The sequence below is a fragment of the Panicum virgatum genome, chromosome 8K (genome assembly GCF_016808335.1).
Source record: "Panicum virgatum strain AP13 chromosome 8K, P.virgatum_v5, whole genome shotgun sequence".
NCBI classification, from domain to species: Eukaryota; Viridiplantae; Streptophyta; class Magnoliopsida; order Poales; family Poaceae; genus Panicum; species Panicum virgatum.
This window is the reverse complement of record NC_053143.1, coordinates 6,538,831-6,597,073: the sequence shown is the minus strand read 5'-3', so window position 1 is coordinate 6,597,073 and position 58,243 is coordinate 6,538,831. Positions and strand designations below refer to the sequence as shown.

General features: G+C 45.2%; 4 protein-coding genes across 8 annotated transcripts; 2 read left to right on the top strand and 2 right to left on the bottom strand.

Annotated features, from left to right (window-relative positions):
- Positions 1 to 6,636: 6,636 nt before the first annotated feature.
- On the bottom strand, positions 6,637 to 9,973 carry LOC120645365. Its single transcript, XM_039922157.1, has 6 exons — positions 9,951 to 9,973; positions 9,621 to 9,877; positions 9,444 to 9,546; positions 7,765 to 8,100; positions 7,636 to 7,690; positions 6,637 to 6,643 (listed from the first exon to the last, which is right to left on the bottom strand). Exons 2-6 carry the CDS (start codon positions 9,750 to 9,752, stop codon positions 6,637 to 6,639), a joined length of 633 nt encoding a protein of 210 aa, XP_039778091.1. The 5' UTR covers positions 9,753 to 9,877; positions 9,951 to 9,973.
- A 2,085-nt stretch (positions 9,974 to 12,058) lies between these two features.
- On the top strand, positions 12,059 to 20,939 carry LOC120643742 (CBS domain-containing protein CBSCBSPB3-like). Of its 3 annotated transcripts, XM_039920213.1 has the most exons (14): positions 12,059 to 12,301; positions 12,388 to 12,547; positions 13,033 to 13,165; positions 13,667 to 13,840; positions 14,245 to 14,323; positions 14,419 to 14,532; positions 14,621 to 14,687; positions 14,779 to 14,884; positions 14,968 to 15,026; positions 15,115 to 15,224; positions 15,295 to 15,422; positions 15,512 to 15,594; positions 19,393 to 19,482; positions 20,237 to 20,939. In XM_039920213.1, the coding sequence occupies exons 1-14, from the start codon at positions 12,138 to 12,140 to the stop codon at positions 20,414 to 20,416; spliced, it is 1,647 nt and encodes a 548-aa protein (XP_039776147.1). In that variant the 5' UTR covers positions 12,059 to 12,137; the 3' UTR covers positions 20,417 to 20,939. The 3 variants fall into 3 exon arrangements, with proteins under 3 accessions (XP_039776147.1, XP_039776148.1, XP_039776149.1); XM_039920214.1 differs by lacking the exon at positions 19,393 to 19,482; XM_039920215.1 differs by lacking the exon at positions 13,667 to 13,840 and having other exon boundaries at positions 12,061 to 12,301; positions 20,237 to 20,707.
- Positions 20,940 to 31,713: 10,774 nt separating this feature from the next.
- On the top strand, positions 31,714 to 39,248 carry LOC120643737 (filament-like plant protein 3). Of its 3 annotated transcripts, XM_039920203.1 has the most exons (6): positions 31,767 to 31,999; positions 33,074 to 33,276; positions 35,962 to 36,147; positions 36,190 to 36,373; positions 36,629 to 38,637; positions 38,763 to 39,248. In XM_039920203.1, the coding sequence occupies exons 2-6, from the start codon at positions 33,166 to 33,168 to the stop codon at positions 39,102 to 39,104; spliced, it is 2,832 nt and encodes a 943-aa protein (XP_039776137.1). In that variant the 5' UTR covers positions 31,767 to 31,999; positions 33,074 to 33,165; the 3' UTR covers positions 39,105 to 39,248. The 3 variants fall into 3 exon arrangements, with proteins under 3 accessions (XP_039776135.1, XP_039776137.1, XP_039776136.1); XM_039920201.1 differs by having other exon boundaries at positions 31,714 to 31,999; positions 35,962 to 36,373; XM_039920202.1 differs by lacking the exon at positions 31,767 to 31,999 and adding an exon at positions 32,152 to 32,953 and having other exon boundaries at positions 35,962 to 36,373.
- Positions 39,249 to 39,842: 594 nt separating this feature from the next.
- On the bottom strand, positions 39,843 to 45,455 carry LOC120643738. Its single transcript, XM_039920204.1, has 2 exons — positions 45,365 to 45,455; positions 39,843 to 41,926 (listed from the first exon to the last, which is right to left on the bottom strand). Exons 1-2 carry the CDS (start codon positions 45,421 to 45,423, stop codon positions 39,913 to 39,915), a joined length of 2,073 nt encoding a protein of 690 aa, XP_039776138.1. The 5' UTR covers positions 45,424 to 45,455; the 3' UTR covers positions 39,843 to 39,912.
- Between the last annotated feature and the right edge of the window lie 12,788 nt (positions 45,456 to 58,243).

Below are 58,243 nucleotides of genomic sequence, written 5' to 3'. Positions count from 1 at the left end.
AGCTGGGGGACCGGACCTCCCCACGCGCAGGGGGACGCCGCCCGGCGCCGCCAATGCCCTCTCTTTCCTCCTGCCGCGGCAGACGACAGTGGGTTGCTGCTGTTGGGCTGGGTCGGTGGAGTGTGGACACGAGCGGGCCGAACTCATCGGCGGCCTTTTTTCTCACCCGCCTGTAAGCCTTGTTGCTTCCATCCTACGTGGCATCAGCAGAGACGTCCGCGCAGCTGTTTCTGTTCTTAGTGCGGCTACTTGCTTGACGCGCTGATCCGAGACGCCGCCAGCCTCCATGTCCAGGGAACTGAAATTTCTTCAGTTCAGAGTCCAATTGATACGTTTTCATTGCAGACAACTTCGGAAGCCTTGGATGATCATTTGCCGGTCCATTAAATTCGGCACAAATGGGTGCAGTAATAGTAATGTTCCGTTTGGGAGGGCTCCTCCAATGGGTCCGCCAGCAGCTCCAACCGGAGCCGCACCAAACGGTTGCCCGGGTGGAGCGTTTCTGGACGGCTTGCTAGGAGGGCCGGAGCTCTTTTAGTGGGGTGGTCAGGCGGAGCCATGCAACGTGGCTCCGCCTGCTCCTCTCAGAGAGCCCTTCCAAACGGATCCTAATTATTGATGCAAAGTGATTGCATGCCACAGATATCGTCCGAAAAGTTGCATCGTTGAACTAGAGGTTAGGAGCGGAAGGAGAGATAGCAAAAATGTTCAGATAGATAATAAAGAGCAGGAACAAAAGAGCTAAGCAATGAACTGACCAACTGTCTCCATTCATCTGCATGAATTAGCATGGCCCTCTTCCAGTACAATGAATGCGTAACTACGAAAGTTTTCTACTGCATCCAGTAGTATCTTAATACAATAGTGTTAAAAGAAGTCACCATGTTCGCTGAAAGGGTCTAGAAATTTTCACATTAATTTAAAAAAGAGAAGAATTTACACCGTTAGATTTTATGAAAATCTAACAGTTTAGCTAGTCCGAAAAAAAAGAAAAATATATACCGTTAGATTTTATTAAGATCTAGTGGTCTAGACTAGCATAGAGAGTCCGTATCTAATACAATTAATTTTCTGATTTCAAAATCAGCACATTAATTCGTAGAAAAGTAAAAACATATATACCATTAATTTGTTGTCTTCATATTTCAAAAAAATTGAGATTGAAGCCGGAGATGCTTGGACGACGTGCAGACCGACCAGCAGTCCATTATCTCTCGGCCTTCCAAAACTACGGACGCTCCCCATGTCGGCCGCTAATGACGCCGCTAATGACGCCGACGTAGCGACGCCGCCACGACGAGCCTGCCTCCACGCGCTTGGACACCTTGAGCAATCCTTCGCGGCCGCGACGTCGATGCCATCGATGAGGCAGCCAGCATGCACGGCAACGATGGCATCAGCTTGCGTGGCCTGTGTTTTCGGATGCCCAGCCCTGATCACGGCACTCACTAAACATAAACCAAATACCGGTATTGGTCCTGTTTGGACTCATGCATTATTTTTTTAGCCCACCCCCAAATAGTTCTAAATAGTCTAAAGAAAGCCAAACAGGAGGGTTATTTTTGGACTATTTGCAAATAGTCCACCCAAAAAACTATTCCCCCAAGAGGTGTTATTTGGGACTATTTTGGGTGAGACTCACTGATTCTCTCACTCTCACTTGAAAAAGTGGCAGCCCAATGATTGGAAAAGTGTTTTAGGAGGCAAATAACCCTTGGATCCAAACACCTCAAATGCTATTTCATTGAAGGGTTATTTTTTGGCTAAACTTTAGCCCTCAAAATAACCCTAGGCTATTTCTCCAAACAGCACCATTGTAGCATTCTTAGGTCATTAAGCAACACTAACCATAAACCAAATATGTCCACCAACAAGATGTTAAGAAGTTCCTAGGGCGTTCTGCAACTTACAAATCATCAGGTTCTTAGAAGATACTGTTCTCTATCGGATAAACTCATAAATACCGACTGCATGGTGGTGCCACGTGATCAGCGTGCATCATGCATCAGAATCATCAGGCATGCAGGGTCATGGAACAACCAGCAGATATTTATATATATAGCAGATCTTGACGCTACCAGTTCACAAACTACAAAAAACGCCAGCAGAGTTTGAACGAAACAGAGCAGCTGCGAAGAGAACAGAGTTCCAGCAGATGTTCTGAACTGCGACTGTGCAACGTAAGTTATCCACCACGAGAGTCTAAAAATTCTCACGTTAATCTAAAAAATAGAAAGATTTACATAGTTAAATTATATGAAGATCTAATGGTCTAAACTACTTAAGAGTTCATATCAAATATGATTAATAAATAGTTAATTTAAAAATAAAATTAAGAATAATTATAACATGATCAAAAAATTCGTGCCAAATACAATTTGTAAATAGATAAATTAGAAATTAAAAAATAAAAAATAAACAATATTACTAAAATAAAGGGAACATGTCCCTAAATTTTTCATGCTATCCATTTATTTTCATGCTACAACTACTGCTGTTACATGCTTTTACAAATAATTAACCATTGATAATGGTTTGACCATGATAATTAGTAAGGAGAGTTTGTTAGGGTTTCGTCTACGGATAAAAATAAATTAACTTCACACAAGAACCTATGTAAAACCCCAAAATGGCTTACACAATAGAGGAGGATTAAAAAAATTGACTTCACACTCCTTCCTCAATGACTGAGGGACCGAAAAGGCGACCAGAGGGGGGTGAATGGGAGCCGATCAAAATTTATCGCAATTGAAAGCTCGGCTTAAGATCCCAAGAACACACCCAACCCTTGAGTCCTAGGTGAAGTGTAGAGTAGCTATAGAGGAGCTACACTAACATAAAACAATCCTAGGACAAACGAGAATTGGTGCGGAAACAAACAGCGAGAAGAAGCAGATGAAACAACACACGGTATACCTCACCAGTTGATCCGACACTTGAGTTTGAATGGCGTCGGTTCAACTGACGAGCAGAGCCGGCAGCACGAGAGAAGCAAACACCGGTTGATCCGACGCAATGGTTTGAACTGCGTCGGTTCAACCGACGTTACACACCGGATGATCCGATAAAATCAAAGTCAAACACCGGTGCAGTTGTCCAGAGGCGCTTCAAACCGGACTCAACGGGCACCGGTTAAACCGATGATAAGAAAACTCTATACGCCGGTGTAATGAGCAAAGCAGCAGCAGAAAAAGCACTCACCGGTTGAACCGATGCATGTAGAGTCTAATGCACCGGTGCAACCAAACGCAAAGCAGAAAACCCTAACATGCAAAAACTCTCTCACCGGTTGATCCGACGCAACATCCCACAAGTGTCGGTTTAACCGGTGATAGGAAGAAATCTGACCGTGCCCAGAAACGAAATTTTCCAGCCCGCGACCTTTGGAAATCTTGATGATTTGTCGATCAATACACGTCCAAAGGAGCTCAAATTTTGGGGAGATGAAGATGATGACTTCAAGAACACATCCCCAAAAGATTTCAACGAAAGTCCTCACGGATTAAGAGGAATCGAAAGAAATCGGAGCAAGAGCGGGGGTTTCTCTAGAAACGCGAAAAGCACTAGAACTCTGATCCTAAAGAGCTCGTGATTCCTAAAAGTTTTGCACTAGGCAAGAGGGATTAGAATCACGTCAAAGAACTCAAAGAACCACACCAATCTCGTGCTTCATGATCAAACAAACGAAATAAAAAATCGTCACAAACAAAGGCACGAAACGTATGAGATTGAACACGAATTCAAAGCCCGGAGGGCACAAGGAGGATTGGGCCTCCTTTCCCACACAATCTCAGTACAAAGTCTCAATAATCCATGGATAACATCCTACCCTAGAGAGGAGAGGGAGGAAGAACAGGAAGGAGACAGGGAGAGGGCGCCCGAGAGGAGGTGTGTGTGCTCTGTCCAGGGAAAAAGGAGAGGGAGAGAGGGTGAGGGGTGAGGGGGTTTTTAACCCCCAACAACTCTCAACCCAAAAGACTAAACTACCCCTAGACTCAATTAAACACTAGAAAGCCCGTAGGGGCAAAACCGGAAAACGATACAAGGACTCATCCGACGGCCGAGGTTCTTTCTTCGAAACGAAGTCTTCTCCACGATGCCGCCGTGTCGATGAAGATCCGGTTCGCGGTTTTGGAGGGTCTGCGAAACCCGGGTAGGTGGCCGGTTTTGAGAAAACCGCCAAAACTCCACGCGCGGGAAGATTCCTGCCTCCACGCCGTGGCCCTAGACGCCGTTCCCGCCTCGGCCTTCTGATGGCCCTAGATGCCGCCCGACGCCCGTCACCTCCTCGCCCGCAGCGAGGCCCTAGACGCCGTCGACGCCCGTCGCCTCCACGACTTGGCGTCTTCAACCGCCGTCCGCCTCCTTGGTTTTGTGGCGCAAACCAAGAAACCCGTCTTCCATCGCCGCTTGCGCCCTCGATCCAGGAGTGGACGCCAACGCTGCCGCCCGGCCTGAGCTCCTCCACGGCAACTCTCCGTCGACACTCGACGCCTATGTACCTGCAATCCAAAGACCAAGCGCACGATCACACCGCACGGTTGACAATTCACTCATCACAAGCAGGATAGAGTACTCTCATTCCTCAATGACCATGGAGAAAACGGTTGTTGGTTGGGCACAGAGAAGTCTAGCCACATAGCAGCATAGAGAGGACCAATTACCATGAATTAGGAGCACAACAGTTGTTAGACCGTCAAAAGTGCAACAATAACTTGAATGCAAACATTAGGAGCACAACAATTATAGGGCGACGGTACAACCATGTCATAGCCGCAACATGACACTAGCCCAGTCACAAGACCGAGTACCACCCTAACATGGCCGCAAAGGAACGTGATCACCTCCAGCGACAACTAGAAGTAGCAAGATCGTGATTTCTTGGTGTGTAGCATTGCGATTAGTGGACAATTGTGATCCAAAAAATTTAGGAGAGAAGGAATGATACGTGATGCAGTCATGTGCAACGCCGATGTAATCTAGAACAAATAAGTTTGGAAGTTGATGTTTGAAATCCATGCCCATCCATAGAAAGCTACATGAAGTGTTTGAAAACGAAAAAAAAATGCACCGCCTGATGTTAGGGAACAGAAGCAAGAGAGATGGCACAAGCACGAAGGAGAAGACTATACCTCTGGCTGAGGCAGTGAATATGCAAACCCAGTTCACAATACATATTGGAAAAATGCATCAGTCGTAAGATATTATGGGACATGCATGCATAGGGGTTTAGGTACTGGAGATTGGAGAGGAAAGAAAAGAAAGAAGATTATTTATTCCTATTTTATACATTTACTCATGGAGATCTTTAAATATGTACAACCATGAAAACTCTAAAGGAAGGAGGTGTATCATCAGTCAGAAATTGAAACAGTTATATTCTTGCTCAAAATATTCTATATAATATAAATATAAGGCTCTACATAAATATAAAAATATGTTTGCATATAAGATATTAACTTCTCTTAGAATTCATGTTCCAAAATACTTCATAGTGTTAAAAAGTAGTCGACAAAATATGACAATGAGAAAAAGGCAGAATTGATATCTCGGTTTAGGTCATCTGAAAAAATTATCTGCATCTATTTTCGAGTAAAAATAATAACACACAGAACAAAAAAAACTAGCTACCCGCGCTATTTGTGCGGGACACCTCACTAGTTTACCATACATGATAGAGTATTAGAGTGTGGTATGTACTGCCATTGATTCTTCAGAGTGAACTATTAGCAAAAATCTACGTACTCAGCTGCCGTGTGAATCCTGACAGGTGTATCATCGCTCATTGGTTCTGCACCTCTGCAAACTAGATGCTCTCCAGTACAAATTGTGAAACGAACTACTACTACTTATTAATGCCGAATACGCATGATGCCTTGTTCTTATCTTCTCGACGAATCAGTTTTCTAGTCATTCGTTTGTTGTGCGTGTACATATATCTTTTATAATTTTATTTTCTGTATGCGTGCTCTGATAATCAAGGTTTTAAATAGCTGGCTATAGATACCGCTATAGCTGGCTATAGATACCGCTATAGCTGGCTATAGGTGATAGGAAGAGCAGCTGCTATGGCATTTCGCCCGCTAAACGCTGTGACTACAGCTCCACCCTTAAATGTCTTAGCTGGCATTTAAAACCATGCTGATAACTAAAAATGAAGTTCCGCAGCACTCAGCAAGAGTGAGCATGAGCACGAGCATTCGCAAGAGTGAACAACACGATGTGGTGCGCATAAACTGGCCTGAATCCTGAGCTTTGGATTGGAGCCAACCAAGTGGCAGCTACAACAAGTGGCCACCTCTTGGAAAGCCTTCAACTTCAACCTGCGGCGTCAGGATCTCCCCCGCCGCGTCCGTCCGCGCACACGCGGCCGAAAGCTGCGCGTTTAGTTTCCAAAAATTTTCACCTCGAACTTTGTGCCTCTCTCTTTATATATGTGTATGGAGTACTAAATATAGTTAAATAATAAAACTAATTGCACAGTTTGGATGTACACGGCGAGATGAATTTTTTGAGCCTAATTAGTGCATGATTAGCCATAAATGCTACAGTAACCTACATGTGCTAATGATGCGTTCAAAGGCCTCAAAAGATTCACTCGCGGTTTCCAAGTGAGTTCTGAAATTAGTTTTTTAATTAATATCTGAAAAGTCATCCAGATATATGGTCAAACTGTTAATTTGAAAAATAAAATTTGGTTTAGGAAGCCCCTTGGTCGCGCATCCTTTTTAACTTTTCTCGCGCGGGAGATTCGGAATCCGGGGCAGCGCGCGAGAGGCCAGGCGCCTCCGGCCAGGCCCGTGGGCCCACGCGCGAGGAGATCCCGGCCCGGCCCGGCCCGGTGTGGGTGGCAGCCAGGGTTCAATTTCCCGACCGGACCGGCCTAACCGCCGGGCTCCGGTACCGGTTTACCGGTCCGGTTAGGCCGGTTACCGGTCGGAACCGGTCAAATGTGAATTTGAATTCAAATTTTACCGTGGTGGCGGTTCCGACCGGTATACCGGCCGGGTATACCGGTATACCGGCCGGTTTGGCCGGTATACCGGCCAGTTTTGTGTTGCGGCTCACTGCGGTATACCGACCGGTTACACCGGTATACCGGCCGGTTTGGCCGGTATACCGGTTGTTTAGAGTATTTTTTCGCCGCTTGAAAAATTGATTCCCGGTGTGAAATAAAAGGAAATTTCGACATGAGCTATGCACATTTTAATGTAAATGACCCTACCAAAGCAATGAGTTATAATTATGTATACAAATACAATAGTAATAGGGTGCATACAAATACGGAGTCATACACTTATACACATGAAATGAAAAGTTCAACGTAGAAATGGGAAGACCCCCATTTGAGATGCGGTTTGGTATTCGGCGGTGGACATCAAAGCGATACCTCGCACTCTAAGCAGCTCAGCCTTGTAGTGTTGCCAAGTTTGGCCCGTCCACGCCGATGTTGTCTGCCATTCCTGAACTAACATAGTGTAAAAATGGGGGTCTTCCCATTCGTACACCCATCTCGTCGGTGGCTGCATGCTGATGTCAGGAATGGGATAGTGAAAAGAGTGCCTCGAATCGCTGTAGGAGGAAGAAGAGTTCTGTGGACTGTCATAGTCCGTCGGTCCACCTGTTCTCCTCTGCGATTGCGGTGCTCCATGGTCGGTGTCCTGAGTAGCATGTGTGAACTGAGTTTCCCCTGCAATCAACCATATTTCATAATTAGTAGTCAATAGTCAGAAATATGTGTGTATTTATATGTGCAATATATACCTGTGAAACGAACACCACGAGCATGACCACTACCACCAGCAGCATCATCAGCACCACTACCTCCACCACCAGCATTAGGCTGAGCACCGTCACCATCATCACCATCATCGGCCGAGCTGCTATCCTCGGACTCCTGATACGGAGGACTACGCTCACCTTCGCCATCATCAGTCTCGGTGTCGCTGCTCACTGGTTTTGCTGTTCCTTTGCCTTTTCGACGCTTCGAGTCACCCTTCTTAGGCCCCTTGTGCAACTTTCTCTTCCCTAGGTGAGTGTCACCTATATTTTGACGTGCCCAATCGCTGATGGAATCATTCCCCGTAGCCTCACGTAGATCTGACACGTTTATTTGATCTCTGACAATATGGGACGGGAGAGGGATGTCGCCGTCATCATCATCCTCGTCCAGAACTGGAGCCCGGTTAGATCTACCATATTCCATCCATTCCCGCACCGGATTTTTCTCATCATAGAATGAAAGATGGGCTAGCTGGTCAATGAAATCACCTTCTTCAAGCATCAGTGGGCCGGAGACCTCCTCGAGTCGGAGACGAAGATTGTAGTTGACATAGACAAGCTTATTAAGTTTCTTGTGCGACAACCGATTGCGAACCTTTGTATGCAGCAAGGCAAAAGTACTCCAGTTCCGCTCGCATCCACTGGATGAACAACATTGTGAAACAAGCCTCATGGCAAGGTACTGCAGTTTTGGAGTACTTGATCCGAACATCATCCACCAGGACGCTGCATGTGCAACCGAGTATGTAAGCAATATTTTCGAAGAGAGAAAATAACAATTTTATACGGAACAACTCTTACATGGGGATGTCTTTGGGTCCATCGCCATCCGCATTGCCATATCACTGCTATACTCGCCAATTTTCTGCCGAAACACGTCAAGCTCCTGCAATGCCTGGACGGCGCTCTGGAGATCCGTCATGCGCTGAAATGTATCCTTAAGTCCACGAAACATTTATTGAGTTGGTTCCATCGTATAGGCATACCTCGGATTTAGGACAGCAGCTGCAAAATATAAATCACTTCAAATAAGCATTATTTCAATAGATTTTAAAAATAGACGACTGATGTGTGCTTACCTGGACCCACATACGTGCCTATGAACACATCATCCAACCTCTCGTCCACCACCTCAACATACTCTTTCAGTGTGGAAACATTTGTTCCAAAGAAAGACTTCAGCTCCTGTTTCATAGTCTGGTAGGCCATCACGACTTCGCACATGTTCGGCTTCTTGTCCTGATCAGCGAAGCGGAGGAACTTGTATATTGGTTGAACTGTGTCGATGATATATTTCAATGCATCCCACCACTCCATACTTGAAAAACTTGCATGAGTAAATTTACCATCTTCGGTATTCGCCCATTTGCTGTGTTGGAACTCAGTAGATGCCATCCACTGCATGAAACGATCACGTTTCCGATAGATGCTCTCTAGGAACATGTAGTTGGTTCCAAATCGAGTGGCATTCCACTTGACCAACTCACCACCGATTGCGTTCCTCATCATTGTATTCAACTGACCATGATTGTGTAACCAATTTGAAATTCGCTTGCACTGCTTGATGATAACACCATGTTCAGGCCTTCGAGCTATATCCTTCAACATCAAATTGACGGTGTGTGCTAGACAAGGTGTCCAAGCTATGTGGTCATACACATCACTTAGTAGTTCATTGCATGCTTTTTTGTAATTCGAGCCGTTGTCGGTGACTACGTGCACGACATTCTCCGGTCCAATCTCTTCCACCACCTTTCGAATCTCCTGCAATGGAAGACGGATTTTTTAGTAACATGACAAAACATACACAATGTGAATGGAACAGGTTGAGGGACTACCTTGAACAAATATGCAGCATTTTGAATTCTTCCAGTCGCATCAATAGACTTATGGAACCACATGACCCCATTGCAATATATCAAAAAGTTGATGACACTCATCCTCGTCGGACCAGTCCATGAATCACACATTAACGTGATGCCAAATAAGGGCCAGTCTTTCTGAAACTTTACGTACCTCGTCTTCAAGTCTTGCTCATTCTGATCAAGGTACTTGCCATCAATATCCCGTCCAGTGGGTGATGCGATACCTTCACCTGCAACCATATGAAAATCATAAGATACAAAAATGTAAGTTTATAGGTATCATTGCAATGAAAGAAAACTTACCCCACTTCTGTGTCTCCCTAACCGCGCTGATAAAGTATGGACTGTCAGCCTGTCTTCCAGGTACTCCTGCAATATGGAAAAACTTTGACCAAGCTTTACCAATAGCTTCCTTTGCGTTCTTACCCTTCTGCGTCCAGGAGCCTGTATCAATCCTTGTTTGTGTCATTCCTCTTCTCCCACCAGCTGCCAAGTTATAGTCCTCCACCACAGGACTCTCCCTCTGCGAAGTGGACTTTCGAAACATTCTCTGCATAACATTCCCCCTCGTCGAACCACTACCCCCTCCACGCTCATATGCACCTCCTCTCTGTTCCAACCCCCGTCGGAACTCTGCTTCCGCTCTCGATAGATCCATGGCACGCTGCACCTGAGCCTCCTCATCTTCTTCATCACCGGGATAGTTTCCCTCTGCTGCAGCCTTCTCCCGTCTCAACCTCTCTCGGGCCCGGTCAGCAGTTGCCTTCTTTGCCCTATCCAACTCACGCTGAAAGAAGTCCCGCACATCAGGTGGCACATTCCTGCAATGGATCACCTCTGCCCCGCGCCCAGCCAAATGTTGTTTCAATCTAGTCGCACCACCTCCTCCTTTCTGCGTACGACAATAGTTACATCGCCATCCGGGATAAAGATTTTCACCGTGTTCCCACACAACATCTCTGCTTGCCATTGTCTATCTGCATACATGCACAACAAAAATATATCATCTAATATTCTTACTCCTACCTAAGTTATAGTGTCAAAAATCATCTAATACACCTAAATTAAATCTAGCTAAAATCTACTACATAGTGCAAAAAATCATGTAATATAAATAAATCTTCCCTAAATTCTAAATATACCTAAGTCATACACCTAAATCCTAAAACAAAACATCTAAATACACCTAAATCCTAGGGGAAAAAAAACTAACCTGACCGCGGCTTACCGACGCTAATCGGCGGTTTACCGCCTCCCCATACCGGTAAACCGGCCTCCCCGGGCGGAAAACCGGACGGGACCGGTAGATCTGCTACCGGTCCGGCTTACCGGTGAGGGAGACCGGTTAGCCGGGATCTGAGAGCGGCTAACCGGCCTCGAGCGGCGGGCGGCGACTTCTGGCGGCGGACAGGAGTCAGTGAGGGGGGAGCGGGTGAGGGAGGCGCTGGTGAGGCTTCGGCTGAGGGACACGCGACGTTAAATGACCTCTGCCGCGCGATGGGCCTTAATGGGCCGCGGTTTTTTTCTTTTTCTTTTTTTATTTAACTTATAAATTCCGAAAACCATACTAAATGAACGAATTTTGGAGAAAATTTGACACCATTAGATTCATTGCACCTTGAAGTATTTTTAGGAATTTTTTGGGAATTTTTCATTTTTTTGAATTCAAATTTAAATTTTGAATTTGGACCGGTTTCATACCGGACCGAACCGGTACCGGTCCGGACCGGTTTGACCGGTAACCGGTCAAACCGGACCGGTTACCGACGGTTCGGTTAACCCTGGTGGCAGCCCGCGGCGCGTCGTGGTCAACCCATCATGAAACAGCAGCCGCTCAAAAAACCATTAATTTTTCAAAAGGAAACAGAAAAAAAAATCATTGAAACAACAACCGCTCAAAAAGAAAAAAAATCATTGGAGAAAGGCTTCGCGCGACGTTTCGCTCAGCGCCCCATCGGGTCTGACGTTATTGCGGGCAAGTCCTCTTCTGATTTCTTTTTTTTTCTGGTTGCTTCGGCTCGGTTTGCTTCCTGTTCCTTCGGTTGAATATCAACTCTTATTCTTTTTTTAGTAGTCAATTCTTATTCCTACAAAGCCCCAAATGTGCTAGAATCCGTAGTGTTTAAAATACTTTGAACGTGCACTTAGTGACCGGCGTAGACATATGGTCTGATGTTGAACGAAGCCTCCAATTTGAATACCAGAAATCTTCGAATATACCTGTTTTTGTATGAATTTGAAATCTTCTCACATTTCCTGATATTCAAACGGAGCAGTGTATTCATTTACCACGTGTTACAAAGGCTGAAAGGAAAGGCTTTGCATTTCGAAGAATGCAAGGGACCGAAATGTTAAAGCATTAAAAGGGGGCCCACAAAGAAGCCCCCACAAAAAAAAAAAGGAACCAGCGATCGTTCCCCTCCAATATTCCCGGCCGCCGCCGCTGTCGCCGCTTCCTAACCACCCCGTCGAGCATCCGCCGCCGCGGTCATGAGCCCCACCGCCGCGGTGGCACTGAATCGCCGCATGCGCAGTAAGCCGCCGTCGTTCGCGTCCTCCCGCAGGTCCAATGATCTCACCGTCGCCGCCGCCAACGGCAACGGCAACGGCTACGGCAAGTTCTCCCCCAAGCCCCGCTGCCCCAGCCACGCCGCGTAAGCTCCCTCCAAAAAGCTTCCTCCTTGCTCCGATTCTGCCTGGGCCTCAGCTCTCAACTAAGTTGCTGGGTGGGTTTCGTCAGAGGGGAGAGGACTGTCAAGAAGCTCCGGCTGTCTAAGGCGCTGACGATCCCGGACGGGACGACGGTCTCGGAGGCGTGCAAGATGATGGCGGTGAGGCGGGTCGACGCCGTGCTGCTCACCGACGCCAACGACCTGCTCTCCGGCATCTTGACGGACAAGGTATCGTGTGTTCCTTCAGTCGAATCAGTTTGCAATTTTTGGTGCTTGATTGAGGGATTATGATTGGCTGGCAACTGGTTTGGAGCTTAAAAGGTCGGACCTTTTTAGATTATCTCAATGTCATTGCATAGTAGTAGCTGCTTTGATGATTGTGCTCCACTTGGTCCCATAAAAAGCTTGCTTCTGTCTCAATCAAGTGCCATGAGACAAAACATTTCTTTAGTGTTGGTGCCTATGTGCCATTGCAACTTCAGGTTAGGACTATCCTCTTTATCTGTTCCAAATTCCATGCTTAAGTTATGGCGCCTGAAATTTGAAACTGAAGCTACTATATATGCATGCTTTTGCTGTTCTGGAGCTGAACCTTTGTGTGTTTTCATCTGTGTTTGTTTGGGACAAAAGTGAGACTAATCCAGCAGTATGTAACTACTACTAAAAGCATGCACTTTCTCTTTCCATTCTTTTCTTTTTGAACTGGGATATAGGACATAGCCACGAGGGTGATTGCCGAGGGCCTGCGTGTTGAGCAAACACTCGTCTCCAAGATCATGACAAGGAACCCTGTGTATGTCACGTCTGACACACTTGCTATTGAGGCGCTGCAGAAAATGGTCCAAGGTATATGTGATCTTCCCTTAAGTTATTGCATCCTCCCTAGTGATATTGTTTGTTTGGCCCAGATACCTTAAATAAACTAAAAAAGATTTTGAAACAAATAGAACTATGTTGTCCTTATGCACTGAGTGCTGTGAACATAACTTGAAAATTTAAAGTGGAAATAAAGGAAAATCTAAAATTTCCATGTTTATTGTTGCAGGAAGTTAAAGAAAACCTATTATTTTCTTAATGGTAGAAAGTCATTATTTGGTTCATACTTATTGCAACGATGTCTTACTTTTGCAGATTATCCTGTATCTTAGCTACTACATTAGTCTAGATGGGCGGGGCAGGTTCTAATGACAGAACTTATGTTGCTCCTGTATGTATTTTATGAAGAAAAATAGGACATTTTAATGCTGTATGTGCTAATGCTCTTTGTTTTCATGTTCTTAAATAAACTTACTTCGAGGGATATGGCACTCCTCTTGCTGAAGTTAATATAGTCTTTTCTTGTTTTAGGGAAATTTAGACACCTTCCAGTTGTGGAAAATGGTGAGGTTATTGCGATGCTAAACATTGCAAAATGCCTCTATGATGCGATATCAAGACTGGAAAGGGCAGCAGAGCAGGGAAATAATGCGCTAGCAGCTGCTGTAGAAGGGGTTGAGCGTCAATTAGGGGGCAATGTCTCATGTATGCACATTGTGTCGGTTATTGCTTTATTCCTGCATTTTCTTGTTTCTCATCAGTTGTAGTGCACAAGAAAAATTAGCTTAACACGAGAACACACATATTTTTTACCATACATTTATGTATTTTTGTGTCAGCTGTTGCTTTATTCTACTTTCTCACCATTGCATTAATGCACAAGTAAGAATAAGATGAACACGAGAACATGCATATTCTTGCCATGCACACCAACATCAGTTGCTAATACTATTGTTCCCAAGAAAAATGCTTTTAGCTTTGTGATCACTTAAAACAAAGCCTTTTATCATGAACTTGAATGTTCCAATGTATATCTATTTTTCCAACTTTTGCTCTAAACTGTTTGTTTTTAATGTACTTACCTAGCGAATAACTTTCTTTGGGTGCAGCTTCCCAAAATATTATAGAGACTCTGAGAGAACAGATGTACAAACTTTCTTTGTCAACCATTATCACGGAGAATACAAAGTATATGATCATTTTTTTCTGATTCATTGCCCTCCTGTAAATTTCTTCCAAAAGGTGATCAAAATAAGAGTTCTTAAATCCATATTTACTTGCAGAGTAGCAACAGCTTCACCTTCAGATCCTGTTTATGTAGCAACCCAGAAAATGCGTGACTTACGAGTTAATTCAGTTGTTGTTACTGCCGGAAATTCACTGCTAGGAATCTTTACGTAAGTAATCTAATTCTTGAATTTTATTAAGCATGATGTTGCCAGTTTTTAGATCTTTTCGATTTATTAATGGATACATTGATCTCAGCTCAAAGGATGTGCTTATGCGGGTTGTGGCGCAAAATCTTTCACCTGAGTTAACTCTAGTAGAAAAGGTTTCTTCTATAGAATATGATTCTTTATTTCAAAAAGGCGTTGAAGCTTGTATTCATTGTAGACTCACATTGCTGTTACATTTCGCTCCAGGTAATGACTGCACATCCCGATTGTGCTACATTAGACATGACAATCCTTGATGCACTACATATCATGCATGATGGTAAATTCTTGCATATTCCTGTTCTCGATGGAGGTAAACATTTATGCTTCTCATCCTAAAGTTTCCTCCTTTGGTATTCATATTGAGCATCCGATTTTTTTTCCCACTGTGAACAGATGGGCGGGTCGTTGCTTGCTTGGATGTTCTGCAACTTACTCATGCAGCCATTTCAATGGTCTCTCTCTATGGCCCATGCTTTCCCTCCCTTTTTTGTGTGGACTTTCCTAGTAATCTTTGTTCATGGCATATTTTTCTGTCTGAAGTTTGAAGGAGGTCCTGGGACTGCAAATGATGTGGCGAACACAATGATGCAGAAATTCTGGAACTCCGCTCTTGCTCTAGAGCCTCCAGACGAGGATTTTGATAGTCACAGGTCTTGTTAATATTTGATTTTTGTATTCCCTCTCAAATACAATGCCTACCTTAATTATTGCTTCGTGCAGTGAATTATCTTTAGTGACGCCATCAGAGGCTGGGGATGGCAGGAGCAGTATGTATCCTCCTGCTGTTGGTAATTCATTTGTCTTTAAGCTTCGGGACCAGAATGGACGTATGCATAGATTTACTTGTGGTAGGTACTTACTTTGAAGTTAGTTGAGAGGTAAGTAGATAACTGTGGTTCATTTGCTTCAGCTAAAAACTTATCTGTTCAATTTCCAGGGTATGAGAGTTTAGATGAGTTGATATCTTCTGTAATGCAAAGATTAGGCATTGGTGGTGAAAAGAGCACAGTTCAACTTTTGGTAAGCTTGACTCATTTGACATCCCTATGTTTTCAACTTTGTGTTGGCATTTATAGAGAAGAACTAGGTGTTCTGTTATGACCGGTGTCCAGTACACCAGGAGGAGGCCCATTAGTGGCTAGGCGCAGGAGATTAGATGGGTTTGGCCCAGTTATTTACCTCGTTTCTTTATAAACACTGTTAGAGGAGTCAAGGGCCTATTGGGCCTTAGCCCATTAGGGTTAATTAGTCGCTTGCTTAGGGGTCAAGTAAACCTCTCTATATAAGGAGAGGAGATGTATCAATCTAATCAAGCAAGAGCAATCATATCGCTCGGCTTCCCTTAGGGAGCCGGGAGACCCCCAAACCCTAGCCGCCATCTCGTGAACAGTACCCCGCACGGTACTGTAGCACCACGGGTACTGTAGCACGGCAGCAACCGTCACTTCTTCCTCCACGATCCTCTAAATCCCACCTGCCTCCTCCCCCTTGCGCGACCACGGCGCCCAGAAGCCGTCGGGCGCGCATCATCCTCCGTCTTCCTCCTTCCCACGCATACAACCTGCGCCCACGCCTTGGTAGGGATCCAATTCCTGTCAATCTGGTATCAGGGATCTCTGGTTCGATCATGTCTTCTTCTTCTCCGCCCACCTCTCAACCGCCGCCACCATCGCCGGCCATGACGCTGCCCCAGACGACCGGCGCCCCACCACCTCCCTCGACGGGCGCACCGCTGCCAGGTGCGCACGCGACCTCAGGGGTGCTGACCGCCCCATTGGCGACCGCCTCGATCGTCTTCACTCCAGAGCAGATGACCGCGGCGATCATGGACCTAGGGCAGGCGGTGGCGGGCATCCGGTCCTTCCTCGCCGGATCATATGCGCCGCAGCCGCCGGTGCCGCCTCCACCACCGCCTCCACAGCCTCTACCATCGCCCGCCGCCACGACGACGTACCAGTACAGGATGCCCTTCGACGGGACGGTGTCGCACCCCACGCCCACCGCGCCGCCGCCGTCCCAGGGCGTTCCCATCCAGCAGATCCAGCTGATGAATGACGTCCAGCGCCCCTACCTACGGAGGTTTGTGCTAGTCTTTTTCGACTACCTACGGAGGTTTGTGCTAGTCTTTTTCGACAACATACTCATCTACAACTCGTCGTGGGCGGAGCACCTTCAGCACGTCGCCATTGTCCTCAACGAGCTTCGGGCGCATCGTCTCCACCTTAGGCGCTCGAAGTGCTCGTTCGGGGCGACATTAGTGGCCTATCTGGGCCACGTCATCTCCAAGGACGGCGTCGCCATGGACGCCGACAAGGTTGCGGCGGTTGCTGCGTGGCCACAGCCGCGCTTCCCCCGGGGCCTCCGAGGCTTCCTGGGCTTGGCAGGCTACTACCGGAAGTTCATCCAGGGCTTCGGCGTCATCGCGGCGCCCCTGACGCGTCTTCTGCGCCGTGACGCGTTCTCCTGGGACGAGGAGGCCGAGGCGGCCTTCCAGGCACTAAAGGGCGCGCTCACCACCAGGCCCGTCCTCCAGATGCCGAACTTCGACGAGTTGTTCATGGTGGACTGCGACGCCTCCGGCGTGGGGTTTGGCGCTATCCTTCATCAAGAGGCCGGCCCCATCGCCTTCTTCAGCCGGCCGTTCGCTGCGCGCCACCTCAAACTGGCGGCCTACGAGCGGGAGCTCATCGGTCCGGTGCAGGCCGTTTGACATTGGCGCCCATATCTCTGGGGGCGCCACTTTCTAATCCGCACTGACCATTACAACTTGAAGTTTCTGTTAGACCAGCGCTTGTCGACCGTGCAGCAACACCAGTGGATCAGCAAGCTGTTCGGCTTCGACTTCGCCGTCGAGTACCGGCCGGGGCGCCTCAACACCATGGCGGACGCCTTGTCCCGCCGCGACGCCAAGGACGCGGTCGAGCTAGACAGCAGCCCGGGGGCGGCGTGCGTCCTCTCCGGGCCCTCCTTCGCATTGATCGACGACATCCGCCGTGCTACGGCGACCGCAGAAGATGCCCAGCTGCTACGCCGGCAACTGGAGGCTGGTGAGCTGTCGACGCCGTGGCGCGTCGACGACGGCCTTCTCCTGCACGGGCGCCGTCTCTTCGTCCCCGACCGCGCCGACTTGCGCCACCAGGTGCTTATGCTCGCGCACTCTACCAGCCATAAGGGCGTGCAGAAGACACTGCATCGGCTCCGCTCCGACTTCTACATTCCCGGCGATCGTGCCCTGGTCCAGGATTGGGTGCGGTCCTGCAGTACTTGTCAGCGCAACAAGACGGAGACTCTGCAGCCGGCGGGGCTGCTGCAGCCGCTGGAGGTGCCATCCCAGGTGTGGGCGGACATCTCCATGGACTTCATCGAGGGCCATTTTCCGGACTTCCAGCTCGAGGACGAGCTGTTTGCGCAGGCGGGGAGCAATGTTCTTAAGGCGTTGAGGCGAGGTGTGGCGCCCTACCTCCTCTGGACGCCTAGGCGAGGCGAGGCGACGCGACGCCACACCAACGTAAAAGCAGAATATTAGTAGTATAATTAGCAGTATAAAGGGGAAAAGAAATGAGAAAAGAAGAAAGAAAAGAGAAAAGGCCCAGGAAGAATGTAAGGCCCAGCCCACCAAATCACTACCAGCCCATAAACTACTCATCTCCTCCCGTCAGCCCACCCTCTCCCCCTACCCTATATCGTCGTGCGCCGCCACTCGCCCGCTCCTCCCTTCGCGGCCACCCCAGACGGAGCACCAGCGCCGCCAGTCCTCCTCCCTGCCGCGGCCACCCCCAGATGGAGCACCAGCGCCGCCGCTCCTCCTCCCTGCCGCGGCCACCCCCAGATGGAGCACCAGTGCCCCCGCTCCTCCCTACCGCGGCCACCCCCAGATGGAGCTATGGCGCCGCCGCTCCTCCTCCCTGCCGGACGGCGCGGAGGCGGTGCTGCCCAGGCGCAGCACTGTCGGAGACGGCAGGTACAACATCATCATGCTATCGCTGATCGGTTTTCGTCCTCTTTCTCCCTTCTCCCTCCATCCATCCCTTCCTGACATGAATTAGGCAAGGCGTCCAGGATGCCTTGGAGCCTTGGAGCGCCTCATCGCCTAGGCGACGACTAGGCGACGACTAGGCGACGCCTTAAGAACTATGGCGGGGAGAGATGTTATGACCGGTGTCCAGTACACCAGGAGGAGGCCCATTAGTGGCTAGGCGCAGGAGATTAGATGGGCTTGGCCCAGTTATTTACCTCGTTTCTTTATAAACACTGTTAGAGGAGTCAATGGCTTATTGGGCCTTAGCCCATTAGGGTTAATTAGTCGCTTGCTTAGGGGTCAAGTAAACCTCTCTATATAAGGAGAGGAGATGTATCAATCTAATCAAGCAAGAGTAATCATATCGCTCGGCTTCCCTCAGGGAGCCGGGAGACCCCCAAACCCTAGCCGACATCTCGTGAACAGTACCCCGCACGGTACTGTAGCGCCGCGGGTACTGTAGCGCGGCAGCAGCCGTCACTTCTTCCTCCACAATCCTCTCAATCCCACCTGCCTCCTCCCCCTTGCGCGACCACGACGCCCAGAAACCGTCGGGCGCGCATCATCCTCCGTCTTCCTCCTTCCCACGCCTACAACCTGCGCCCACGCCTTGGTAGGGATCCAATTCCTATCAATATACAAATTTTAGATTCACTACTGCATCTTTATGAAGAATTATGTATTTCAATTGGGTATTCTATTGTTGTCAAGCACTGCTGAATTAAACCTGTGAGCTTTTTTAGAATACTGTGTATACTACAATTGCAGCAGCTGAAATTTGATGCTGTTGTTCTATGCAGTATGAGGATGATGAAGGTGACAAGGTGCTCCTTACTACAGATTCTGATCTTGCTGGTGCTGTGCTCAATGCCAAATCATCTCGATTAAAGGTTTTTCTTTTCTCTGATGTGGATCCTTTTTGTCTGCTTAAAGTACTACCATTTGAGTGTGTATCATATACATTGGCACTTTAGATTTTGGTTTTCATGGTTAATATTAAGGTGTATCCATTACCCCGTACCAATGTTATCTAGTCGTCCGACTAATCGCGATTAGTCGAGCTTATCGGTCCAGTGACCTCTATAAGCTGAGCGATTAGTTTTCTAGTCGTCCGACTAGTCGTCACCTAATCGTGATTAGTCGGGCCGATCAGGTAGGAAAACGATCAGACTCACGATTGTTTTCTCGGTTGTTTGAGTTATGGGCTTCGGCCGGTGGTAGGCTAGCGAGGTGGCCCATTAGGTTTGAGTTATGCTTGCTTTATATTAAGTTATATATAGCATATATATATATCATATCCGTCCTGGTACACATAGGACGACTATACAGACGACTAGGACCGACTTGGCTCGACTAATCAGCCTGATCGACGACTAATCGTGACTAGTCGCCTTATCGGTCCCATGGCGACTAGGTCCGACTAGACGATTGAAAACATTGCCCCGTACAGAACAATATTGATGTCATGTATGTGCAACAATAAAATATTATTTACGCATTTATTTTAGTATGATGAATTGCCCTGGACAAATCAAGCCCAACTCAGTTGGAGTCTGGAAAAATTTGCCAGGCGGCTTATTAATAGTCTTGTTGGCATTTGTTTACCCCATTGCCTCATTGATAGAGTGAAAATTGTAATTTCAGACTTTGAAGTTGCATATTGACGACTCTGATTCCAAAAACAAAGTAGCAGCACAACAATTGTCAGAGCTAGAACCATCCCACGGAATTGAGTTGATGGATGTTCATTATGGTCTGATGGCTTGTGGAATTGCTCTAACAGGAGTAGCCATGATGGTTTTCTTGAGACACTCCACAGTCTAAATTTTTCAAGGGGAATGTATAATTTTGTATTTATATATACAGCTAATATGTATAGATGGGTGGCACGCCTTGGCTCATTGAGAAGGCTAAGAATGAAGAAAACAAGGGTCATCAATGGTGCACTGAGTTCATTTGTGGCCCAAAAGGAATCAGCTGACTGTCAAGTTCTCCAATTGGCTCAGTGCAGTGGTGGGAAGGAAGCCTGTACAACTTGAATCCGGTGACATCTCGAGTAATCTTTGTAACTATGTATATGCATGTAAGAAAATAAAGACTGAATCTCTCCTCTGTGTGGGTGGGTTGGGTTACATCCCATGGTTGAGGTACCCTTTTTCCCATGGGAATTTGCATTTTTCACGGGTTTGATGAAACCTGTGATTTTTACAGTTTGTTTTTATATCACCACCAATTTGGCGGTGATGCTGCAAGTAATCACTTGTAGCGTGCTGTATAACCATGTACATATGCATCTGTGGGTACGAAACCAGTAATGAATGTCTCCTATGTTGACATGTTGTGTTCTGATCCCAATCTTTATAAATTTCGGAGTCCAGGGAGCAACATCGTTGTTTTTTCTTTTCATGCACATGACAGGCAGTGAAAATTAATTGTTGGCTCAGGATCTCTGAACTTGATGTGCAGAGTTGCTTTGATTAAAGGGTTTCCATGTTGGCCATAACTGGTAATGCAATCCTAGTTGCAACAGAACAACAGGCCCCATGCTTTTGAGGAAGGGGACATGGGGACTCAAAGAACCTGCTTGCTTGCTTGGTGAGCTTGCATGTTTGTGCTAGAATTACCGATCCACTCTGAAGATCACATGCTACAGCCGATTGCACTTGCACTGGAGCCTGAAAGTGCCAATGACAGAAAAAAAAAACTTATGACTGAGGATCACAAGCACTGTTTGTTTGGACTGGCCAACAGGATGTGTTCTGTTGTGCTATTCACCGTGGCCTGAGAGAGAGCTGTGCAAAGGATGCTATCTACTGCCCTAGTGGCGGACAAGATTGGAAGGCTAGGCTCCCTTTCTATTTTTACCCACTATATGGTCCACAACACTGGTGCGTTTTGCTGCACATTGCCGGCTGAAAGTTGAGGCCCCATGAATCAAAGGGCATTTTTACACAAGCTGTAGCGTAAAAATCGCCGTGCATAGAAGAAGAATGTGTTTTATTTGGGAATGACAATATTGAATTGGCATGAAGTTATTTCTAACCATCTATCTTAGAGACCATCAACGTATTGAGACTCGAACTCGGGTGAGTAGATATAAAAAAATGATCCATGGCAAGAATGAAAAAGAAAAAGCTCAATTGTCACCCTATGTTTTGTTATATGTGGATTGCAATGCAGTTTTTTTTTTACCGATTCACTCCCCATTCCCCCAGCCTTGACAAAATGACAAGGCTAGTTTTTTTTAAATAAAAAACGTGCTAAAGCACGGTCGCGAAAAAAAGAGTGACAAGGCTAGTCCCAGGGCAGCAACTCCCAGTCACATGAGTCAAGTGTAGTGCCGTATGCACGTACAGACTACTATGCGTGGACTGTGTGTCGTCAATAATTATTATTACTCCAGGATGTGCAATAATTAAGTAATGCACGTACCCTGTGTAATCTTTATGTAATGTACAATAAAAAGTGAGGAGGTATGTACAATAGTACCCGTACTGTACAGGTACAGCTTTGTTTTGGGAACAAAAATAACCCCACATACATGTAGAAAGAAATGGCATTGGCATTGACCATTGAGTGATACATGTACATGCGACTCCACTCAGTTTGACACTACCGTGGGTTCATAAATTTTTATGCCGCTTTTGGGTACATATTTTTTTCTGAAGGAAACAGTACTTTATGGTATTACTATAATTTTATTTGACGATATTAAATGAAACCATTCAGAACCCTGAAAATGTGAAAATTCCACAATATCACATAAAAAAATAGAAAGCCTGAAGCTCGAAAGTTGGGTATGAATTTCAAAATCATCTGTTGAGATACATATATACATTCTACTGGAAGCTGACCCGGACTTCCATCAAGGATGCATGCCTCGGATGCAGATTTAGTGACATTGTCCCATGACATTCCCTGTGATATTGAGTCACTGACGTGTGGGACTCACACTTGGGTCCCACACGTCAGTGACTCAATGTCACAGGAAATATCACGGGACGATGTCACTGAATCTCAGTCCTCGCTTGTAGCCCTCCAAAGTTCCTGCCCCTACCAGTATCCAATGCTGAAAAATTTCGTTGGTTTAATTTTGCCTAGCAACAAAATGAGTAAACTACACAATTACCCTTTTCTTATGGTATGGATCAATGCACCTATTACCTCGAAGTTCGAAATTTGGATTTCTCTTTGATCTAGAGTATTGTGCAAGCTACCTTAGCTTCTACATGAAACAAAACGGCACAGATACCTATTGTAAGCAACAAGGAACATCGATCCTGTCCATCAAACAACGGGATGCTTAGTGATGCAGCCAACGCAGCTGAATCCACAGCCCCTGCACCTCATCGGGTTCCACCATGCAGCTGAAGAAACACTGCAGGTTGCAGTATAAAAAACAAATAAGTCTTCAGAAGAACAAATTCTAGCTACTTCAATGCTAAATGTCAAATTTTTATTGTTGAGATTTAAATTCCTCTTGCTGGATTGCTCAGCTGCATTTCTCCCTCAGTATTAATTTCTGTACTACTTATGTTTTGGTTAAATTGGTTCAATGTATGATCTATTATCTTGAAAGGAAACAAGTCAACATAGATATTGCTTTTAGTTCGTAGAAAAAAAGGATAATTATTTCCATCAGTCAACAATAATAGCTAGGGCTTGGAAAATCATTCTTTTTTTGCCTTTTCCTTTTTAAAATTAAATATAAAAGATATAGAATGGATTTTCCCATATATTAATGTATACTCCCTCCATACTAAAAAAAATATCGTTTTGGACAAAGTTTGGGTCAAACATTGAGAATATAAATCATAAAAATAACTTTTAAGTTGTTGAGGTTCAAAATACAAAAACCATATGAATAGATTTGTCTTGAAAAATACTTTCATAAAAGTATAAATATAAAACTTTGTGATAAATATTTTTATAAAAATAAGAAGTCAAGTTAAGCTTTGGAGACCGCGTCGCTGTCCAAAATCACATTTTTTCGAGTATGGAGGGAGTACAATATTAACCAGCGGTGGGCACTTGCCCGTTCTATTTCCTAAAATTCATCATTCTAAAAGTAGATTTTTTTTTGTTTTCATATGAACATTCTTTGCTTTGACATTTCCTTGAGTAGAAATTTGCCCATCATATGTCATGACTAAATGTATTGTTTTGGTTTAACATCTCCATAAATTTGTCCACTAAATGACTCCATTTTCTTAAAAAAAAAGTTACCAATCTAAGACTATTGACGAAGCTACTCAAGATGTCATACGATTCGCATAGGTAACTTGAATACTTTAGTTAGTTCTTATACTTTACGTTCGGACAGATAAGCTAGTTGTTTTTAGCTTGACTATGTGGTCAAATTAAAATAAAATATTGAGAGAGATCAGCTATATAGTACTCCCTCAGTCCCGATTTAAGAGTCACTCGGAAATCGGAATTCCCTCACAGGCACTCTTTCCTAGCTACAGTTAAAGCGGGACGGAGGGAGTACTTATATTAGGGTAAGATAAGGGAATGCGGAAACCTAGATATAGGTGATCATAATTATAAGACTGATCTGGCAAATTATGATTCCTACTCCATACATCCACTATATATATGTGATACTTCATCATATGATTGAGTTTTGTGAAATATCACTACCTAAGCCCTATTTGGGAGAGAGCCCTCTCCTAGATTCTTACAAGATTTGGAGTTTATACATGTACTTAAATATTTGTTTTCAGTACAAAACAGGAAAAAAATAGTTCGCTCAAACACCTCAATTTACCTTTAGCTTTAGCTTCAAATTAATCGGCACCAAAAACTTCTGAAGTTGGAACTTTGATAGGATCGTTCGAGAAACTCAACCCTATGAACTCACTTTTTTCCCATTCTTTTTTTGTTTCAATCTGAACACTGGAGACACTCCATCTTACATTCTTGCCTCAGCAGGCGGCAGATCAAAACCTTGCAAGAGAACAAAATTCAGATCTGCCGACAACCCATGAACAAGACATGCAATCCTTTTGTCTTTGAAAACAACAAGACAAATGGTACGTACCAAGGCAACAGGCAAGGCAAGGCCAGTGTAAACAGGTAAACTGTCAATTTTAAGGTGCTCACCTTCCCATGCTGCATGCCTTTCACCTTTACTTTATCCGTTCTCGCTTGCTCCTCATTTCCTCAGGTTTTGCATTTGTGTCCCCATTAAAGAGGTGAGGTGTCTGCCTCTAATGGGTTGCATGTAATGCAAGTGAAGGTTTTGTGTAAGCTTTTTGATATAGATGTAATGGCCCAGCAGCTAGATAGTATGGAATCTCATGATGGATTCTTTAGTTTTATCTCGAGCAACCGCTGCCGTTTTCTGATGAGTAACTTGAAAGGCAATCCTCAGATTACTGCGATGATTCGCTTCCTGATTGTTTTGTAAGTATTCATTGCACTCTATCTTAACATGGATTTTGGTCAGAACTTCACTTGATTCGCTTTGTAATGATGATGAACATGTATGTGAGAACCGCCCAATTTGATACTATTTTAAACGAACCGCCGGTCATTATCACCCAGATGAGAGTTAACACGTGCTTGCCGTAGAACGTGCCACGTGTTATCCCACATCTAGAGACACGAATAACCGACACGTCATTCATTCAAAATAATATCAAATCCGGTAGTCCCGGTATGTGCTCCAACATACGCCCAGAATCAGCATATGCACATACCGTATACAATCGATTACATAGCCAACAATCCACAAAGAGCAGTTATATAAAACCAGAGTTCGAAACTTAATATTACAAGTTCAATATAGGTGGGTTTCTAGCTTCACTTTACAAGCCTTGGGCTCACGCGAGTCATATTAAACAGAGACTTAGAGCTTATTGAAAATACATGCTCTCCCGAAGCTCAGCCACGATAAAACTTACTTAAGATGATGATGCCTTGCTCAAGGACATCACCACAGCAGCAACAGCCTACTCTTCCCCCGCATTAGGATCAGCGGGGTAGAAATGGCCGAACACCACTTCTGGCTCACCTGCAACTAGGTTTAGAAGCAACCTGAGTACAAAGGTACTCGCAAGGCTTACGCGATTATATAGATAAGGATCATGCAAGGCTTAAGTAAAAGCTTTAAAGTTAAGTAATTATTGCATAAGCATGAGCTCTCTAAACTATCACCTAGCAAACTTAATTAATCTTGCCCAACCCCCAGAATTTTAGTTGATTAAGGGAGTAACATAATATATCTAACAAATCCTCCACATGACATGAAACCAAAGTCAACAATACCGAAACTCTCTATGAAGAATTCGACGAACCAAGAGCTTGCTCATATCCGAGAGCGCGGCAATTCGAATTGATTAAATCCTTGCAAGGGTGTACTACTTTACCCACACGACGCGAGGACCATGCGACTCACCCAACCGATCACGCCGGGCAAGGGGGGTACTCACGTCAACCGTTCCCAACAAGGCTCGACCGTTGAGGGTACGCCCAGCTTGCGCGTGGAGACTTAGTTCCACCGAGGACATCTCTAAATTTTCCTACACATAATTCCACTCGGGGACCTGCTAAGCCTCCCTGCATAGCCCGTTGGCCACGCATCTGGGACCGGGCCCCAATGATCAAGTCAAAGAAGGTATTTGGCTCATCCGTTCCATTATATTGGATATGTGGTAGCACGGAAAGGTGCTCAAGCCCGATGGCATCAACTCGGTCCTTAATCGATCCAAGCGGACTATGCCCATGTGACTTCATTCTCGAGGCCCTACTATTCCGCTCGAATCTCGATACTACCAAACTCATACCACTAAACAAAACCAGTGCGATCAAGGGTAACCAGTAAGTGATCCTCCAGACTATTCCTGTCTAGCGAGCAAAAGAAGTACTCTAAGCCGGGCTAAGCATCTAGTCAGATTAAGTTATTACTGACTAACAAGTGACAAGGACATGGTTAACAATTCAAGGAAGATAATGCAGGAAATTAGGTATAAGAATGCAATACATACATACTATATATAACCCCACATTACCCGGTGAGATAACTATTTAAGTCAGATTAAATACGAGCAAGGATTTATGCTTAGCTGCTTGCCTTGGTTAGCTTCGGACTCGACCACGTACGGAACTCCAGGTTCAGGCTCGACGGGCTTAGTGGGCTCCACGGGTTCGTTCTCCGACGGTTCGGTCACTAAAATGCATGAATGCGATGCAAGAGTTAAGAAATGAACTAAACAGCAAGCTTAAATCATGAATTAAAATAAACATACAGAGGATGATGCAAGGGACTCATGAAAATTAGTTTTGCAGCAAAAAAATTATCCTATAAGTAAACAAAAATAGATCACTATTCAGCTACTCTAAGCGAGATAAATCAGGAAAGGCATGCAAACTCAACTAAACAAATCCAAGAAAATTATCCTAGAAACTAGGCAGGAACATAAGGCTAACAAAACTGGTTTTACTATTTTCTCACTTTCCAGCAAAAAATTCTATATTAAACCATTTTCAGATAAAGTATAGGAAACCAAGCTCAAACTTTGATAAACAACAAGGAAGCATGGGAATAAGTTACACTACTAAAAACTACACCTCACAAGGAGTCTAACAAAATTTAGTTTGGAATTTTTAGAGCAGAGCACAAATAAATAAGCATTAAACTCACTTTTGCAAGATAAAACTATAAATACATTTACAGCAAAGTAACATGCAAAACAATATTTTTCCTAAGTATATCTCAGCTAGAGGAATCCAACAAAACAAGTTTCATAATTTTTGGAGCTATACACGAATTTATACAAATTTTGCAAGATTGCTACACAAAGAAAACACTGGAAAAATGCTGGGGGCACCCACAACCGGCCAGCCCAGCGGCTGACAAGCCGGGCCCACAGGCCAGGGCTCACCAGGCCGAGTCAAGGCCACCCCGGGGCCTTGACCCGCGGCGGGGCGCGGCCAGGGCGCGCTGGGCGCGGCCACGGCGTCGCGCGCACGCGTCGCGCGCGGCGACGGCGAGCGGCGGCGGCGCGAAGCGGAGCCGAAGCGGGGCAGGGGAGGCGCGCATGGGGCGGAGGGGATGGCGGCGAGGCTCACCGGCGGTGGCGCAGGCGAGGAACGGCAACGGCCGGGCGGCGCGACGGCGCTAGGCGGCGGCGGACCGAGGCATTCGCCGGCGGCACTGCAGGGGAGGGAATGAGGCCGGGTGAGGGACGAAATCAGTTGAGGATGGGGCGGGCTAGGTGGCGCGCGCGCTAAATCGTGGAGGGCTTCACCGGCGGCGGCGAATCGCGGCGGCCGGCTGAGCTCGGAGCGGCGGCAATGGAGGGAGGAGGGAGCTAGGGTTTGCGGGGAGAAAGGAGGATGAGGCCGCGGCGTTGTCGTGGAGGATAAGGGCGAGCAGAGATCGAGCGTGGCACGGAAGTCGAGATTGGCTGGCACGTGGCGCGAGGATGGACGCCGGCGACGACGCGTGCGGCGCGCGGCGCCGAACAGAGCAGGGGAAGGGAAAGGGTGGCTGACAGGTGGGCCCGACGGGATTTTTTTCTTTTCCTTTTTTTTTCTTTGGGCTGTGACAATGTATGCCTAATGATGCTTCACTTATTGAACCATGGTGGGGGGAAAATGGTGGTGAGCTGATTTCTTTTTTTTTGTCCATGGTGTCTTTCATAAAAAGCATGTATTTAACAGTAAAATAATACAATCTGAGGTATACTAGAATCATGCCCTCTGTACTCTGCTCAGCAACAAAACATGTAGGTGCAACAAATCACCAGATCTGTCCTGTAAATTCAGCTTTTTTAGGTGAGTTGCTTTTGCCTTTTGGGTAATGACCTGGTGCCAAGAAATTCAAGGAGTGGTTTGATGTTTTATGGATACAATTCCTAGTTGGGATGGGCATGGGCATGGGCATGGCAGCTGCTGAGTGAATGAGTGAGGCCGTGTTTAGATCCATTTAGTTTGAATTTTGAAAGTGCATCTTTTCATATTTGAAGTATTAAACATAGACTAATCACAAAACTAATTACAGAACTCGTATGTAAACTACGAGACGAATCTAATGAGTCTAATTAATCTATCATTAGAGCATGTTACTGTAGCTTTAATGTAGCAATTTAGTGTCTAATCACGGCCTAATTAGGTTCATTAGATTCGTCTCGCGATTTACAGTCTATTTGTGTAATGCAATTTTTTTTCCGACTACATTTAATACATCACGCAGGCGATTTGTAAAATTTTTGAAATTTTGAAAAATGAATCTAAACACAGCCTGAGCTTAAGTGATAAAAGGTCGCAGGCCCACATCGCACAAGAGGAGGCCATAGCTTCAGATGGGGCCTGTGGCACCGGCACACTAACAAACCACCCGGGGATTGCAACGCCTACGTGCTAATTGCTTGAATGCCTGTGTACCAGAGGGCTAGTACTGCTGAGGCTGCCCGCACTGGGCTCTGTAAACGCGCAGTGCAGTATGCATTTGGAGTACATTTTGCTGCAGCGGGGTACTGGGCCCGCTCCATTTCTAGCGCGGTCCAGAAGCTCTGTACAGGCAGACGTGGCGTGGGACCCGCCTCGGACCGTTCCTCCCCCGCCACCGCGCCGCACCCCGCCCTCCTCCGCGACGCGCAGCGCCGCCGTCATGCTCCGCGCAGGCTGCTGCTGTTGCCGCTGCCGCCGCCCCGCGAGCACGCCGCCGCACCTCGCGCGCCCCGCCACCCCGCGGGCATGCCGCCGCTCTGCGCGCGCCCCACCGTCCCACGCCTTCGCCTCGCCTTCGCCTCGCTGGGCCGCCGCCGCCGCCGGGGAGGAAGGGCGCCGGTGGGGAGGGAGGCCGCACCTGCCGCCCCGGCGAGCTCGAGGAGCAGCAGGGCACCATGGCTTCTGCGCCGCCACCGCTGCCGCTCTGCCCGCAGGGCTTGGCCGCGACGTTTTGCATCCCGTGCTCGCGCCGGCGCCGCCGGCTGCCAAGATCTGCCGTGCCCCGCTGCGTGCGGGCCGCCGTCCCACGCGGGCCTCCACCGGCGCCGGCGCCGCGCGAGCTCCCCTGCCCCGCCTCTCTCCCTTCGCCTCGCCGCGCCGCTCTTCCTCCTCCTCCTTCCCTTGCTGCCCCACTGTGGCTCCGGTCCTGTGCCCCCGCGGGGCTTGCGGCAAGCTCGAGCAGGGAGCGGGCGCCTCGCCGCCACTCCACCCCGCCGGGGCCGCTGGTCGGGCGCGGCGCCGCTGCGCCCCGCCGCAGCTCGGCCGCGAGGTGGCCGCCATGGCCCCATGAGGAAGGGAGTGAGGCGCCGTGTTGAGATGAAGAAGAAGGGAGGACGCCGCGCGGCAGGGGCCGTCTCCGCGGCCGGCCGGGCGCGCCAGGGGCCTGCTCCGCCGCGAGCGCGGGCGCAGATGGCGGCGGGGGAGGAGGAGAGAGTGAGAATGGGAGGTGGCCGGCAGTGGCGGAGGGTGAGATGAGGGATGGAGGGAGATAGAGAGAGAGGCCGGGGGAGAGGGGGTAGAAAAGAAAAAAAATTATGAAACGTGGGCCCCACACCTTGGTAGTTGGTATGGAGTAGAAATATAGAGAGTGAACGAGCGCGGAGAAACTGAATGTAGAGTAGATAATCTCGATGACCAAAATGGAATATTTTTTTTAGAGAGTGAATTTGGAGAGTGACGAGTGCGGAGAGCCTGAGTACTGCAACCTGTTGGGTCAGCATCTTGCCAGTAGCCAACTGTTTCCTGTACCCTGTGTTGTGTCACTGCCGGGAGAAAAGGCCACGGGTGTTATCAATGTTCAACTATTTGGATTGGCATAAGAGAATAGTATAGAGCAACACAAAGATACAAATGAAATGCTTAAAGAGTGCTTGATCCGGTCGCAAACAACGATAATTTATACCGAGTTTATAAAAATTAAATATTTAAAGAGGCATTATAATCTTTGAAACAAGTTGACTACATGGCATCATAAAAAACGCAACTACTTTCGATACGAAGGATCCGACTCGGTAGAAGAGGCCATTGCATTCCCCTGTGCATGCATGCTTGCAGTGATCTACAATGTGCAACGTTGTTAAATGAAACTGAAGGATCGTAACGAAATAGTACATCTTATTAAAATAGCAAAAGAGACTTCATTTGTTCATCAAAGATTTTAACGGAAGGAAATTGTCTGTGTACAAGCCCCTTGGTACCCCCATCCAAAATCCAACGGGAAACCTGCGCGGCGTGATCTCGCGGGTCCCGACGTGGTGCGGGGCCCACCATATCGGAAGAAACAAAAAGGAAAAAAATAATGAAAACAAATATCCCTCGCCGAGGAGGAGGAGGCTCTGTCCGCTCAAAAAAAAATAAAAATAAAGTTTATCGGTCTCTAAACTTGTGTCACTGTATTATCCCGGCTTCTAAACTCACAAATCGACCATTTAGATCCTCAAATTTGTCCATCTATGTTATCTCGGTCCCTAAACTAGAGTCCTAGGAGAACGATTAACTAGAGTTCTGGTGCTGATGGCTGATGTTGATTTTTTGTGAGAGAAAAGTACTGCTAGCTGGCTGGTGCTGGTGGCTGGTGCTGATTTGATACGAGAAAAAAAATACTATTGACTGAATACAACGAAGATACAGCAAACAGAGTGTAAGTGAAAGCCCCTATCCCATTCCATTCATGCGTTGTTTTCAGGCACTGTTCCAGAGGATTGAATCAGAAGTACTAGTAGCTGAGACTAGTAGTTTCATCTCGCCCGTGTTTGGTTCTAACAGTAAAATTTTCGCGAATTTTTTTTATATGCATGAAGTACCAAATGTAATTTATTTACAAATTTTTTTTAGAAATTGATGTAATCTTGCGAGCTGAATCTAATAAGCATAATTAATATAATTAATATATGATTAGATATAGTAATGCTACAGTGACCATGCTCTAATCATTGTCAAATCATGCGGTCAAAGACCTCATTAGGTACAATATTTGCTACAGTACCCATAGTTGTGGATGTGATTTTATAATTAGACTTAATTTAATATCTCTAATTCGTGGTTAAAATTAAAAAAAGTTTCCATTAAATTTTTTTCACTCCTAATCAAACACAGCCCTGGTCAAAGACCGCAAGATTAGCAGTACAGTTAACAGTAGCAGCACCAGCATTTCCACTACACTTGACACGTTGTAGCCTCTGCAACCTCTACTGTGGGTGGAGGAGCCTGGAGGGAGACGAGGAGGCCAAGGCACCCATCTCCCTGCCTTGTTCGAGCTGCCTGGGCGGGAAAGAGAAAGCGAGCTGGTGAGAGCGCAGAGGAGAAAAGAGAAAAGGAAAGCCCGGGCCGGCTTTCGAATTCTAGCGGGGGCGACCGGTTGGTTTCTCTCCTGCGCTCCTGCTCCTCGCGCCCCAAGCCGCGGCGGCCTTTCTTCCAACCCATCGCGGTGGCGCCGGCGCCGCTAATCTGGTAAGCGGCTCTCCATCCGTGTGCTTCGATCTGTGCTTGTGCTCGTGGTTGGGGGGTGGGGGCGGGCAATGTGGGTGCTGTTCTTGCATCCCCATCTGGATTCCATCCACGAACAGGGGAAAGGGGGAAGAAAGATTGAAAGAAGTTGTAGCAGTAGTACCAGGCCAGCAGTAAAAACCAAAGTTTTTGTCTGGGGTTCCACGCGGTTCTTGTGACGGTCGCCGTCCCCCCCGCATTGGTTGTGTGGTCGCAGGAATTAATGCGCCCCGTTTCGGTTTTCTTTGCCATCGTTCTCTTGAATCTTGAGTGGATTTTCCTTTTTTACTTCTGATTTTTGGTAGTGGGTGGAAGAGATGTTCTCGTGTTCCTTCCTCTTGGGGATTTTTGTTGGGGTTCTGGTCTGCATTCTGTCTCCGATATGGGATATCGAGTGGATTTGGTGATGGATGGATGGATGAGAGTGGGTTCCCGTCGTCTTGAAATCCGGTTCTTTCCTCTGGATTCTTGGGGATTTCTTCCTTTCGCATGCCGAGTGGTCTCGATTTGATTTCTTCGGCAGGTGTTGGGGCCTGACTGCCTCATCCCTCCGCTGCATTGTGCAGGTTGGTTCTTGCAGTTACCGTGCTACAGGATTTAGGGGTTTAGTTGGAATTAGTACCTAGTTTCGATCTGTGAGGTGTTCTTCTACAAAAGCATTTTCTTCTCTCTTTTCTGGAGCAGAGTTTTCCCAAAGGCAGAATGGATTTCTGTGTCTGATTAGTTTCAACATTATTTTGCGGCAAGATTAATTTCAACATAGCAGGTGTTTGCGGAAAGAATGTTTGCTTGTACTTTCTCTCGGTTTCTGAAGCGCTAATTGATGGCTGAATGTCCTTCTGTGTCGACCTGTATCTCTATTGTAATCCAGTAGAAAGTAATCTTGTGTTGGTGCGGACTTGCATTGTAAAGAATTGGGTAATTGCGTCCTTAAAATTTTTCATGTTCTTGAGTAACTTTTTTACCACATGATATTCTCTTTTGCGGTACTACTCTGCAATGTGGTGTGCATTGAGGAAATTATCTCTTTATTTTCAGTGTGGATATCTGGACCCTGCTTTTGGACATTGTGGTGGTGGAGGATCCAATAGAATCCCAGTTGCTGCTTTGAATGGTCTGGTGGCTGGGAGATGGATCGCCGGAGTTGGCTGTGGAAGTGCAAGTTGTCAGATAAGAGCTCTGGGGAGAGTGATAGCTCTGGTTCTGCGTCATCACACTCTGAGCCTTACTTGGATGATCAGGTTCTGCTCCATCTGTTAGCTTTCTTTTGAAGGGAACTTGTTTCTTAATCTCGGCATGTTAGTGATGTTTCTGTTCCAATAAATTTAGACTTATCTGCAGTTTGAAAATCATGAGTTGGTGGTTGTTCAGGCGTTCTTTTCAGATTTGGGATGGCAGCTTTTCTGATTTAGGTCCTTTTAATTAAAATGAACATGAGAGTTGCTATTGGCATCTCTAGGCAAGATGTCATTTTTGCTTGCCTTAGACAGATTAATCAAGCATGCAGACCTGTAGTTTGACCTGTTGGTGTTGTAACATGATAGGTTCATAATTCATATGGTACTACTTGTCACCTTTTTAGATAATGATACTACTTGTTGCTTAATATGCTAGTACAGCTTGGGGATGCTATTAGCATACTAAAGACAATGATTGGAAAGAGGGTTTCAACATTTTATTGAATGTCACATAGGAAGATGTTGTAGTTGGCTCTGTGTATGATATTCCTGTTCCTATGGCTATTGGAACAGTTTTTCTTTTAGCAAAATAACATGACAAATGTTTTTCTTCCCAAGTATGGTCATATGGCAGCAAGGAGGATATCCATACAACAACAACAACAACAACATAGCCTTTTGTCCCAAGCGAGTTGGGGTAGGCTAGAGATGAAACCCAAAAGACCCAAATATCATGGTTCAAGCACGTTGATAGCTAGTTTCCAAGTGCTCCTATCCAAAGCTACCTCTTTAGAGATATTCCAATCGTTAAGGTCTCTCTTAACCGACTCGTCCCAAGTCAGTTTAGGTCTACCTCTACCCCTCTTTACCTTATCGACACACTTTAGAACCCCACTACGTACCGGCGCCTCAGGAGGCCTCCGTTGGACACGTCCAAACCATCTCAATCGATGTTGGGTAAGTTTCTCCTCAATTGGTGCCACCCCTACCCTTTCCCGAATAACTTCGTTTCGGACTCTATCTCTTTTTGTGTGCCCGCAAGACCACCACAACATCCGCATCTCTACTACACTCAGTTGCTGGACATGTCGCCTTTTTGTAGGCCAACATTCAACACCATATAACATCGCCGGCCGAATCGCTGTCCTATAGAATTTACCTTTTAGTTTTTGTGGCACCATTCTATCACAGAGGACGCCAGAAGCTTGACGCCACTTCAACCAGCCAGCTAAGATTCTATGCCTAACATCTTCATCAATGTTGCCATCCTTTTGTAGCATCGATCCTAAATACCAGAAAGTATCCTTCTGGGCCACCACTTGCCAATCGAGACTAACATCTCCACCCTCATACCTAGTCGCGCTGAAATCGCACATCATGTACTCGGTCTTGGTCCTACTAAGTCTGAATCCTTTCGACTCTAACGTGCGTCTCCACAACTCTAACTTCCTATTAACCCCTGCCGTACTCTCGTCAACTAGCACCACATCATCAGCAAAGAGCATACACCAAGGGATGTCACCTTGTATGTCCCTTGTGACCTCATCCATCACTAAAGCAAATAAACAAGGGCTCAATGCTGATCCCTGATGTAGGCCTATGTTAATAGAAAAGTCAGTAGTGTCGCCATCACATGTCCGAACAGACGTCATCGCATTTTTGTACATATCCTTGATGAGGGTAATGTACTTAGTTGGGACTTTGTGCTTCTCCAAGGCCCACCACATGACATTTCTTGGTACTTTGTCATACGCCTTCTCTAGGTCAATAAAGACCATAGAACTAGAAATTTTAATGCTTTTCTTTTTAACCTCGTTATCTGGCTTTTGCTTCCCTCTCTAGTACAAAAATAAGTGGTGGGTTGAGCAAAGCTTGATGTTCTTAAGCAACATATTTATGACATTGCAACAATACATAGGTTGCAGTGCTGCACTTTGGACTTTTCCTAAGAATTTAGATGCTTTTGCTTAAGTTAGGTAAAGTTGATACACTAGCTTCCTTCTTGCTTTTGTTCTGCCTTTTTTGCTACTTTTGCCATATAGAGTGTTAAAACCTAGCTTTATTCAGGTGCTTGAAATAAGGTTTCCAAAGTTTTTATTCCCCTGTGAATATAGTAGTTGGTACTTTTTTTACTAGTGCAAATGGGACAAAAATGTTATGCTAGGAATGGTGATAGTGGTGCATTATTCTAACCTATGAAAGAATCTAGGATTGAGATGTTACTGTCACATTGAGATGTGTTGTCCAGAGTTCCTGTTGAATAGTTGATGTTAATATAGCCATGCTTACTAATTCTAGCATTTCAGTTCAGAGTTTTATGCTTCTTGGCTCTTGAGTTGTATGCACAATTTGTTTTTCTTATCTTTAAAATACATATACAACCAAGTTTGGCACTTCTCTAGAGTTTTCTGTACCTGGATTCGTCCAAATGATATATCTAAATTTGTTAAAATATATAAACTTCTAAATTGAGTTATTCAGTATCTTACTGGTTAGGGTAATTGGTGGTTGTGCATTTGGTCTCAAGCAGACTTTTCACTCAGGTAGTTCAGCTTAGGGTTTCCGGACAGGGCTGATTATTATGGTTGTCTATCTCAGATTTAAAAAAGGGAGAAGTTTGGGACCTGTCTGGCTTATCCTATGTGTTCATCATGTTGCTTCCTTCCGTTGTAGACTATTTGATAATTTTGGATTATTTAACAACTGCTTTGCTCTAAACATTTTCATTTTGTTCTTTCTGGAAATCAGGAAGTCAAACCTGTTTCCAGTGTTTCTTCCCCAAATCATAGTCATTCACCTGAAGTTTCTTCAAGGATTATGACTGATGATGAGACTCAAGAAGCTGAAACAGCAAAATCATTGAATGAGAAGCTATTGTTGGCAACTATCTTAAATGATTCTTCTCCACAGCATGGCCAGTCACCACAGCCAGAGGTGTGCCAATCTCCACAGCCAGAGGTATCCCCAAATGTTCGGGATGGTGATGTCCAGGATTCTGTAAAGAGTTTGAATGAGAAAGTGTCCCCAAAGATTAGGGATGATGATGTCCAGGATTCTATAAAGAGTCTGAATGAGAAACTTTCTGCTGCTCTTTTGACTATCAGTGCGAAAGAGGACTTGGTAAAGCAGCACACAAGAGTTGCAGAAGAGGCTGTTGCAGGTAATTTATTCTTTCCAATTGGACTTGACAAATTTTGCAGTTTGAGTGATTCCATACATAGGTTTACTCAGTAGTGCCTTTTAGTTCTCGAGAACCAATTTTACATGTGATGAAGTCAACTTGATTAAAAATGCTTAAATTCATTTGACTTATCAGTTCAGTACCTGCTTAAGGTGAAGTTTAAAATGCTACCAATGTTTCTTCCCCCCTTTGATTCTAGTACTGTACTGAATTTATAGTTTTCTTTATTTGTAGGTTGGGAACAAGCTGAAGCTGAAGTTGCTTCCCTGAAGCAATTACTTCAAACTGCATCTCAGAAGAACACCTCTCTGGAGGATCAGGTCAGCCACCTAGATGATGCCCTTAAAGAATGTGTAAGGCAGCTTCGCCAGGCACGAGAAGAACAAGACAAGAAGATCCGTGATGCAGTTACCAAGAAGTCTAAAGAATTGGAGTCTGAGAAGTCTGAGCTCCAGAACCATATTGCTGAACTGAGTAAGCATCTGGAAGCCACCAAAGTAGAAACTACTACCGTGCATGCCCAGCGTGATCTGCAGGAAAAGCTTCAAACAGTGGAGAAAGAGAACAAAGACCTCAAGGTCGAGCTACTCACACTGTCGAAGGATCTGAAGATACTTGCACGGGAAAGGGACCTGAGCAACCAAGCAGCAGAGACAGCAAGCAAACTTCACCTGGAAAGTGTGAAAAAGATTACAAGAGCTGAGGCAGAATGCCTTAAGTTGCGTCATCTAACACGGAGAACGTCCTTGGCCAATGATTCTAGACCTATAGCCAATAGTGCTTGCTTGGAATCTCAGACCGGCAGTCAGTCTGACAGTGGGGAGCGCATGCTAGTTGTTGACGATGAAATGAAAAATTGTGATTCGTGGGCATCAGCTCTGATAGCTGAGCTTGATCAATTCAAGAGTGGAAGCTCGGGCACAAGAAATCTTGTGAACATTCCTGTTGAGATTGACCTGATGGATGATTTCCTTGAGATGGAAAAGCTGGCTGCTTTGCCTGAAGTAGACAACGTAAGCTCCAGCTTCGGGGCTGAAACTGATTCTGACCAGGTTCTAACTAGAGACCCATCATCAAAAGTTGAAACTGAGTTATTGCTGGGTCAGGTGGCAGATTTGCATGAAAAAATTGAGAAGATTGAAGTTGAGAAAAGGGAGCTTGAAATGGCCCTTGCAGATGCCAGAGATCAGCTTGGCACATCATGTGATGCTCTAATGGTGGCAAACAACAAGTTGAGTGATCTGCAGATGCAGTTGGACTTGGCAAACGAGTCCAAACATGCTGCTTTGGGACAAGCAGAACAACTGGATGGTGAGAGGAAAGATTTGGCATTGCAATTGGAGTCTAAGTCTGCACAAGTTGCGGAGCTCCAGCTGATGGTGGCGTCACTGGAAGAAAAGGTAGACAGGAAGGAGTTGGAACTGCAGTTGGAGGTAATTTCTGCGGAGGCTGCAGATCTTCGCAAGACAGTGGCTTTCTTGGAAGAGAAGATTGATGCAGAGAGAACTCTTTTGATGAAGCACAAAGCAAATGCAGACATGGCAGAGGCATGTAAAGAATCATTGGAGGCACAACTGCAGTCTGCAAACACAGAGATTGGGAAATTGAAAGGGATTGTGCAAACTTTGGAGAGTGAGGTGCGGAAAGAGAAGGCGTCTCATGAAGAGCTTGTGAAACAGGTAGACACCATGAAGATTGAGTCAGAGAGATCACTTTCTTCAGTTTCTGCCAAAGAGTCATTAGAAGTGCAATTGCAGGTAGTGAACTCAGAAGTTACAAAACTGCACAGGACAGTGAATGAGTTGGAGCGCGATGCAACCAAAGAGAAGGCATATTCTTCAGACCTCCAGATGCAACTAGAGGCAGTGGAAGGCATAAGGAAGGTGTTGGAGTCTGAACTTGAGTCTTCACACCAGGAGACCATGAAGCTCCAGGAGAAGGTTTCGTCGTTGGAAGTAAGGCTTAAGGACCAGACCTCATTGCTTGTAGAATTTACAGCTAAATCAGAGGATGCAGTGTCTCGGAGAAAGTCAATGGAGGGTCAACTTGAAGCAGCAAATCTGGAACTCACAAAACTGAGAAACAAGGTGAGCTTGCTACAAGGGAAGATTGAGCAGGAGAAGCTTCTTTCAGAAGAGTACGAAGCAAAATGCCGCAAGCTGGAGGCTCAGCTGTCCAGGGACAGCCGAGAGGCGAAGCTTTGGCGTCTTGCTAACTCAAACGGCGACCTGAAGGTCAAGCAGGTATAGCTCTGTCTTGCTGCATCTAGTTTGAACTCTGAACATATCATCCAAAATCCACACAAATATTTTTCTTAATGGCTACAATTTTAACTAAAAATTATTACCGATTCTTAATGTTGTCCCAGGAGAAAGAGCTAACTGGTGCTGCTGGGAAGCTTGCGGAGTGCCAGAAGACCATTGCTAATCTTGGTCGTCAGCTGAAATCACTAACTGAACTCGATGGTGTCGCGTCCGATGCTGAAAATCTGGAACCCAAGGACTCACACCTTGACTTCAGAGATGGTGACGATGACCTGCTCTCTGCAGACATGGCTGATGGATTGTACGAACCGGGTCTTCCCAAGAGGAACGGGAGCTGCTTCTCACCGATTCGGCAGAATCCGTCCTCGTCCCCACCCTCGGGATCCCCGGTGTTTTCGGGGAGTCTGGCGTCTCTTAGTAGCTACTTGAGCAAAACAAAAAAGTGAAGAATCTGATGAGGGGATTGTGCATAAATTATTTAACGGTCCGTTGATGATATCAGTCGTTACCTGATGGTAGTCGGTGTACATTTACAGAACCTGATGGTTGCTTACGCATTGGTCATCTATTTCTCCTCGCTTGTGTTGCCAGTTTTATTTGTGCTGTTTTATAGTGCCCGCCGATTGCTGTCTGCCTGTCTGGTAGTGCGAGTGCTGTAGGTTTGTGGCAAATTTAGTCGATGAGATGAGATGAGACATGTGGCGCTGAATTAGTGGAACTGAATTGGGCCGAATCAATTTCAGCTGTTTATTTCGCATTTGGGCTGTAACCGAATCGGAGGCCCGTTTGCACGGAATTATAGTGAAAGCAAAAAAAATAATCATTTTTTTTCAAGCTACTAGGAAATCAAAATGACCAAAGACATCTTTAGTTGGGCCGTTTGGTACTACTTCATCAACAGTGGTGCAGAAACTGCCGAAGAAGCTGTACGAAAGGGCTCCTACATTTGCTTTTATCTGTCAATGTGCCTAAAACTATTGAAAGTACATAAACCATGAGTGCATTTACAGATGAATGGCGAGCGCACACATTTTTTTTTCACTAGGCGAGCGCACACATATAGGTCCATTTTATTATAAGAATAAAATCATAGTACACTCATGAGGCCTTGTAAAATTGTAGAAAGAAAACAGATCAGCTAAATGCATCATACACATGTTCAGTTTCTTTTCCACACACACACACTTGGTAATACATATATATTTCATCAGAACTTATTAGAAGCATCACAACAATGACTCATCAAGAAGCTGATTAAGCACCTGGGGGTGGTAGAAAAGGCCCGAGCTGATGCATGAGGACCAGGACATGCGTGACGAACTCCCCTCCGATGCTGAGATGATCGGCATGGAAGTCGCCTCCGCAACGAGGCGCGATGTAGTAGAGCATCTCCAGCCACACGGCGGAGATGAGACCCCAGCGGCGGCCACCGGGGATGGCAGCCAGCTCGTCGGCGACCGCACGGGCACAAGGCACCCGTGAATGGAGAGCTTCTATACTGTTCTTCAGAAGTTGCAGCTGAGTTGGGCCACTGCTGGAGGCAGAATTATTATTGGCTGGGTGATGCTGTCCTTTGTTTGCCTCATCATGCACTATTCTGATTGCCTCGTTGCTTGGAAGATCTTTCTCCATGTCCTCCATAGTCGTCTTGTGCATGAGCTTGGAGTTGGTTGTAAGCATCACCCTGCACTCAAAGATGAGGTACATGATGTAATTTGATAGCATCATGGCCATCTCCATCTCCTTGTTCACCGGATCAGATTCTTCACCATGTTTTTCAGCTTGGTTGTCCAGCCGGTACAACATGTCTGTTGCAATGTGCCAGGTCAGGACGCTTGTTGGGAAATCCACGCCGTGGATGCTCTCGTGAATTGCAGCTGAAGAGATTTCTGCCAGAGCTGACTGGCCACGGTAGCTGGCAAAGGACCAATCTTTCTTATCGCTTCCAAATTCTAGCAGCTTGTCGAGGACAGGCATCATGAGATCTTCAGTGATCTCGATGTGTGTCACTGTCTTGTCGCCGAAGAGATTGCCCCAGAGCTTGCGGATCCACATTGGCACAGACGACTTCTTTGCTTGAGCTTCTATATTGCATGCTTCCATCAGGTTGTACTGTGCCAGAACTTGAGACCACTGCTTCCTACGCCCTGGAAGGCGATGGATGCACTTGTCTGCACCAGATTTAGAGTGTGAAAGAATGGACACGGCTAGAGACGCGACCTCCAGGACGATTGCCCCTACGAGCAAAACGTAGGAGATGATGACATCAACCCTGCTGTAGAGTTGGTGCTTGTCGGTGAACACGAAGAGCACCAGCGTCGCCGACATCGCAAGGGATGGGAAGAGCAAGGCCGACAGGAAAAGAAGAAAATAAATTTTGTCTTGGGTGTCGTGGCACGAGAGGGAGAGGCATATTTCTTTGAGGCCGTCGATCCAGAACCCTCGAAGCCCACCCTTGGTGTAGAGTCTGTCGTAGCAATCAGAAAGAAGTGCGGCGACGTAGTGGTAGGCCCCGATGCTGTGTGGATTGGACCTGAAACCCTTGAGCAGCTCTGGCAGAGCATCGGCACCTGCAATAGTGTTCAGATCATTGGCTAGAGCATCCGATACCAATGTCGTCTCTGCCTCCAGAGCTGGAGGTCGCCTCCCATGCGCGTCAAGCATCTTCTTGATTCTTTTTTCAAGTTCATCGACGGCGTTCGCGGACCCACGACTCACTATAGTTCGACTTTCTCCTGCCATGATGGCGTAGGTTTCCAGTGAATCCAAGGAGTTTTTGCGAAGGCCCTCCGGCCTCGCCGAGTAGAGGCACCAGGTGCGCTCGCCGTACTTGAAGAGGCCACACAGGAACATGAGCGCCGTGGCGGCCAGGAGCCGCCAGTCCGGCCAGGACGACCTGGAGACGACGTAGCCGGCGATCGCCGCCTGGGTGACCAGCTCCAGCAGGTGGCGCCGCCACAGCTCGTTGTCCTGCATGGCGAAGGCGGTGATGGTGTCCTGGCCACCGAGGTGGAGGAGGACGAAGGGCGCCCAGAAGAGGAGGAGCTGGTGGCGCGGCGCGCTCGCGGCGACGGCGAGGTGGCCGAGGGCGAAGACGGCGACTGAGTCGGCCGTCATGTAGGCCAGCCATAGGAGCGAGCTGGGGATGCGCGATGCGCAGTGCCGCCGCACGTCGGCTGCCAAGAAGAGGAAGACTTGAAGGCCGAAGCTTACGAGTATCAGGGATTGGATCTCCCAATCATTCCAGAGCTCCTTGATATCCTCCAAACTGACCCAAAAGCAAAAAAGCAAAATAAAACAAAATAAAATCGATCATAACCCATCACTCGGAGATACGTGATTTTCCACTCGGCAAAAGTTACAAATCCAGTATCAAAATTATAATGAGTTACCATAACCTTTCTTTTAACAATGTATAGTCAAACGGTTCACATTACTGCTGCAATTAGACATGTCATTATGCCTCTATATCGGTATAGAGTGGGATCACAGTCTATAACTAGATATAGATTAGTCCTACTCTTACTGTCTTATTGCACCCATGTATCTAAAACTATACAAAGAACTTAGAAACTAAACTTTCGGTTGAGTGGAATCATAGCGTGTATAATTAGATAGAGACTATTCCTACTATTAGGGCGTCACCAATGGAAAGAGGCTCCAGTTGCTAGTCCTCCACTACGGGAAACTTAGAGTTTGCCAAGTGCTGAAACTTTGCCGAGTGTAGTGTTTCGGGCACTCGGCAAATAAGGTCTTTGCCGAGTGTCACACAAAAAACACTCGGCAAATAATTCTTTGCCGAGTGTATTATTTTTGGCACTTGACAAATTTAAGTGTTTGCCGAATGTTTTTTTTACACTCGACAAAGAGATCTTTGCCGAGTGTATTATTTTTGGCACTCGGCAAAGAAGATAATTTGCCGAATGTTTTTTTACACTCGGCAAAGAATTAAGTTTATTCCCACTTCCAACCTCAAAACTTTTTCTACTCTCCACATACAACATGTGTTACTCCATATTAAAATTTGGTACATTTTTGTATTTGTTTGCTATAATTAATTAATTAATTAATTATATTTCAAGTAATTTTTTGAATTAAGTCAAATTTGAAATGCAATTGATTCAAATAATGGAATACAATGAGTAGGAAAATTATATTCATGTTATTTAATCCAGTTTGAGGCCTTACCCATGAAATGAAAAGAAATTTCGAAAATTTTGTTCAAGAAATATGACCATTAACATGAGTCCGAATGATTTTTAAATTCTAAAAAAGCAAATGTAGTCTAAAAATTATGAGATTTGTCATGATGTGGTGGTATCACACGTGGAGGCTGTGATAAAAAGTTGAGAAGATTTAGCACATTTTTTCATAACGATGTTTACAAAATTGAAACATCTCACAAGAAGTATATGTATGATTGTATATGAAGATAGTTAGTGGATGTATTTTTTGAATACAAACCTTTTTGTACGATCTCATATGAAAAAAAACTTTATACTAAAGTCGTACGACTCGATGAAATATAAAATTTTGTAGTTTTCAACTTTTATATTTGAGATTGTTTAATACTTCAAAATGTCATTATAAATTATCTAATTTGAAATTATAAATTTTAAAACTTTCAAATGACTTCGGATGTAAATAAGTTATATACCAAAGTTGTAGAGCTCGACGAGATTTAAAACTTTGTAGTTTACAATTGTTTCATTTGAACTCATTTGCTTATATTAAAATGCATTAAAATGCAGTTGAAGAAACACACTGCCACGTCATCAATCCAAGACTTCAAAATGAAGCTCTCCCATTGGTCCAAACATTTGGAGCCGGATCATCCCCTCCCTTTCCCAAATCAAAACCGGCAGCTTCCTCCTCTCTATTATTCACGCAATACATCTCTCTCTCTCTCTCTCGGCCTCCTCGGCGATGCCGATGCGGGCGGCAGCGACGGCCGGCGAGAGCTCCTCCCCGGTCACCTCCCTCTCGCGGCTCCTCTCCTCCCCCCCTCCGCTCACCCCTCACCGGAATAGATCGACCGGTGAGGAGGGGTGGCGGGGCAAGGAGCGGCGGCCGCGGCCAGCTAGCAGGAGCAGAGCAGCTCGCGGCGTGGTGGCGGGTGAGCGGAAGAGGAGCAGCGGCGGCGCGCGGGTGCGACACGCGTGGGCGCGTGCGGGCGAGCGGCGCGGACCAGAGCAGCGGGGCGAGCTGGTGGCGGCAGCGGCGGCCGGCCGGCATGGACCAGAGCAGTGGTGCGGACCAGAGCGCGGTGAGCGTGAGGTCGAGGAAGGGTTGGGAGGCGAGGGCGAGCGGCGCAGACCAGAGCTGCGGTGGCGAGCTGGCGGCGGCGGCGGCCGGCCGCTCCTTTTTTTTGATTTTTTTATGTTTCCTAATAATGTTTGTCGAGTGTCTGATTCCCACACGGCAATCTCTTTGCTGAGTGCTCGTGAAACGACTCATGGCAAAAGGGTGCTTTACCGGCCGATCTATGCCGTGAATATTTTGCCGTGCATAACACACGGCAAAGGATTTGCCTTTGCCGTGTGTATATGGTCCTTTGCCGAGTGCCAAGGTCCTTTGCCGTGTGCCTTGGCAAGGCACACGGCAAATGACTGGCATCTGCTAGTGCCAAATGACTGGCGTCTGCTAGTGCTCAGTTGCCACCTCATGGCAGTGGGTCTTGCGTGTAAGACAATTTTATCCCACTCCATCCGTTCTAAATTATAGCTGATTTTGACTTTTCTAGATGCGTAGTTTTTGCTACGTACCTAGATATATGCTATGTCTAAATACGTAGCAAAATTTATATATATATCTCTAAATTTGTCAAAACAATCTATAAATTAGAACAGAGGGAGTATATCTTAACACATTGTCCAAATTTTATATGCAGCACACATGGAAGCACCTCACTATCCAAAGTTTATATGGACTACAATGCCAGCACCTCACCATCTCTCTCCATGGGTGGCCGGAGTGTATGTGGTGCAGGCTTGAGAAATGTGCGAGCTAGTGAGAGCTATGAGCTAGCACACTCTCTTTCCTTGCCCCCTCTCTGTGTGCCACATATGCAGCAATTCTAGTTAGCTGGCTATGTAGCCAGCCATTGGAGACGCCATTGTACCATGTGTCTAAAGTTATACAAAGAACTGACTGAAACTCTTGGCTTAACCAATATATATGAAAGGGAGCACTTGTCCTGATCCCTCCTCATGGCGATTCAGTTTTGGGACATACTATTTGTTGTCTAGGAATTAGCAAACAAATGTTTCAGACGCCCATTCTGCTGCTAAATTTGTACGAAGAAGATTGCCAACTAGAGAGAGAGAGAGAGAGAGAGAGAGAGAGAGAGAGAGAGAGAGAGAGAGAGAGAGAGAGAGAGAGAGAGAGAGAGAGAGAGAGAGAGAGAGAGTATTCAGCACAACTTAAATATTTCAATTCTACCTGCATGCTGCAGGGTTCGAAAGCTAGCAATATGATATGCAGATATGCATGGTAAGTATCAGACGAAGGCCAATGCCAGATGAAAGAGAAACAATCATATCATGCAGTGTAGTGTTAACTCCATGGTGTATGCTCCGGGAGTTTTGGTGTAAATTGCGAATAGAATAAATATTAAACAACAAAAGATAACGGGAGCAACCTTAGAATAATAAAAAGTATTTTGACAAACAGGATGAAAGCGAGAATTGTTTAATCATGTTATTACCTATAGTTTTCCATCAAATTTCCCCCTCCAACTTGGTCAACATTTCTTATTGGCCTCATTGCAACCAAGTATATGGATGAAGCATGCCGCATAAAACATGTGTGGTGTTGCCTTACTGCACGCACATTTAAATATATACACACTGAGAGTAAATGCCAAGTTTTGGGTACCAGCAGATGCTTTCTTACATGGAGAGCAACAGGGCAAGTGGGCGTTTGGGGACAAAAGATGGTTGTTTCATTGGAGAGCAAGTTGGCATCTCAGCATGTGTAGTCTGCATACAATGACAAAACAAATGGCGAATAAAGTAACGGTAACATTGTATATGTATATAGCATCTCTCCGTTCAAACATAATTATTTAATTCCATCCTTTCTATCGTTTATATATATGTCCTGCTTATACTCAAATTAAAGCAATGCCAAAACAAAAGGAAAAAAAATCATAGCACTGGCGCAATCCATGCAAAAATATAAGGTGAGATGCAAAAAGATGCCAAACAAAAGGAGCAAATTCATAGCGCAGGGATCATTCAAATTTGGCCGGCCATAGGCCAAGCTATCATCCTCAAAACATATACATTATTGTAATAGATTTCTATACTACTGGTCTGATTATTTTATAAAGAAAGTACATATTTATAAAGAATGTTATAAAAAATTAGCACATATTCTGGCCATGGACAAGAATGTTAAAATTGTCAAATGTAGAGAGCATATGCTTGCTGTTCCCTTGCAACACAATGATACCAGCAAGTAAATATAAAGAACTACCATGATCTAAGTCACCTCTATTGTTCCCACTAAGGACTAGAAATTGTGTCTTTAATAGAAAAAACTTAGATAAAGTCGAGAAAGACATGACATAGATCAATTATTTTGATAGGGCCTGATTAGAGACGGTGCTGATGAATTTAAATACAGTCATGAAACTTTCATGGTTACAAATATAACTATGTTTTAGCATCAGCATTGGAGCTGCATAAGAAATAATATATATTGTAACTTTTACCAGCGCAGTTGTCCGACAATTAACATTGCACTATTTATCGTAAATAGAATATTCGAATCTGAATCTGAATCTGATGTTCATCCACGCACGTCATTTTTGTTTAAGAAAATCTCCAGTCCATTGACGTAGTTAGCTAGTTTTTCTGAAAGAAATTGTGTGCTTTAACCGTCCAATCCATTTATGCCTACAGTGCATTGAGAGTACTTAGACAAATTATTCTTTGCTAAATTTGAACAGAAAGGTTAGCGATTATCTGCTTCTCTAATGTTGTGGTCCTAGATTTTTCTGAGCCTTCGACCACACTGGGTGTGTAATCAGTTTTTGCATGTTCGAATTTCATGGAGAAAACATGCATGTCCTAAAGGGGTCAATTTCATAGCATAGGCGCAATCCATGCAAAAAAGAGCAGTTGAGATGGAGAAAACATGGAGGGAGTAAATATAATTGACTTGTGCTAAACCTCGAAATTTGATAAACTTGTGCGACAATTAACATTCCACTATTTATAGTAAATAGAATTCGAATATGTATCTGATGTCCAGTCACGCCATTTTTTTGTTTAAGAAAATATACAGTCCATTTGTACGTACTTAGTCTTTCTTAAAGAAATTGTGTGCTTTAACCACCCAATCCATTTTTGCCTACGGTGCATCGAGAGTACTTAGACAAATGATTCTTTGCTAAATTCGAACGGAAAGGTTGAGGATTAGATTCTCGTCCTTTTGCTTGTCTACAGGGCATTGATCTCTGCTTCTCTAATGTGGTCCTAGATCTTGCTGAGCCTTCGACCACACTGGGTATGGAATCAGTTCTTGCATGTTCCAGGTGTTTCTTCTTTTGAAGCACTCTTTGCTTCGTTGGCTATCTTTGGAAATTAATTTTAACATAGGTTAGGGTGTACATGCATCGCTAGGAAGTATTGGGGACATTAGATACATAGGTTATGAATATCTTGTAACAATAGTCTAACAACTTGACTGGATATATAGTTGTAGATATTTCTCAGGTTGTTGTAATCTAGATTATCAGTCAAGTTGTACAACAAACTTTGATGTAGTCCAGGGCTGAGCAGGTTTCAGCCCTATTTTTAACACGTAGGCACACACGAGACAATGTGTGTTGCTTACTCCGTTCTTCCGCATGCCTGATCAGGAAGAACATGTAATATACGTATACCAATTCCACTTGCTGATATACTATGTTGTCACTAAAGTCACTAGAGGAGCACAGGGAAATTTTATTTTAATTTTCTATTGACAAAGAAATACCTTTACAATATGTGCACCCGATGGTGCGGGGAGAGGCAATTAAAGCACTTCCCGCTGAGGTCTATGGGAACTGCCCATTGGGGGTGGCGCTCCAGGCGTCGAAGCTCCTTGCGAGACCGCCGGCTTACCACCGGATGTTAGTATTGATCTCCGCCAGTTGGCCCAATAGCAAACTGGGCCCTTAACTTGCGTCCTGATCGGGGACGCCCTGCCCAACACGGCTGGTGGGCCCCCGTTGCGCAGCCCTATAAAGAGGAGTTGGGGACTAGCGGCTCGTCTCATGAGGTTCACCGGCCGTCGCTGTTCCCCAACATTCATAACCCTAATCCGATATAGAGAGGGGCTGTCAGTGACGGGAAGCTCCACCAGCGGCGCCCTCCGTGTTGTTTCCACCGACGCCAACGTCCTTGCGGCCGTCACTGCACCACGAATGCACCGCCACCTCTGCAACCTTGCCATCTACGACATCGTCGATGCCGTGACGTCTTCCCAACTACGGTGCTACCTCCGCGGCGGCGCCATAGCAAAAGGCAGAGGCTACTACCAAAGTTTTCCCCTCAGGTCAAGTTCGTTACCCACTCGATCTACTCCTAGCGATCCAAAGTAATCTAACAATGGTATCAGTTAGCCTCGATCTAGTGAGTAGATCGAGTTTTGGGGAAGAAAAGAATGGAAGGATTTCGATTCGAGAGCTGGGCACAGCGTGCGCACATGGGCCGCGGGCCGGTTTCACTGTTTTGGGCCGCGAGCGCGCGCTGAACGGGCCGAGGCACTAGACGGGCCGAGGCGCTAGCTGCTGCTGGCTTCTGGGCCGCGCTGAGTGAGCCAGCGGGCCTGTTTGCGCTGCTGCGCGGGCCAGATGTACAGTGAAGTTTAAGAATTATTCTTATTCTTTTCAGAAGCCCCTTTTGATAAGTTTTGTATAGTTTCATCTCTATTCAAATTTGCACCAACGTGTATTTTGTTTAGAGAGTACTTTTTAAGTACAGTAATGCTTCTGAATATAGAATTTGTCAAGTTTCCACTGCAAAGTAAAAGTTTCATCCTTTATTTAAATTAGAACCTACGGGACAATTTAAATAGAGGAGCAGAAAGATATTGGTTTAAAGTTAAATTATGGTATTGTTATTTACTGACTAACATTGATGATAACAATATTATAATTTTATTATGAGTTTAAGTTCAATGTTAAATCTCTGACAAATTTTACATCAATGTGATCATTTTTTTTCAGAGAACAGAGAAAGACAAAGAATTGCTTCTGAAAAGAAAGAAAAGTTTTTCGCTACAATAAAGAAAGATAAGCTCGTATGAGTTTTTCCCTGTGGGAAAAAGCTGCCTTTAAGTTTAAGGTTGAGAAAAGCTTTCGCTGTTTTAAGTCAAAGAAAGGTTGATTTTTGGCATTATTTTGCCATTGTAAGTGTCAAGTTGAGCATTAGTTTGCTCTTAAAGAAAAGAAATTTAAAGTAAATTATGGTGTTGTCATTTTCTGACCAAAGTTGATGATGGCAATATTATAATCATTAGTTTTATTTCTGCCCAACGGTGATATAGAACTGAAAGTACAAGAAAGTTGTATGTTTTAATTTTGACCAACGTTAAATTAAGACATACAAATTCTTCCCAGTAGAGAGAAATCAGCAGATAAAGTTGATTTCGATCAATGCTACAAATAAAGTTTTGAGCTTACACAGGTATATTGTTGAGGTTAAGAAAGAAAAGTGCTTATGTCGTTCTAACCTTTTGATTGATATGGAAAAGAGACGCAACTGTTTCGAAAAAGGTTTTGGTTTTTCTCTCACTAATGTTTTTATGATATTGAGATTTGTTAAATTTACTGATTAAATTGGAACCAATGGGAAGATTTAATCAGAAAAGAAAGTATATGTGCATGTTTTAATCATTGTGACCAAAGTTTTATCATTGTAACATGTTTTTCTTTGTCCTTCAACAGTAAAGATAATGGTTGAAAAGAGTTTGACGCATGTTCAATTTGACCAACGTTGAATTAAACATGCGTTACCAATGCCTTTAAAGTTTTATACCGTATGTCGGAAAAGTTTTGGCACTTGTGCCATTCATATCCTGCATGGCAGAGAAAGTTTTGTGATGGCTCATGTGCTACTTGAGTATCACACAAAAGTGAAGAAGTCTGGGGGAGCTTTTAAAGCTATCCTAGCAATTCCCATGCACTACTATAGTGGCATGTTGGATAGTGACTTGAAAAGATTCGAAGGACAAAAGGAAAGTTGTATACAAACCAAGATTCCAAGCATGACTTGAAAAAGTATAGCAAAATGAAGAACTTGATGAGTTCTTGAAAGTGCAACAAATGAAGAACTCTGAGGAGCTCTTGAAAAGGAACGAGGAAATTGTACTCCCATTATTTTGCATGACTTGGTCATATGAATAAAGTTTAAGTAAAGAAAGACTCCTTGTTCACAAGTGTTAAAAAAAGTTTCGAAATTATGGCAGCAAAGTTTGTGCCATATTTCGAGGGGCAGAAAGATTAGAAAGACAAGAAAGTTTAAGATTTAGAAAGAATTTCCCCTTAAAGTTAAATGCCATGCATTTTAAAGTAAGAATGATCTATTTAAGAAGAAATATGACTGAAAAGGGAGTACAACGATCACAACATTGATACCCCTACTATAAAAGTAAGCCAAATAGGAAGAAAAGACAGTTGAGCCCCAAAGCAACCGAAAAGAAAAGGTGGTGATTAAAGCACACTATGAGGCTTGTAAAGATTAAACCCAAATAAAAGTTTGAAGATATTCCATCTTTACAATAGATGGGATAATCTGAGGGAGTAAAGTATGTCGAGAACTAAGGCTTGAAGAGAAGTGGGACCGTATGTTCATTCCTATGATTCAAGCACTACAATTGCCTCAACATATGTTTTGGCGTTGTATGAATGAAAGCGGAAGTTGAGGTGTCTCATTCATCGAAGTGGCAAGAAGTCATGGAAGATGTCATGAGACCTAAAAGTTTCAAACTTGTTTTGGGAATATAGAATAAGTTCCTAACGGAGCCAAGATAGTAGGCTATAATGGGTCTACAAGATTAAAATGTGACTCTAGAGGGAACATGGAAAGTTGCTAAGCGCGACTTGTGGCAAAAGGCTTTATGCAAAGAAAAGGATAAGTTATAATGAGACATTTTATTCAGTCTCATGAAATGATTCTTTTAGAATCATAATGACATTGGTGCATACTAATTCTAGAATTGCATTAGATGGATGTTGGAGCAACATCTCCCAACGGAGATTTGTACAAGAAAGTGTATACGTGACATAACAAAATCATTTCGTTGTGGAAAGAAAAGAACATTGGGATACCACCTGATGAAATCAGATCACAGAACAGTGGTATCTAAAGTTTGTGAGAACAAAGAAAAGTTTTGGGTTTTAAGTAAAGGTCAAGATAACAAATTACAAATATGCGAAGTTTAAAGATGGGAAATCCCGCAAAGTTCAAAGAAGGTTATTATGACCTTTAGTTTTGATAAGAATAATCTCGATGAAGAATCGTTCACTCTTGGAATGGAAATTCACTGGGATAAAAGAAAAAGGGGTATTAGGACTATCGCAGAGAGCATACTTAAAAAAAGGGTTTCTAAAGAGATGTGATATGCATGCGAGTAAAGCCTACACCTATCCTAGTGTCAAGGGTAATAGTTTTTTTGGAATTTTCAGTATTCCAGGAACCGTTATATGATCGATCAAAAGAAAGCGGTTCCATGTGCTTCAGCTGTTGGAAGCAAAATTAGTGCTCAAAAGAATTTACCCTGACATAGCTCAAGTATTCAGGATATTTTGGCAGAGCTCCAGTCCAGCAATAGATCACTGGAATGGAGTTATAAAATGTTTTTGCAATTTTGCAAAGCATTGTCAGCCTCATGCTAAGTAAGAAAGGAACATGTACTCTCAAAAGGTTGTGAGTAAAAAGAATTAAATTTTGGCGAGATGTTTAGTGAAGCCCATAGTAGTAGCTAACACTCGCGCTTGGAGTTTTATTGTGAAAAAGCTCCAAAGCAAAATTGTGATATCGTGGGTCGTGTACCCAAAGTTTAGCATGATATGAGGCTACAGGACAGGCAAAATGGTTGAAGAAACCTTTACCCGAAATTGATAATGGTAGACAACAGCATCATACCATTCGAATGTTTTCTCTCATATAGCAACATGTCAAGTGTGCTGTCAAACACATTGACGGTGAGTTATATGTTGCAAAGGAGAAAATCCAGAATCATATGAAATCATTGAGCATCAAAGTATCAAGCAAGTGCTTACGGATCCGCTCACCAAAAGCCTACCGCCCAAGTCGACATGTGTTTTACGGGAAGCCTTTGATTTCTGGATTACTAAAGGGCCCAAAGAAAGATTAAGTTCTTTGTTTCAATACAGAAAGGTACATTGTGGCTGTTAATCTGACCGTAACTAATAACTATCATGACGAAGCACGCCCTACGTACTGATCTGCAATGAGACGAGGACCAAGAGCAAAGCAAGCAAAGAGTAAGGAAAAAGGTTTACGTCAAGGTATAAAGTTTTAAAAGTATAAGATGAGATCAAGGGGGAGAATGCTAGTATTGATCTCCGCCAGTTGGCCCAACGGCAAACTGGGCCCTTGACTTGCGTCCTGATCGGGGACGCCCAGCCCAACACGGCTGGTGGGCCCCCGTCGCGCAGCCCCATAAAGAGGAGGTGGGGACTAGCGGCTCGTCTCATGAGGTTCACCGGCCGTCGCTGTTCCCCACCATCCATAACCCTAATCCGATATAGAGAGGGGCTGTCAGCAACGGGAAGCTACACCAGCGGCGCCCTCCGTGTCGTTTCCACCGACTCCAATGTCCTCGCGGCCGTCACTGCACCACGACTGTGCCGCCATCTCTGCAACCTCGCCATCTACGACATCGTCGACACCGTGACGTCTTCCCAACTGCGGCGCTACCTCTGCGGCGGCGCCATAGCAAAAGGCAGAGGCTACTACCAAAGTTTTCCCCTCAGGTCAAGTTCGTTACCCACTCGATCTACTCCTAGCGATCCAAAGTAATCTGACACCGGAAACCAACCCTCGGCGTCCGGGCCAGGGATGAGCACTGTAGGGCGAGGAGCGCTTGGTTGCACCACAATACGAGGGGAAGCACCGTGCGGACTTGCCGGCCGGGAGGGAGACGTCGCTACCACGGGGGGACAAACGCGCGGAGATACCCCTCTGTAGCGTTTCCAAGAAGGAGGGCTGAGGAGCGTCGCAGCCGCGGGACTTGCCAGTAGGCGGGGTATCACGACACCAACGTTGTGACTTATTGCGCCCCGTCAGAGCACTGCAGAGAGGTCCTCGACGCCGAGGTGGTGGAGCAGGCTGGAACTGTGGCCGCCAGGGTTGGAGTGAATGCCAGCAGGGGGCTGGTGGTCGCCGGGGTCGGGGAGAGCATCGGCGAGGGGCTGGTGGATGGGTTGGAGGCATCGAGGAGGGGAGGGGGTGGGAGAGGCGAGAGGGTCGCCATTCGTCTACCCGTCACATCAAATTTTCGGACACATGCATGGAGCTTTAAATGTAGTTGAAAAAATAACTAATTACACAGTCTAACTGATTCATACGAGATGAATCTAATGATGTTAATTAATTCATGATTGGACATTAATTGTCAAGTAACAACAAAACATGCTACAGTACCCAAACCCAAACTTTTTCACCAACTAAACACTCCCTTAGTATAACATGTTTGGTTCCAACTATCATACTGTTACTAATTGGAGGCTCCTTTTGAAGCCACTAGGTGAAGCCACCTAGGATTCTAGGTGGACAGTCTAAAAAAATAGAGAAATCCAACGAATTCTCACAAAAATCAGAAACATCCGCCCATCAATTCGGCAACTCTAATCATAATAGCCATTGGATCTGTTATCTTTTTTAATAAATTACCCACCTTTGTCATTATAAAAATAGACTAAAGTAACCCCCTAAACATGTATCTAAATTACCCACCTCTGCCATTATAAAATAATATCAAATAACGCCCTAAATTTTCATATATATTATCCAATGATAACATAATAAAAAGTTAAAATGAACCCCAAATCTGAATCAAAATTATGTTATTATAATAAAATCTTAAATCGCATCAATATAAAATTCTAAGTTACTATTCCTATCATTATTAATATATTATTTATGTTATTATTTATATAAACATACTAACCATAATGTCTTTGTCACCATATATTCATGTATAAGAGAAGAGATAAGAATACCAATTTTTATGTTGTTCACATATAGCTCAAACAAAGTGTTCAATTAAACACATATCAAACATATATGGAGGTGAGATGCGAAATGAGAAAAAATTGTTAGTAACTAAACCTATCACATCTATTACAATTACATAATGATAAATATGTATCTTTGCAGTACTGGATTAGAATATTTAACTGGTTAAAGAGAGTGTGAGATTGATAATTATTAGATATCTCTAACTAGCCCGTGCGGGAGCAGGGTTGATAGACTAGTACAGATGTATTGTGACTAAACCTGCCAACAATATATCATTTCAGAATAAGCGTCAACATGCCCTATGTATGTTAGTATAAAGGATCTAATAAACTGGAGTGCATGCCCGCCATTACAAACTGAACATCTGAGGGCCTGGGCCTGTTTAGAGCTATTCTTCCTTCCAAACAAGCCCTGTCACGCTAGATTTTGAAGGAATAAACCAAGCAATAAATCATATGTGCGCCAGGATCAAAATTACACACATATGACGACATAAGTGAATAACAGCAGTAATGTCATAAAGTACTGTTGTTATTTATTACAAACCAAGCCGAAAGTCATTAACATAATAAATAAGCGTTTCAGTTCGCATTTATTCTAGCAGCGGATCATCCAACTCCACAGGTAACTGACTGGAGAAACGTACAATTAGAACTCTGGAAAATCCTCTAGAAAGTCCTCAAACTGGCCTTGTTCTGAGTAGTGTGTTATAGCAAGAGTGAGCACATATTGTACTCAGCAAGTATATTAAGAAGTAAATGACATGAAAGGCTTAAACAAGAATAAAAGTTGGCTAAATAAAGCGGTAAGCATTTTAATTAATAGTTAAGCAATAACAACTAATTACTATTCATGTATGAACCATCCCACATTTATGAAAAAGAAAGTGATATCTGAAGTAATGAATCAAGCTTGGAACAATAAATAACTGAATTAAAGTAATAATTTCAATTAAGTAGACATGTGAGGGTCTGAGCCGCTCTTGACCGTGAGCACGGCTGATATATCAGTTTTCACTCTGCAGAGGTCGCACACTTTACCCACAAGTCGTGTCTCCCTTGATGCCCGGGTTTGCAAGGCCCTTAAACACTTCCTTTGGTGAGTGGTAGGGATCCACTACGAGGCCTTTACAAAGACTCTCCAACCAGTTGTAGCCCGCTGAGGTTTCAGCCGCTAGGCGAGTGCACCCTCCCCCAAAGCTAGCGTACCCCGTAGGTGTACCAAACCCCTTTGGCAGGCCGAGTACCCCTCTTGAACCTAGTCCCCCCTGCGTCTTTCGGTAAGCTGCTAACAAGCTAGAGAAATCTAATTAATCAGCCAAGACCAGAGCCATATAGTTCTTGTAGTTGCACTGTTTTCCCGGGTAGTTCTCCATGGTTGGTTTTAATTATCTTTACCAAACATCATATTGTTCCAAAAGGATATACATTAAAGTATCAAGTCTCAAGTATCATTATTGTAAACCACCCATAACTATTATTCAGCGACTAAGCAAACTGCCCAAAATGGTTTTGTAAAAGTAACCTGGCTATTCAAGGACAAGGATAAACAATAAGGATAAAGGTACCCATCAAATTATAATGCATGCAAGTATAAAGTAAATATTATTAGGACCCAATATGATCAAGGGATATACTTGCCTTCCTCAGTCACTTGCTGCTGCTCAGAATCCTCAAAGTCTTGGTCTTGGAAGTTCTGGAACGGCTCCTCGTCTACTCGTCACGAACAAGCCAAGCAACAAATTCACATACAAGCAAAGAATAGAAATAAATTAAAACTGTACATCAATCATTGAAAAACATAGACAAAAGGCATATAAACTAGTTCTATGCGTTACAATGATCAAAACAGTACTAAGAACGCTTAAAATGGATTTAAAACATTAAAGATATGCTAAAAACAATTCTGCAGGGACTTATTCGCGAGAAAACTGCTAAAAAGGACTAAACAGGAAGAAACCAGAGGTTTAAACATAATTTTGTATAAAAAGATGAGGGCTAACTCGTTAAAAGCCAAAGCATGGATGACGGGTTCTAATTTGGAAAAGACTAGGGTGTTTTCTGCAAGAAAAAGGACTAAAACATAAATACTTTTGAATAGAAGTGGACGGCGGGTTGATTTTTGAAAAACTGGAGGGCTTTTCTGCAAAAACACCAAGGTTGACCGGTAGGTTGAGGTTTTTGACCGGAACTGGACCGGCTCTGCACCGTCTGATCTTGATCCGACGGCCGGGATGGCTTGGAGCAACCCGGCGGCGGGTCGCCGGAGCAAAGTGTTTCGGAGCTACAGCGTGCCAAAAACTGCACAGTTTGCTCAGAAAGCACGAGCGAGGCACGGGTAAATGGAAGCGAGGACTAAGGAGAGCCAAAGCGGCGCCCGTGGCGGTTGGCGGCGAGCGGCCATGGCGACAGCGTCCAGCGAGCATAGACATGCACGAGAAGGGGCGAAACTATCACAACCGCCCCTTGGTCGCCGGTGGTGAAGACCGGGACATGAGGAAGATGGACTAGCACTCACTGATAGATGCTCCCATGGCCGCCGACGAGATCGCCGGGACGTGAGATGGTCGCCGCCGAGGACGAACATGGAAGGGGAACCCCCAATTCAATTCTGATTTGATTTCTGTCTGATCCTCTCCTCCCATGCGACTTCCTCATGTATCTCCCTTCCACACGCTAATAGCTGGGCCCCACCGTCTATGGACCAAGTCCACATACAGATAGCACGGGTGTTACACTTCCGCCGCCCCCAAAATGTTGCTTGTCCCCAAGCAACACCATTTCCTGGATAGTCTACTCTTTACTCAATCTTTGCTGTCCAACTTTCCTGAAGAATTTGAGCAGAACTAGACCTGTTGAAGTTGAATTTATATATGCTTGGATCTCATGGCCTGATTATCAACAAGATAACCAGTAGTAACTCTTTAGCATTAGGCACCATGTATGCAGAATCAACTGAGTTCACCCCTTGTTTTCTTGAATCCACAGCAATTGGGAACGTCGACCACATTGCAACACCCTCACTCAATTGATCTGGAGGGCCGTACATAAACTCTGCAATGATAAGTTTTGTATCATTGCTTGTCCCCAAGCAACATCATGCCTTGCACAACATGCATGCCTCTGTGCATTCTCTGTTTGCCATATAATCTGAACAAGCAGTGTGTGTAGGCAGTCATGAGGAGCATCATTCAATCTAGACTTCTGAATACCTGGGTCCCAAATCCTAAAAGAGATGCACAGACTCTTGTACTCTATATCCTTCAGATAAGTAGCAGAAGAGAACTCAAACTTCATAGCTTTATCAGCCAGCTGCAATGGGGTGACACTTAAATAACTTGTTAGCTCACATCTCCTTGGACTAAAACCATTTCCTCTCCATGATGGTATCTTTTCAAGGACACAAATCTCACGGGTTTGAGATGTATCATCCACAGGAGCAAGTAAGTTGTTAGTGATCAACTCGGCAGTCTGCTTTGTTGTATAGCTTCCCGACCCAAGGAAATGCTGCCAAATTTTCAGAGAAAGAACATGCTCCAAGCGGCGCGAGGAAAACCTATGTGGCCGATGGCGCCGGAACGGCTAACCGGCAGTATGCGGTGGCCGCCGCCGACTGGGAGTCGGTGGGCGGGGCGTGGGCGCTGGGATCGGATGGATCACCAGCAGGCGACTCGAGGACGACGCGGACCGAAGCAGACGGGTTGCGGTAGTCGCCGTCGACGGGCAGTCGAGGGCGGGGCGTGGATGCCGAGATCGCGGTGATGCTCGGCGGAGCAGGCGCAGCTCGTAGAGAAGGCGGCGCAGGCAAAGGAAGGAAGCGTAGGCGGTAAATCGAATAGCACGGGCCGAGACAAGAGGGAATTTGATACCAATTGTCACAACCGCCCCTTGGTCGCCGGTGGTGAAGACCGGGACGTGAGGAAGATTGACTAGCACTCACCGATAGATGCTCCCGTGGCCGCCGACGAGATTGCCGGGACGTGAGATGGTCGCCGCCGAGGATGAACACCGAAGGGGAACCCCCGATTCAATTCTGATTTGATTTTTGTCTGATCCTCTCCTCCCATGCGACTTCCTCATGTATCTCCCTTCCACACGCAGACAGCTAGGCCCCACCGTCTATGTACCAAGTCCACATACAGATAGCACGGGTGGAAATCAGAGGAAAAAGAGGGGAAAAGATTCCCTGGCTCACCAAGGGGTCGAAGGTGGCGATGGCGCGGCCAATGGTGGCCTGAAATAGCAGATCGACGACGGCGGGATGGAGCTCGGGTGTGGCGGCGGCGCACGAGCGTGAGCAAGGTTTAGGGCGAAGGAAAAGGCTAG

Excerpts from the sequence above, each read along its gene's own strand:
- LOC120645365 (XM_039922157.1), bottom strand. The coding sequence starts at position 9,752 with ATGTGTGATTCATGGACTGGTCCGACGAGGATGAGTGTCATCAACTTT. Across the intron at positions 8,101-9,443 it reads ATGCAATGAACTACTAAGTG|ATCTACGTGAGGCTACGGGG; the intron begins ATGTGTATGACC and ends TAAACGTGTCAG. Across the intron at positions 7,691-7,764 it reads TCGTGGTGTTCGTTTCACAG|GGGAAACTCAGTTCACACAT; the intron begins GTATATATTGCA and ends GGTTGATTGCAG.
- LOC120643742 (XM_039920213.1), top strand. The coding sequence starts at position 12,138 with ATGAGCCCCACCGCCGCGGTGGCACTGAATCGCCGCATGCGCAGTAAG. Across the intron at positions 12,548-13,032 it reads CCGGCATCTTGACGGACAAG|GACATAGCCACGAGGGTGAT; the intron begins GTATCGTGTGTT and ends ACTGGGATATAG. Across the intron at positions 15,027-15,114 it reads CTCATGCAGCCATTTCAATG|TTTGAAGGAGGTCCTGGGAC; the intron begins GTCTCTCTCTAT and ends TTCTGTCTGAAG.
- LOC120643737 (XM_039920201.1), top strand. The coding sequence starts at position 33,166 with ATGGATCGCCGGAGTTGGCTGTGGAAGTGCAAGTTGTCAGATAAGAGC. Across the intron at positions 33,277-35,961 it reads AGCCTTACTTGGATGATCAG|GAAGTCAAACCTGTTTCCAG; the intron begins GTTCTGCTCCAT and ends TCTGGAAATCAG. Across the intron at positions 36,374-36,628 it reads TGCAGAAGAGGCTGTTGCAG|GTTGGGAACAAGCTGAAGCT; the intron begins GTAATTTATTCT and ends CTTTATTTGTAG.
- LOC120643738 (XM_039920204.1), bottom strand. The coding sequence starts at position 45,423 with ATGAGGCCAATAAGAAATGTTGACCAAGTTGGAGGGGGAAATTTGATG. Across the intron at positions 41,927-45,364 it reads AATTTGATGGAAAACTATAG|TTTGGAGGATATCAAGGAGC; the intron begins GTAATAACATGA and ends CTTTTGGGTCAG.